The following is a 72,089-nucleotide window of genomic DNA, read 5'->3' as shown; positions in this document are numbered from 1 at the left end:
AGGTAATTAAAGAAGAAGGAAGAGGTTAAGCGGTAGCGGTAATTGGTTCAACAAATCTGGTTCTGTATGCGCATGCGCCTATTTCCTTATAAGGAAGCAGTGAGGAGTCCGCGAAGTAAGCAGTTCTAGTATTGTCTACAATAGAATCATCCGCAGTAACAGAATCCGTAGTTCTAGGATCTTCCCCCGCTGTATAAGAATTAACGGATACTGACGCTGATGCCACTGACGCTAAAACCACTGAGTCTTCTTGGGCCGAGTAAAGTAAAACGCGTCACCAGTCCTTGAATATTTCTTGCTTGTGAAGATAATTAGTATTAAGAATTGATTGAGTGCCACCTGTTCTAGATTGAAGTCACTTTAGACCTATTACTGATGCGGCTAATGCTAACTCTTCTGCTCTATCCGTGGACTCAACAAATACAGAATTGACAGTTGATCGAGCGCCTGTAAGAGATTCTTCCCCAATAACAACAACTTGAAGAATGAGATGAAACTTTAGCCACCGAACCTTCTTCTAAAAATAAGGCTTCTGCGCATTATGTGTTGGGGGCAGTAATAGCTTCGGATCCTGATCTCGTAGACAAAACCAAAAAAGAAAGAGATTTGTGTACTGATGCTATATATAGGAATGTACCTTAACCGAGTTGTAGAGTAGGTTGGGAGGAATGTACCTTAACCGAGTTGTAGAGTAGGTTGGGGCAATCAGATCTCACTTGACAGGCTTTGAAGCGGGAAGCTATTCTTCACAGGAGATGAGGCGGGGAGTTAATGAGTTTCCCAGGCAATTCCATCAGTGTCGAGTTTAGGGTTCGAGTGCTTGTGTTCAGCAAGTAGTCAATAGAGAATAGAGGACCTGTCCTGTCCTGTCCGAGGTAAGAAATAGACATATGATTCTCTTAAAGCAAGGGCAAGGGGCAGATGCAGATATATAAGTGGTCCAACCCAAAGCATTAAAGGTGGGTAAGAAAGGTAGAGTTAAGAGTGACTTCTAAAGCAAGGGCCAGGGAAGAAGCTTCAGACGGAGCACTAACAAAATAGGTATTTGGTGTTCGCCTGTGCGGGTAGCCAGAGGAGAGCACACCAGGAAGTTCATTAAGAATTGACTGAATGCCGGGGAACGCCTTTGGTAGCTTGCTTCTTTTGTAACACCAGATTCACTTACGGACACAAGAACTACACTTTCAGACCTACTAGTAGACTTTGTTGAACCGATAGTAGACTTTTGCTACAGGGGTGATTCATCGCCCAGCCAGAGCTGCCCTACCGCCATTAAATAAGGGCCGAACAAAGGACTTGTTTAGTAGTAGAGTAGCTTGTCTCTGTTATCCTTATTCTTGAAGGTAGATTCCGTTAGCAGAGATGAGCGCTAGGTAAAAGGTAGAGGTGTATAGGGAAGTCCAAGAATCAGAATTGAACCAGTAAAGCAATATCTGAATTCAACCAGTCAGTATAAGACTAAGATTAGAGTGGAGAGCCGAATGAAGCAAGTCAGAATGCATTTATGAATGAGTGTTCCTGCCAGCAAGAGGTATCGGCCAGGAAGCTAAGCTAGAAGTACTTAAGTAAAGAATTGCTATGAGCCAAGGAACGGCCAACCAACAGTAAGAACGAAACCACTAATAATAAGAATGAAACAAGTTAGTCTCTTCTACTATAAGCGGGGAATCGCAGGACTATACTACTACTAGGTCGGTCAAGTATCAAGAGTAAGGGTTCATACTGATACGGAGAATTCCTATACCGACTTAATATAAGGGCAACTACTACAGCAAATACAGATGACACAGGACAGGAATCCTTCTTTTCTTAAATAAGATAACATAGGCCGGCCAAGAAGCAGTACTAGAGCAAAAGGGTATTTCTTCTCCGAGAACTACAAATACATCCTCTCCTCTTGCAACAGCCAAGCCGACAAGCAAACCTTTGCAACGTAGCCGATAGGACAAGCTGTCATAATAGAACTCAGTTTCAACAAGGGTCGATTACATTGAGCTCGAACATAAGAGTGAAACCAAGGAGTTATCGAATGGAAGGGGCGAGTAGAAGACTACAACCTATAAGCAAGAATGGAAGAGAGGCAAGTCAAAGCCTAAAACAATAGGGCAATAGGGATTCCGGAGTGGCAGTTTGAAGCTACAAAAGCGGAATTCCAGGCATATAGGTGAGTTTGTAAATGACAAATGGAGAACTAGGTTTGGCCAAGAGAAGATATAGTGAGTTTTGAAGCAAGGTGCTGAGAGCCTAAGAGACAGTAGAGCAAGGTTCCAATCGAGGAAGGCTACAGCCAGTGAGTTAACTTAATGTATTTTCAGTCTCCATTATGTGTTTTATTTTCCTCGGTATGGGTTCCGCTTCTTATTGGCATCAGTCCCATTCTTATTGGTATTGATTGATTTCTTTACCCAAGCTGGAGACATCATTGGGTTAACTGTAACTAAAGCAAGGTTGGTTCCCAGCAGCTACAGAATGACAGTACTGAAGAGCAGGCTAGCGATCAATCCTAGTAGTTTTAGTTAGAAAAGTCAGAGATATAGACTTCAAGTCAAAGTAGTAGGGCAGCTAGGCTCTTATAGAGAGTAGTTGAAGAACGAAAGGAAAGGCATTAGCCCAATTCTGATATTGTGAAGAGAGGACGACTTACTTCTTAGCTCGTATCTGGTGTAAGGGCCCTACTTCTTAGTTTGACTCAGCTGTTGAAATTCCATTATTAGTACCGTGGGACTTATATGCTGCTTCATTCTAATCTCGTATGGGGGTTCCCCGTTTCTAGTTGACTTCTTAGATTCCTAGTTGTTAGTTCCATCCTTATCAATCCTTATCAATGGTAGTGAGATTCTTTCAAGTAGTGAGAGCAACACTGCCGACAAGGTTGCAACCCGGGCTACCAATACTAGTTATAATTACTTCTATCCAAATCCCCAATGCTACTCATCCTTACACTAGGAACCAAGAAGCCGACTACTACTTCTAATAAGATATTACGAGAACTCAGGCTTACCATCTGAACTAGAAAACTCACTCCCCTCGACCTCAAACCTTGCTTGTCAGTTGCTCGGGTATAAACTCCTTCCTGGAATCCTTTCTTATCGGGGGTTATTGCGTGACTCACACACATATCCTATATTGACTATGGAGTAGCTGTATGCACTTAAGGGAATGGAACTTATCACCGGAGAGAACCAACCCCGAAATAGAGAGTACAAACACTACTTACAGGGCTAACTATCCATACCTTTATTCGCCAAGTAACGTATAGACAAGCAACGTATAAGCCCAGATTCGAATGAGAACATAGGGCAACTACTCTAACAGTCCATACTTTTCTTCTTTATTTAGTGAACCCTAGGCAATAGCACAGAATGAGTTGTTCCACTTGAGGACCAAGAGAACCCACCTTGCACACCATACAAGGTGTTACTAAAAGAATGAGTTGCTGATCGCCCATAGAATTCTTTATGCTACCAAAAAGGAATGAGTTAACCTACTCGACAATATAGAAAGAATCACTTATATCCTCGACAATATAGAAAGAATTATTTAGATCACTTTCAGAATGTGCTTAACTACCTTAAGACCAAGTCAAGTTGTCCTACAATGATGCTTTTATTGGTATTGTTGTTCGTGCACCCACGATGACTCTGACCCTAGTAGATGGATAAGTTAATTAATTCACGTATTAGAATATAGTGTATCGTCCGAGGCTAGCGCATCTAGTAATAGGAAAAGAGTCAACCAATGCTTCTAAGGCAACAACAGAGGAATAGGGCTCAGCTAACTACTAATAAGTATTCATATGGGAACTCATTCTTTAGCTACCAACTTCTATTCTCTAGCCCTGACGCCGGATCCTTACTTCTTTGTTTAAAATGACTAGTTTACCTTGTTAGCGGAGCTCTTCCTTGACTCATAAATAGAGTAGTGTCAAATGAGCTAGAGTTTTATTTGATAGCAAATCCATCATTAAATACAACTAATATAGCTTATAATGCAATTGAAGCCAATAAGTAAATAAACAAGTAAAGATCAAAAACGGGAGAGGTGGACTTGGAAGCTGGAAAGCTATACTGAGAAACAAATACTTATATAGCCTTCTACTTACTGGCGAACACAGGAGTTGGAAAGTAGGAATGAACCTCAGTAATATAAGAATTCACAACCAGATAAGAGTGTCTTGGCCCAGTATAGTTTGAGGACTTGGCTCGCATCTAGTATAAGACTAAGTATTCTTCCCTATGACCAGAAACCTGATATTCAGAATCCAACCAGTAAATCAAATACTATAGCTACTGAGAGAAGAATTCAACTCGCTAGTAGTAAGATCAGAATGAAACTAATTACCTGTAACTAAGGGACCGGTCTTAAACTCACACTCGACTTCCACTTATGCTCTTTTGACTCTGTTAGTGCTTCCTTGCCAGTAGTTGGTTGATCTTGATACCAGTATTAGCTTGGCCCAGCTTCGTCCCTTTCTTTTGAAGAAGACTTACTTGAGACTGCCTCCACTCCCTCTGCTTTAGTTTCATTCTTATTAGTATTGGCTTGTCTACTTGTCCCCTACTAAATGATATATTCTCTTTATATATGATAACTGATGAAACTCTGATTGCCAGGAAAGCTGGGTATCATGCAAGGGTATCATGCTTATTCTTACAACGCATTGGCTTACTTTAGCTCTGGGCACCCCTGGGAATGAGTTACTCGAACAGGGTGAGCTGGTCGAATGAGTCAATTCAATACAGGCTGGCAGGTTGGTTGGCGGGTACTACTTCGCTGGATATAGCGAGGGGATAGGATAGTGGGTTCTCCGAATCCGAATCCTCGCCCTTAAGTTTATTGGTATGAGTTTAATCCTGGGCAACTGAGCTGGCTTACCTAAGTAGATTTTCGGACAATTAGTAGATTTTCTTAGCTCTCTCAAAACTCCACTTCCTTTCCTTTAACCAAGACAGAACAAAAAGAACCATTAAAATAAGTAAGAAGACCTAACCAAGGAAACGACTCCCTTGACCCGAACAGAATCCAAATAACCCCATTAATAAGACCTACAAGGCAATCCAATAGTCCTTAAGAGGTTAGATGCTTAAAGTGGACTCAACCCATAGCTTAGATTAGATGCTTAAAGTAGACTCAACCCATAGCTTAGTTGCCGAGCACATCGTATTCTATCCCATGTCCTCTCATGTGTGAATGAGATCTAGTAAGGGCGGACTAAAACAGGAGATAGGCATTGAGGTCAATAGCTTGTATACAAATACAGATATTAGATCGGGGAGTCGCGGGCTAACACAAGAGAATAGGGATTAGTGCAGTGAGACTAAGAGCAAGTACAGATCGGTTCTAGTAATGAAGGAGTTAGTTTAGAGCATAAGTATTGTTAGCTTTAGTTCAATCTCGCTAGTAGTTGTAGTTAGCTATTTCATTTAATATACTATATTGTTTGTTTTAATATAAGTTAATAGAATACAAAGTGGAATAAGTCAATAAACAAGTCAGAATCAAAGGTATAGTGCTAAGCCTGATATAGAGGAGTGCCATTACGATCCAGCATCTATCTCTCCTTCTCCTTTGCCTTCATTCAGCCAATGGTTTCTCCTGGCAATCCATTAAATTCAATAGAGCAGCTTTCAGGTCTCGTTTCTCCGAGTTCAATCAAGCATCCCTTCTTCTCCTTTCTTATTGGTGTACTAAATTGGTGTACTACAAAAGTGTTTCTATATATGTATATCACACATCTGATTCTGGTTCATCTAGTTCGAATTTCGTTCTAACTGAGCTAGCTCGCGGCTTGGTCTTCAGTGACATGATCTTCCCTTGAGTGTTTGTTCACTGCCTATTTACTTACTCCACTGCATTGAAGTTGATTAGCTTTATGCTTAGTTAGCTACATTTTCTCTTCTCGATAGCCGGTGAAGAAAGAAGGGCGCGGTCTCCTCCTCATAAGTAAGTTCCGAGAGCTTACAATAAGCTTTCCCTTGCTAATGGCTTTGATGGCTTTTGTCTCAGGGTAGAAAGGCTATGTTTGAAGGGTCCTCTCTTTCATAGGGGCTTGCTTACTTTGCCAGGACAGGAGCGTCGTCTTTCTTATCTTTGCTTGAATGGGATTCGTTTTCGTTTAGTAGACATCCAGCTGATAGAGAACCTTTGGAAAGTCGAGTAGTGAAAAAGAACGTTGGCAATATGAATTGATGGTTTAGATAGACTTGAGGAGAAGAGAAGCCTCTTACCCCGCCCGCACTGCACCGTGGGATTAGTAAACTGTTCCGATCAGACCTAAACACGAAATAGAGAATAAAAAGAGAAGGGTCCCTGGGAGACAATCCATATGAATAATACGCTTTAACCCCAGAAAAAGACATTAATTAGAATATAACTAAAGAGAAGGGTTTTCTAATGAGAAAGTAGCAGAGTCAAAGGCATAGTTCATCCTCTCATCTTGTGGGAGATCCCTACTGGCATGGCTGTGGTGTCAGTATCACTTTCGAGTTAAAGCCTTATTGGCACCAGTGTCAGTTTTCAGTAATTGTGGAGGCATACAAAAGCTATCAATAAGGAATGATCAACAACATAGCCAGATTCAAAGTAAGGGTAGTTAAGGCTCCGCCGCAGGGGTTAAGGAGCTAAAGTCAAGGTAGTAATAAGTAGATACAGGAGCTATGGGCTTGGAAGCTAGCGAGTTAGGCTTAGAGGCATTAGTGGCAGTCGCTGACTTCTACTTTGTCCAGTATTGGATTTCCTAGTTCCGAGCTCCAGTCTTGTTCTTGTTGTCAGGAATCCATATTTGATGGTTGCGTTCCCGTTTCGAGGTTAGTTCTTCTACTTATGCCTTTGATTCTGATTGCAGTGCTGAGTTCTGCAGTTCATAGTGTCATAATATAAGTGATGTTAACATACTATCTTGCTTGAACAAGCCAATAAGTCTAATAAGTCATTTAATAAGGTCTTATCAGACAGCTAGTAATTCTCATCCAGTAAGTAGCTTGATCTAATAGGGAGTGTTTGCTTCTTGTTAGCAGCAGTGTCAGCCCTGCCAGTACTAGATGATGATTATGATTACCTGGGGCAATGAGAATGATAATGCAAAGGAGCGAGCGAGGCCTAGAGAGCGTAGTGGCAGACCTAGAGTTTACCTAAGAGAGTGAAAGGCAAGGCAATAAGGCTGGTCGGGCTAATAAGTAAGTCTTTGGTAGCTGACATTTCACTATGGTTGTTAGCGGTTACATTCTATAGCGAGTCGTGGAATCCCCGGTGTCGGGTCCTGTGTTAACCTGTATTTTCTTCTTTCTTTCGGGGGCAACGACAGGAACTGGCTACTTTACTTCAGCAGTCGATCAAAGCCTGTATTTATTGTTATTACCAAGTCAAGTGTTTAGGGCGGTAGGCAATTATACCCTATTCATTCTTAGTAATACAATTAGACCCTATTCTCTTCTTTCTTTGTAGAGGTAGTAGTCGCGGTAAAGCAAAGACATGACTTACAATTCCCATTCTGAAGTAGTAGCTTGTCGGCTTGTTCGGCTAACTCACTAGCATACCCAGAAACTAACAAAACTCTAAAGCTCACCACATATGACATGTTCTATGGCTCTGCTCTACCTGCTCACTGTTCCCAATCATCATTGCTTCTTGAATAGAGAATTAAGAACTATCACATTCTATTAAGAAATAATAACATAACACTGGTCACTCTCGGCTCTTAGCTCCTTATGCGCAAGTCCACCAAGCTACGTATACTTTCACTTTTACACAATAACCCTCTCTCTACTCATTCACTCAGCGCGCGTAGTCCTAGTAGTCAATTCCATTCTTAATAAAGGGTACTCGATAGCACATATTGAAATAGAATAGAGTCTAATAGTCGACGGAATACTTATATATCTGCTGAGCTATATGGATATAGTAGTTATCGTAAGGGGCCAAGCAACAGAGTTAGATTAGCCTAATGAAGTTAATAGGAGCAATAGGAGAGTGAAAAGAGAAGGTGCTGAAAGCCTTATATACAAGTGAACAGGCTGTTACTGACTTGCTTGTGCCGGGTAAGGGTAGTTGACAGTGAGTGCAGAATTCCACCAGTAAGTATAAGGCTTTGCAGCTAGGTCATAGTATCTCCTAGGCCGAAAAGGTTCTTCCCCGGCGGAATTAGTTCCAGAAGAAGCTTTTAACGGATATGAGATTCTTTCTTGACTTCCCGTATAATAAAGAGAGGAGACAAGCAATCCAGTGCGGGTCTGATCTAGTCCGAGATACTTTCCAGTGCGGGTCTGATCTAGTGCATTTACTGTAAACTAAGAGCCAAACCTCTATCTAGCAAACCTAGTCTAGTCTACAACAATTCCATTCCAAAATCAATTCCATGTTAGAAGGTCTTATCTAGTGCATAAGGTCTTATCTAGTGCATTTGATTACTCTATTCTAGGAGAAGGTCTTGGCGCGGGAAGGTAAGTGGAAAGGATAGTTCGGAATGTGCTTACGGGAACAAGAGTCGAGGTCAATAATTCTTTACTCCGTTGCAATACAATAATAGATTACTTTAAAGCATCCGAATGAGCTCTTAGTAGTTGCTTTTTAGATGAAAAGGCAGTAAAGTAAGTAGCAATTGATTCTTTCCAGTGAAAAGTAGAGATTTGAAACACACGTTGAGTTCGTATAAACTACTATGATGCTACTAAGCAAAGGAGTTGTGTTGAAGAAACCATATCAGTTGCTGTAGCTATATATCCTATCCTGAGTAGGAACACAATAAAAAGCTGTTGTCGGTTCTTAAGCAGTACCCAGAGTAGGAGATAAGAAGCTTGATCTTTACTGGGATCTCTAGTGCAAGAAACCCAGAACTATAAATTGACATTTAAAACATAACATACGAGAGAGATTCTTTGCTTTGAGAAGAACTCCTCCGCGGACTTGTTCCGTAGCTTGTTAGTGTGCGAAAGCCATTGCTTATTGGAAATAGTGGAAGAGGCTTGAGAAATAGTATAAGGGTATTGCATAGAAAGGGTCATCTTACATATATCTGATTTTCTTAACTTCAAGTATGGTTTTCTCCGTTATCGAGGTTGAAGCAGAAGACAGAGAATCATAAGGTGAAAGAGATCAGGGACAAGCAAATCGGGAACAGGATCCGTTTTCGAGTAAGGAGCAGTATTGTTACTTTCTTCTATTATAGGAGAGGTCACTCCCATTCAACTTCAAGGAGAGGTCGGTCAGAGAAGCAGTTAGGTCTGATTCCTAAGATAGGGAAGCAGTGTTGTTACATGATGCTCTCATTGGTGCTCGATAAGAAATGACTGGTGTTCGATAGACTCAATTCACATCATTTCCAGTATCAGGATCATCAGCAGTGAGAAAGGCTTTCAGCACCTTATTGCAGTTTCATCTGCTTATGTCTCTAAGGCAGTAGCTCCAAGTCGAGTTCGGGCAAGACGAACACCGGGAGTTAGGGCGGACAGGCAACTACTAAGTCCTTAGTTGGAGGCTTGGAAGCGCGGTGTCCTGAAACACCGGATGGGGTATACTATATAACTCCTAACATCAGTCTATAAGTATTTGAATAGTCATAGTATAAGTACTTACTAATACATCGATAGGAAATGAATTATGAGTTTAAGCGATCAAGACTAAGTGCGCGTATAAAGGAATTGTTGACCACTAGAATCAATGATCAGGGAAAGTTCTGGAATGATTTGTGGACTGCTTAATTCCTATTTGGATATGAGTATGCAGGCACTCTGTATTTCGGGTTAGTTCGAAGCAGGAGTGGAATAAAGAGCATGGAACAGGCTACTACTAAACAAGCAGACTTCGGCAGCTTCCTTTGTTGTCGTAGAGTACGGGTGCGATAAAGCCAGCCGTTGAAGATAGAGGTTTCGCTTGACCCCGGTTGTCGTATCGTATAAGGAAGAAGAGAAGAATGCTTAGCCGACGTAACTACACTCCTAACTCTGTAAGCGCAGACGACGAAGATTTGCTTGGCCCACGTAACTACACTCCTAACTCTGTAAGCGCAGATGACGAAGATTTGCTTGGCCAATTTCCATATTAATCTCATGTATCTCATATATATCTTAGTGAAATTGTAAACTCGGTTAATGCGCTTGTGCGCCGGGCAAGGCAATAAGTGAGGTTGGTGGTCGGGGTGCTCCTTTGCAGGTTCTTTTCCGGTTGACAGTTTGAACTTCTATTACGGTTGGCGACGAACAAGCAACGTCTTCAAGTCTGTCCTGTTTTCGTCTTTGATTTGTCAGATGATATTCCATTATGACTTTCTTGCACATAGTATATAAGCTTCTAACCTAACTGCTTCCTTCTAAACTCACTGTTTACTTGTTGAACTCAGCTAGTAACCCCGCAACTCCAATAGTGGTATAGTAACGACTAGTAAAGCAAGCTCATATGTCATCTAGAAGACAGAAGACTAAATGCCTGTTTGCTCGAACCCTACTAGCAAGGACACGTCGAGAAGAGGTTGGCGCTGAGAGAAGAGGTGTGGACTTTTGGTCAGGTGCTAAGGTAAGATCAAGTGCTGTTAATGATGTTTCTTGCTCAACCTTTCCTTTAATCCGCTCTTTGTAGTAACGTTCGAGCTCTGGTATCTTTGTTTGGAATCAAGATCTTCCGCTAGGGATCAAATCCGTTTGTAAACGCTTCTCACAAGTTGAGTATAAGTTTACGTTGAGGTAGGTGATTGGCCTTCTAGTCCTGCTGTAGCTCAAAATCCAAGTAGTTTCGTTCCGTTGCTAGTTTCGGAGTGAGATGACTCTTTTGCCTTTTCTATCCGTTTTGCACTCCATTCTCTTATGTATGCCGATATGATATGATAACACTTCAAGCTTAAAGCAAGCCGTCAGTTTACTACTTTCTCTATATTAGGATAGGAGAGAGATTCCATGATTTCTCTATATTAGGAAAGAGATTCCATGAGTGCAATAAGCGTGAGCGCAAGACTCTTTTGTTGCTATGATATAAGTAATTGAAGTACAGAGTTAGCTGTAAGCTGTGAGGTGATCTGTCACTTTATTCTATCTATTTTGCATCAAATTCATAAGAAAAAAGCTAGGGCCGATACTATAAGCTAGCTTTCATACATACCTGGCTCAAGGCCTTGTGCGTTAGTGAGTAGTCCCAATATTCTTTCTTTCTTATACCTTTAGAAAGATAGATTCCATTCAGTCATACTTTACTGAACACTTGAACAGCCACATTAGATTACAGGCACACTTTACTGCACTAAGCGAGCAATCCACAAGTCCGCTGTTTGTTTACGCTTTTCTATTATATGCGTGCGAGATATCCTCTGGAATTCAACAAACAAGAGTAAGCTGTTTGCTGTAGGGTTACTTCCGGAAGTGTAAGAGCAGTGTTTTGACTTCTATATGGTGTGGTGTGGAAAGCTATATTCTCCTCAACAAGCTAAGCAAGGGCGGGCGCAAGAGCTTATAAGAGTTATGTTGAGCCAGCAGTAAGCCTTTTTCACAAGCAAAGCAAGGGCGTAAGAGCTTATTATCAGTTTGTAAGGAAAGAAAGCAAGACGTTGGGCTGTAGTGAGTTTACCAGTGCAAGAAACAAGTGTGAAAGCAAGGTTCGAGTCAGAATAGAAGAATATAGTACAGGGCAAGGTTCGAGGCAGAATATCATAATATAGTACAGGCGTAGCAGCTACGGGAATCAAATCATATCTTATTGTTGTTGAAGCTGAAGAAAGATCCGGAGAAGTTCAATCTCATTCTACGCTAACTACATTTGCCGGTGTGGTGCAAGCGAGTTCTTTGCCTGATTGATCTGTTTCTGTTCTAGTTTCATCCTAATGGAGAGGTTCCGCGGTGTTAGAATAATAATAAGAGGATTAGTCGTCAGCAGAAGAAGTCCGGGTATAAAGTCAAGTCCACATTATTGATTTCTCTTTTCGAGTTGATTTCGGGTAGTGTTTTGCTCTTTGGTTACTTCCTTCTATATGTATGTGTAATGCTAGAGTTGTCTATTTCACCTTGCTTGTTAAGCCAGCAGTAAGCAGAGCAGGTAGAGCAGCAGAAACTCACCTAACGCCATGAACACCACTCATACTTACGGGCCACTTTCTATTTTCCGTTGCTTGTTCAGTAGATTCAAAGTAAAGAGAGGAAGCAAGCAGTTAGAGCCAGAGCCTGGGTTAATAAATGACATTATAGGAAAGAGAACAGCGAATTACTAGAAGGCAGGGTTAAGGAGTGAGATCTTCTATTCAAGTAAAGGAGTGAGTCAAGTAAGCAGTCAGGACGGACGGACAGGAGGCGTCAAAGGTATTCTTATAAGTTGGGCAGCTTCACTTCAAGTCAAGGTTTCGGCGTTATTCGTTCGGGCGTAAAAAGCAAGGAAAGGCTAGTTTACGGATGATGAGCTCTGTTGAAATGGCTTATTAGAGGTTAAGGTGCTTGTATTGTCATATCAAGAGGCAAGTAACTACAGCGCTCGAAAGATCATTCCAAGTTTACTCGGAACAAGATTCCTGGAAAGATCATTCCAAGTTTACTCGGAACAAGATTCCTGTCCTGTTTTGGGGGTCGGCTAAAAGAGTTGTGGAATTCCTTGTTGACTCCACAAGTCACTACTAATGTGTAGCGTTAGTATTAGGAGGGGTCCGGAAATGATGTATCTGTTTGAAATTCCAGTATAGGTCGGAAATGACAAATCAAAGGTATGCTATATAGACTTCGGTCATTATTGATAAGCAGAGGCTTAACTCGCTAACGGAGTTAGAGCAAGGGCGGGCGCAGCTAGATGAGATTCCATATTTTCTTCATAGAATCTAGCATTCTTTTCTTCATTAGGCAAAAGCTTCCGTCTTGTGTTGTTGTTGGTTCGCATCGGGTAAATGAGATCCAGGTAAATGGCTTACTGTTCGGTCAACATTTCATGACGGGGGACTGAACGAATTTACGAGAGAAGGTTCAATGGACCTAGGGTAGTGCTTCGTATGGTATGTATGAGATGGGGGATCTTCAACAAGCGCCCTATGAAAACCAACCCTTCTTTCTTCTTTATTGCTGCCACCACTCGATACGGGTCGGCCCTTACTTGCGCTTGCGTAGAGAGCTATCAAAATATGGAATTGAGTACCAACCCGCCCTTCTATAAACTCACTTAAGGTCAACTTCTTTATCGGTTATTAGCGGTAGAGAACCAGAAACAAGTGAACCATAACCATAATACGGATCGGAATAATTCTCTTAAGAAGTAGAATGACCAAACAAACTAGTTGCGCGAACTGGAGTGGAGCTGAAACAACAAATCATTCATTTCACTTACGCAGAGGAGGAGCGGGAAAAGATGATAGTCTAGAAGATGGCTTTGTCTATCAGATTGCATAGTGTTTTTCTTTAAGAGATCGAATAGATGATGAATCTTATTTAAGAGATAGAATAGATGATTAATAGTACCCGTTTATATACTCATATACTCAATATTACCCGTTTATATACTCATATACTCAATATTACCCGTTTATATACTCATATACTCAACGAGGCAATACTAAACGCTTCAGAATGCCATTTCGAATTAAGGCAGCGAGCCAAACGGATCTAGTTTAAGTCTGATAAGCACTTTTGGAACTAGCTTGCTGGAGAACAAACCAAGATAGATTTCTAATCTAGCCGCACTTGGAAAGCGACCTTTGAACTCAATCTGGATTCTGCTTGTCGGACTTGTTCTGTGTCTTTACATCATTTTCTACTCAACGAGCATTAACCATAAGTGGCAAACGAGAATGGACTGATTGAGTAGTGGTCGACCTCTGGAACAACATTATCACACGTCACTGATTGTTCCGCTCTAGCACCAAGCAACGGAGCAAGAAATAAGAGGTAAATAAGCCAGGGTAAAAAGTCAAAGTGGCCTTAGCCAGCTCCAGACTCGTTTGTGAGTTCCAGACAAGCCGTTACGCATTCATTAGTTTACCTTACAGGATTTTAGCGTTGAGTAAGCTTTGTTTACTTACTTATTGAATTCAAGTCAGAGGAAACTCCAAAGCTATAGAATTCAAGTCAGAGGCTCTTAGCACCTTCGCTACCCGGAGACAAAGTGAGTGAGCGACCTGTTCCTGTTCGAGCAGTAGGATAAGAAGAGGCAAAAGCATAAACAAGATCAGCATTAGAACAAGGACCAGAATACGAAGCAAAAGATGGATCCAAAGACGTAGTGGAATCTCCTCTCGAATCTCCCTCTTGTCTTTTTGTTCGAAAGAGGAAGGAAGGATAATGGCCTGTTGCTGTTCTGTTTGAGTCTTATCCAAAAGTGCCAGTTCTTGTTGCTCTTATATTAAGTAGACGGTGTCAGTTCCATTTCAATTTGATTCTACATGTAAGGGAAGGCTGGGAGTGTCTTCATCAGCGTAAGGAGTTATCAGATCTTCTGCTTCTGTTTCTTCACTAAGATCTTATGTTTCCGCTTACGCGAGAGATTCTATTAATGCTTAATTAAGTCGAGTTTGGAAATGAAAGTCTCGTTTTTGTTTAAAGATCTAGATCTGAAGCCATGGGACGGATCTGAGGTGGAAGTTCTATTCCATTCTATTGGGTAGCTGTGTCTTTACTTAATTCCACACCAACCATGTGCTCAATATAAATAATATCAATCAGAAATGAAACAAGGCGCCAAGCCGACAAGAACAAGTAGTGGTCGAGGAAAGAAAGTAACAAAACTCCACCCTGAAACAAAAAAGATCAGAATGAAACGGTGTAAGCGCTAATCAAAACTCGCGTTAGGAGAGTTAGAGTCGTTCGTTACACCTATTTGTTACTCCGCTAATGTAAACATCCATACAGGTTTTCTAGTAGCCGTGTCGGGGGGAAAGATTCTCACTGCTTACTCTCATATCATTGAAACTAAGCCCATGTACTTATAGTGCTTAGTCCGCCTATGCCCTTAGAGTTAAGGGAAAAAGTGAAGTAGTTCAGTTGCGCTTACTTAGTTATTAGGCTTCAAAAGGTCCAGCTGTGTCTTTACCAAACACTTCTTTACCATATGCTTGCTCGATAGATTCCAGTTTACAGAGCACTGGCCAAACTCTCTTGACAGCGCGGGTAATGCGATACGCCGCTCGAGTGATTCAATGAATTCTTTTGACTTGCACACGCTAGGAGGAGTTGAAGCGGCCGATACGAAAACAAACAGGATTTGCTCTGGACCGTTGAACTCGCTAACAGCAGATATGAGAACTTAAAACAAGCCTTTAGTTTACTCTTTTCTATTGGTTACTAAAATATCCATATTGTTTGTACGACTTCAATTCTTAAAGCAAATAAGGGGTGCCCATATTCCAAAAGCAAGGGCTTTCGTACAATAAGTATCTTCAAAAGCTAGGAAGGACTTCTTTCAGTATAAGTATCTTCAAAAGGCAGGGGCGATAGAATCACGCAATAAGAAACGCAGAGTTAGTTGAGAAGCAATAATAAGGTTAGCCGGGTTTTGACTTTTCTTATATATTGTGATATGCAATCTTCAATTCTTATAGCAAAGGGCTCTTACTTATAGTCTCTCTTTTAGTACTGTTCCCAGATACCGCACTACTTATTCAGTTTCCAACTTATTCTTCTTGAATGGAAACTACAGGAATGGAACTTGCACTCGTCGAACAGAAGGAGACTCGTCGGGTTTACTTGAAGCTTTAATCACTTATATAAGCACAATGAGAATAAGTAGATAGGCAAACGAGAAAATAGCAATTCCAGAAGCAACGAAAGAAGCAAGTGCAAAAGTCCTTTGGGGTCTTCACTTAAGGATAGTCGGTCTTTACTTAATCCAATTCTATACTAGGTGCTAAATATACTCAATTGAATTCTGAAATTTCCCCACTCTACTTTCTGGACGAGACCGTGTTGCAGCAGACTTTTGAACGGCTTCATAGCGGAAAGACACTTTACGGACTTTTGAATCTCAAACACCCAGCTACGTAAGCAACAAATAAGGAATTCCACTCGAACTGCATTAGATGAAGAAAAACACCTCTATCATAGACCTTAGTAAACAAAAGAAGATACTCGACTTGGACCACTACTTTAACAATGATAACTTAGGTGGGTAAGGCGAGAAAGCAGATAATCAATGAATTACTCTCTTTCTCATTTGGCCTGGCAGATCTAATAAATATATCTGATTTCGAAATTATATCTTATATAGGAAGGTCGGACTAACGCCATGAATACAGAACTCGCAATGGGCACCAGACTAACGCACAACTACATTGGTGAACCCCACTAGTTACACTTTCAAGAACCGCTGGGAGCACAAGGAAAGAAGTGTTCTAGTTTATTTCATTTCATTCCTTTTAGTCCCTAGCCCGACCCTACATCTTGAGTTTGATTGATTGAAGACCCGGTCACAGCTAAGGTTTTTTGATAGCTAATTCGGTATTCCACCAATTACTTAAGGGCTAGAGCACTTACACTAAACTTTCAACAAATCATGAAACTACTTTCCCTGAGGCTTACACAGACCCAATTACTTAAGGGCACTGGACTTGGTTATCCATCTCATCATACTCTGCAAACTGACCTTACCAAACTTACCTCAATGCCCTATGTTGCCTCTGGAAATGCCCCTATAGTGCTTACGGATTCTATGACATCCCTTCTGCTAATGAGTAAGTTTCTTTGTTTTCAGTTGAAGTAATAAGGGGTAATAAAACAGTCAATATTCTTGTTTGCAATTCAATCAGAAGAGGGTTTCCGATGAAGACACGGGTCAGATCGTTGCGGTAAGGCATACCCAGTAGTTGAAGGTACCGGCCAGTAGAGTAGTCCAGGAGTGGAAATAGAAATATCAGAATGATGAGTTTACTCGGTGTCAGCATCAGTTCAATCAGTTCAATCTCATTCAGCGCGTTGATCTTTTCCTGTATTACTTCACTTTCCTGCTTGCATTTACTTTCCCGTTCCAGAACAAGCTACTATACCGGCACTCGACTCAGTGTCAGCATCAGTTATCAGAATTCTCCTGCTTCCTAAGCTCCATTCCTAAGATCTATTTTCTAAAGAGATAGATTCAGCTTATCAAGAGATAGATTCCACAGCAATTAAAGAGAGAGATGAAATGACAGTTTGACTCGGTCCAACAAAAGCAAGTGCCCCGACAGCCTTAAATGCTAGTGTTGTTGATGAGAATGAATCAGCCACACCAGCAGCAAGTCGAATCGAAGTTCTAGTTTGACCTTATAAGGAAGCAGTGTGAGTCAAGTCTGGGTTCGGTGCTTGTTCAGTGCAATTCCATACAGGTTTACTCGGTGCTCGATAAGAAATGACTGGTTTACTCGGTCCAACAAGTCGTGCTAATGCGTCAGTGAATTCTTTGACTTCGGCTTACGGAGTGGAATTAGAAGTGTTTGCGAGTTGAACAACTGTCTTGACTGCCCTCTATAGCTAGTTTCATTAGAGGTGAGAGAGAGACTCAGCAATCAGATGTGCCCTTAAGTCATTGGCGCCCTCTGGTTATTTGAACTCTCCTACTTGTTATTACCAAGTTCCGTTTTCGTTCCTTTGTTCATCCGCCAAGTCCTGTACCCGGCCGGAGTTATGAGGAAGTCCCTTGTTCTACTCATTGATAATATCTCTTACACATATCTCTGGCATAATATAGACTTACTGAGCGGTAAACTAAGAGAGCATAGCTTCTAACCAAACCTATGGCTTTGAAAACCATTGCTTATTAACTAAACTCCAAAGCTCACTCCAAAGCAAACGGGCTAACTTCCGTAAGCTGCTGTGTCTTCCTGAGCCTATCTTCTGTGACTGCCTTTGAAGAGGCCAGCTTGGTTTACAACTGCCTTCAGTTAGCTACGTATCCAGTTCCGTTAGTGTGAATTAAGAAAGCTGCCTAGAGTGAGCTTACCTATAACCTAGAGTGAGCTTACCCATAATATAATCAAGTTCTATTCTGACTTTTTCCTTCATCTAAGAGAAATCAAAAACCTAAGATAAGAGCGGGCCAAAGTCCATATTTATGTAAAGAATGTATCTAATGCGCCCCTTTTCCAGTGTGATTACTCATTGAAAGTGATCAAATGCTCACTGTCGTGCCTGCCTTCTCATCGAAATGCTTAAGTAGGCCTACGATAAGTATTCTGAACCAGCATCTGAGCTTCCGGAACCTGTCCTAAAATTCATTAACTCTAGTATTCTCACGACAATGGCGACTTCCCAGAGGGTTAAACATCCCGACTATCCCTATCGTCTTGGCAGAAAGCCCATTCTATTCCTGACTATACTACCTCTTCCATCTTCCATTCCTGACTTGACTACCTTTTTCCATCTGCCTTTCCTGACTTTACGACCTCTTCCATCACTAAACTACCTCCTCCATCTTCCATTACCGAGCTCTTCACTCATCCTTAAGTCTTATCTCTTTCCTAAGCGCCTATCATTACTACCTATCTTTTGCTTTTTACTATGTTACCTTGTTAGCTTTCCGCGTCTGTATTGGTCGGGCAAAGCGTAATCATGGAATGGGATAAATTAGAACCTTTCTCCGATGAGCGGATGAGATGAAGAAGACCTATCGTGGTGCTTCTTCCATTTTAGTCATTCATAGCAGATAGGGCAGATAGTAAATGTATTCATAGCTGTAGACAGTACCAAGTCTGGGATATAAGAAGATGGATCGTTAACCTCAGAAATGGAGCCCATATAACCTTGGAAGGTAGCTTCCTGACTTCATGATGATAGCGCCTCGTAAGGTAGCTTCCTGACTTCATGATGATAGCGCCTCGTAAGGTAGCTTCCTGACTTCATGATGATAGCGAGGAATTCATATATCGATATTCTATGAGAGATTGGCACTAAGTAGGTAGGTAGGAAATCGGTTTGGTAGGATGTGATCTCGTAGTGTAGAGTGGGAATCTTTCTCTTGTGATCGGCCATCTCTTTATTGACATGACGAAGGATAGCCCAAAGTAAGGATGTCTTAGAGGTTTCTTTTGAATACCAGATTATGTTCTTTCTTGTCCGTGCGTGCCCTATATATAGACTCTCTCTCCCGTAGTGTAGAATGGGCCAAGCAACAGAACAAGTAATGAACTTGACTTTCTTGCCCGACCTCTCTACCACTACTAAGAAGAAAAAGGGATCTACTAACTCTATCTGACTTGCCGACACCTGAACTACACTTTCCTTGCACCTACCGAAGAAATGAATTGCCCATTAGCTAACTAGTTGACTTCTTTTCTTTCTATTTCCACTCCTGGACTACTATACTACTTGTTGGGGCAAGAACTCCAATTGAATAGCTTCCCTTGCCTGCCGCTAGTGTTCTTCCTGGCAACAATTCTCAATTTCCATTCCTTACCTTCTCTTTATGAGCAAGTCTAGAGCCCCCCTGTCTTTCCTTACACAAGCTCATGTCTATTATTTGAAACGAAAACTCATGTCCATCGGCCTTGCCCTACTGCTTCCACCCTTGCTTATATTCTGACTACTCCCCCCCATCAGGTCTGTCCCAACTTGTTTGCATTCTCTATGGTGTTCCTCGTATCTTAGCTTGTTCATTAAAGAATATCTGCCTAAACTCTCTATTAATAAAGAAAGAATATCTGCCTAAACTCTCTATTAATAAAGATGGAAATTACCGATAACAAGATTTGAACACTCGCCCCTAATGACTGAAATCGTTGCTATCGGGGATGAAACAATATCCCGACTAACTGGAATGAAGCCGATACTAATCAGAATGGAGCTACTGCTGATGAGAATGAAAACACTGCTAATAGGGCCGAACGAGCAACGAGAGGAAGCAAACACATAACTTAGACTTTAACTATAAGCTACAAAAATGGAACTACTCCCGAAAAGACTTTCTACTTGGAACTACAACTTCCCCTACAGACTACGCGCCTATGTCTCCTTTCTTTTATTCTAGGACTACGGGGATCCGGATCTTTATTTATTGGTTTTGAAACTTATACTAATTACAGTTAGCCTGCCTTTCTTGACTCTCTTTCTCGAGCTACTGGGAACAAGGCTCTCGCCCCTGCATCTTATTGTGACTATGCCTTCTCCTTGGCCTGCCCTCATTCCCGTACTGCTTACTTGAGAACTCGCTTGTTTGTTTTTGAGTCTGATAGTTGTCCCTGTCATTCCCTATCCCCTTGTTTTCACTCTTAGGCTCTAGCTCCCCATCCTAACTTGTTAGTTTGATTGTTATGCTAGTTGTTTTCATATAGTCATCCCTACCGCTAGAACAGAAGAAAACCAATACCAACGGACCTTACCGACCTAGACCTTGAATTCTGTGTTTCACCCTTGAGTTTGCCTCTCCTACCCCCGTGCTCCAAGTAGAGCCTGCCGATCCTATAGCTCCAATTCTGACTTATATGGAAAAAAGTGTTCATTGCTATTTCAAACACCTGTCTGCCTTGTCTGGGGCGAGTAAGCCGTATGGGAACTCAATCTATTAGTAAACGAATGGCACTGACGCTTCTCATAGTAGAGTAGAGCTACCGGGCAACCAAGCTATAAATACTGCTTCTAGGACTCGCTGCCCAACCGTGGACTCTTTAGCTACAGCATCGGATCTTTCTCCTATTGCCCTCGAACCTTGCTCTACAAACTATGGGACTTGGCACTGCTTACCCTAAAACTCAATCCCCTTGTTTGCAAACTGTAGTTCCCCTCTTTTATTCCCTAACTACTGAGCCTTATCTTACTTGCAATAAGCCTTTCTTTGCTGACTTTTCTCTTGCAATAAGCCTTTCTTTGCTGACTTTTCTTCTTAGTCAATGGTCGGACTATCGAGATATGGTGCATATAAGAATGGAGTAGCAGAATTAGCCGCTCACTTGGTACATTTGCCGCTCACTCCTAAACTACTTACGCGTGACTACCAGCTATAAGAACGAAACTAGAAAGGGGGATTCCAACTAACAACTGGAATGGGGCGACTATCTCTAATACTTGAACCTGAAATCGGGAATTCAGCTACTTATAATATGAATAAGAGCTACCGATAACAAGAATAGATCTACCGAGAGTCAGAATTTAGGGACGCCCCCCAATTCCATAAAACTCATTACTTAGAACCTAGCTTTCCTGTCTCTAACCCTGACTTTTGACTGTCTCTTATTCTGTAGCCAAGCCTTATTCACCGGCGTAGCAATCCTTATTGCCTTCCTCCAGTGCCAAGCCTTATTTGTATTATACATGTCCAAGCCTACCCGCAATGCCCCTATGCCCGAGGAGCAAGAGTTTGACTTTCCTTTCTTTGTGTTAGAAACAAGTCCTGTGTTCGGTTCTCTGATACTGATTCCATACCTGTTGATTCAATGGTAGGTTTTTGATTGATGGATATAGTCTCTGGGGATTCCATAGTCAGCGGAAGGCAACCGACGCCTTTATTTCACTCCTAACTAATAGTTTCTTTACGCCTTTACTTCACTCCTTGCTAATAGTTTCTTTACGCCTTTACTTCACTCCTTGCTAATAGTTTCTTTACTTTGATTCCACCTTGTGTTATATGTTAGAAAGGGTATGTTCCAAAACCAGAATAGTACAACTAGTCAAGTAGGAATACGGTAAGCTTGCCTTTTCCGATTTGTTCTGTCCATTTCAAAAGTAGATGAATGAGGGTAAGTAGATGAATGCCCCTTTGATACTTTGTCGTTCCTGAGAAGTCACGCTTTAGCTCTATTGACCGAGAACTCAAGATTGGCATTTCGGGCTGGATCTTCAAGTCTGAACGTGAGTCTGCCAGCTCGTCAACTCGCTCCTCTTTACTCCTACTCACTATAGGAGACTGAGACCAAGGGGTCCAACTCTCCGATAGATAGTAAATAAGTAGGAAGCAAGGGATATTCTTTCACATCAACCTAAGGCAGCACCCGACCGAGGCAGAATAAGTGATACCATCTACATCAGGCATTTACGATACATCAAAAGATGAAGCGATAGCGGGCTGAGGCACTAACACTTGGAAGATCTAGTCTCAGCAACCAAAATCAATGAAGCAGTAGCGCTCGATTCTACTTTGTTTTCCGTCATCCTAGGACTCGGCTAAATAAATAAGTTCTCTATTGATTCAAAGTTACATCGTTTATGAAATATGAAATAGTATAGTCTGTTTGTCTAATTCTAAAGAGTCTGTTTGTCTAATTCTAAATAGGATGGCTGTTCATTGTCAAATTCTTAGGAAATGGAATGCTTTTTCCATCTGCTTTCTATCCTCGTTGTCACCAACGGGGACGTAAATGAGGCAGGCAGCCCGCCCGTTCAAAGTATAACCCAGTATAAATGTTCCTGAGAGATAACCCTCCTTATTACCAGTTTTCCTCCTTATTACCAGTTTTCTAACCTTATCCTTATTATCTGTTTTCTAACCTTATTAATATTACCTGTTTTCTTTCGAACCTTATTAATAGAGTATCTAGGTGAAGAGAGCAAACCCGATTCATTCCACTCTTTATGCTAGACCGGAGTCGGATAAAGGACCATAAATTTACCAGGCTACTCCCTGCCTAAAAACAGAACCCGCCCTTTCTTTCTTGGCTATTGCCCAGATGGGAATGCATTTGCTTTGGGACCCAGCTCTTCCGTTTACCATCTTCCTTCCAGATATCCTTTGTACATAAATGAAACCAGCTAAATCAAATCCACTTCAACCTGAACTATCTAAATCCAAAGGGATGCCATTACAACGATCCCAATGGAGTGCATCCACTCATTCTAACCGATAAGCCTCGGATTACGATCTACTCGTGTAGTCCTAGTTCTTTGGCTTAGCACTTGTTGTGCATGTCTGGTTCTCTCTCCTTCCTTATGCAGAGGGGCTTGCTCCCTTATATCAAACTCTATAGAGGGTCATGCCCGAGTCCGTATTTACTTTATGCATTCTGGTTCCTCGTTTTCTCTGTCTCGTTTTTGTCTTCCTTCTGGGCCAAAGGACTGTTCTTTCGAAATCCCTGGATGGAGTTTGTTAACGTTGTGAGGCAGCAATGCGAGATCGCCTTAAGATCTTTCTCGTAGCCTCTGTACTTATTTATGCTTAACTCAAACAAAGAGTTTCTACTATCCGCTTCGGGTCTTCTTCCATTCTTCGTGTTAGCCAGGAAGTTCGAATTGCTTAGTGGCTTTCAGCACCTTTATTTCAGAATCGAAATGGAATAGGCTCAAAACGGAAACAGCCTTTAGTTTGTCGAGCCAGGAATTGTCTCTAGAAGCCTTAGGCCGATTAGTGAGACTGAATAAGCCTTAGGCCGATTAGTGAGACTGATCTTTTTATAGTATGAAGGACGATATAGAAGGCCAGTGCTGCCCTAGTTTAAGTAACACAACTAGGGATGAGATTTGCTTCTTTCTCTTTTCACTTAAGAAATCAATTGAGAAAAGCAATGAGTCTATCTACTTAAGCTATATCCTTAACACATGCACAAGTCTTACGTTGTTTTCGGGGGGAACCCTTCCATTCTGTTATTAGTTCCAAAGATGACATAGATTACCGAGGGCCCTTCTAGATGGAGCCAGGTTAGGTCATTTCGATCGCTTAACCCGGAAGGTTCCATACTTCTATGCGGTTCTTCTTTGTTCCCTATGAGATTGATTGAACAGAACTTCTTGTCTTAAAAAACCTAGCCCGTTACTTATTAATTCCGAGTGGAATTCCATCAAACCTTTATTCTGACATCTCTTTATCGAATAGAAAGATACCAATAGTAAAGGTAGAAAACTGCGAGGAATAGCATAGTCAAGTGCTGTATTCATGGCGGTAGGGCTGCTCTTAAACTACGCTAATAGCAAAACACCTATTCATACCCTTGAAATCTGTTATAGTGCATTTGAGCCTAACATCTTACTTTCGAACTCCCTCACCCGCAACAACAACTGGTGTTAGTACAACTGTTTTCCTTTTGCTTCCTTAGTCCTATCCTAACTTATCGCCCCCCAAGAACTGATCTTGGAGACAACGCGCTTGCAGCTTACAATGGAACTGCTTAACCTTTATACCGCTCCTCTGCTTCTGTAACAGCACGCTTTTGGAGAGAGCCCAACCAAAACCCTCCATGCTGTAATAAGAATCCTGGAAAGATGATGCATGGCACAATGCTGTTGGAGCTAGTGAGTCAAGTAAGTAAGTATATTCTATACCTCTATAGCATTAGGTGCTTCTATGGCTCTATTGCATTAGGTACTTCCACCTCTATTCATGAGTTTTGGATTGGATCATATTCATTGTTCACTTCAATCATATGCTACTCTTTTTTCAATTCCATTCGCGTACAACTGTTGTTGCAAGAGAAGTGAAAAGTCCTGTTGTAACTCCTTAAGTATAAAGTTCCTTCACTTCCACCGCTGGTAAGGGGAAGCAAGCAAAGGAAGGGTAGACCTCAAGTGCTTGCGCGTAGAATGAAAGAAACACACACCCCCTTACATTCATGAATCTCTCTTACACAACTGATATGGGAAAGTAGCAACACACTCTTAAGTGCTCATCTTATAGATCTTCAAAAAGAGAAGAAAATCCAGTAACTAAACACCCTTATGAGCGCGGTTGTACTGGTACTTGTACTGATACAGAAGGAGAGAACTTTTCTTCAGCTTACAGTGGTCCGTCCAAGTCGTCTAATGAATCAGAGGCCAAAGCAGAAGATCAATCATAAGAAAGATCTTAAGCTGGTAAGGTGGAGTCGACAAGAGAGAGAGAATCCCCAGCTCCCCGAGTTGGACTTGCTCTTAAAGCTACTATTATAGAGTTTCAAGCGGAAGCGTTCAGTATTGCCCGCGAGGACCAACAATACTCCGTGTGCTAACTTTAGTTGTTTCAATGGAATTCTTTGTTGGGAGTTAGGAAAAGGAGGGAGTTTTCTCAGAGAGAAAAGATTATCTGCGTGTTATAAGCTCTATAATAAGGGTGTTTTGTATAGATATGGGTAAGATTAATAAGATCTTATATGTGATGCTCGAGAGTTCAATTCCAATTAATGAGTAGCACTACGCATAAGGGAATAAAGTGGTCTTGTCTTTGGCGCAAGACTCCGTGTTTTGGCTAAGGCGAGTTCTGTTCTTGGCTACTTTCATCCTATATCTATCTATGGAGGTTGGTGCATCGATAAGATAGGTTATTGGCGGAGGGGAGGTTCTTGTCGAGAGAGATGATTGATTGGCTTGACTTTCATCGTATAAAGAAGAAGAGACTGAGATGTTAGAATCAGAGGTGAAGTCGTCAGCAGAAGAAACAAGTGTACGAGAACCATAAGAAGGAACCAACGAACAGGATACAGATCCTACAGCTACTACAGAAGATTCCGTTCAAGTGTTTGGCTACGATAGAGGAGTGAGAAGCAAGATACGGGGAGGTGATTCTTTCTTTTAAGTGGATTGAGGTCGGTCGGGTCTTAAAGTATAGAGTCTTGATCCGGATCAGTGTATTTACTGTCTCTATACCATGTGCAATAAATACAACATTTCATTTCATTATTTGAGATAAGAACAGAATGGAATTGCTGCTGTTGTCCTGGATAATAATCTAATCAATTCTATCTATGAGTGGTGGGCACTCTCCCATTTTCCTTTGCACTCAAACACTCCTTACTCAACAGCGAAAGAACAAGCTGCGGGATAGATCCAAGTTGTGCTAATGCTGACTCTTGGGGGTGCGGGATGCTGATTCAAAGTGATGTTACTGTGCTTCTATCTTTGGTAACGCTGAATTCTCTTCTTTATAGAGTCAGGAGGCCACTTCCCACATTTATGGCAATGAGCAAGCAAGTGTAATCCAAGAAGGTCTTCATTCCTTTCCTTGGAAGTCGACAAGAGAGCAAGCTAGATCAGGGGAGGAAAGGGGAAAGGAGTTCCGTACTGGCACAAGAACTCATTCACTTAAAGAACCACTTGCTTGCAGCTCCCGTTAGCACAGAGGAAAACACGGAAGTTATGTCATATCCGGATCTTGATACGTAATTGCTTGTCCCGTTGCTTGGCCCTTCTCAAGCAGCTCCAAAAGCAAGCCCTTCTTTTTAGTTATTTTCAAGTTCTTCCCTTATTTCCTGACTTCTTCGTTCTTTCTAATTCATTCACTTCAAGGCTGGTTCTGAACGCCGCGTACATCATTTTTCACCAACCTCCCCCTGGCTAAGTACTTTCCGGTGCCGCCACTAAAGAATTGCTTATTTACTAAACCGATGCTTATATAGGCTTACAAAAAGATTGACTTAATTAGGCCAGCGTGAAACAAACTCTGAAAGATGGATGCGCCTAAGGAGGCATGCAAGCTAACTGTGCACGCTAAGAGAAGAGGAGAGATGTTCGACTACCACAATCGCTCCCTATCTCGAAAGGAGCCCGTCACTTCTCATTTGTAAGATGGGGCCTTCTTGCATGACTTTGCATTTCTGGAAAAAGCTTCCAACGGAATTGACTTGTTGGACGCCCCTCTGCTAGCTGAAGCTAAGCGCTTGAAAAGCGCGCTAAGAAAGGTGCTTCTTTCGGCCTTTCTGTGCTACAGTCCACCAGTGGCGGAAGATAGGGTTACCATACATACTCCAGTAATCATTTAATATATCTCTGCTATCTCTTGTACGCGCAAGAAAATACACTGCATCATACCGTTTTTCGACCTATCCTTTCTTTCTGGAATTCTTTCCCGCTGACCTTTCTACTCTTCCTTGATACAACACCTCTTCATATCTTGATACAACACCTCTTCATATCTATAATTACCGTACCGATCCCTTCTTTACGATAATATATTCCCTTCTTGTCAAGTCAAACAGTCAAATCAATAAGTACGGACTGGTTTCGAAACTCTAAAGTCATCATGGAATTGGAATCTCTACTGCTGACATTTCCACTGCTGATGTATTCTCATCACCAACACAGAAAACCTATACTCGCACACAAACTGACTCTCACTCTCCTAAAGATGGAACCGCCACACAATCACCAAGAACGGAGCTCTACGGGGAAAGGCAATCCTCGAACATAAAGATACTCTAAGCGAGCTACAGCAAGACAAGAAGTTTCCCTTTCGCCAAGCACTATTCAGTAAAGCAGAGAACTATACTTGAACACCCCAACACAGCACTCGCACTCGGATACTGATGGACTTTGGTATCGAGGTAAAGCTACCATTCCACTCACTTTCTACTTCCCCGCTTCTGAAGGCTTGGCTTCTTTCCAAGTCAGGCTTGTAGTGTGTGTTGGCGGGTTAGCTCTCCCTCAATCTTGTAAGAAACTTGTATAGGGGCTGGGCAGCCCGAGAAAGCATTCTGATGATGCCCTTTCACACCGACTCGACAAGTGACCTATCCAGTTGGGAGCTACCTTCTCCATGGCGGGGATGCTCCACCGTGTCTTTACACTCTCAATTGACAAGTACAAGCATATGAAAGCCTGGGGGCCCCTTCGTGGAGGCGCATGGAACCCAATAATCAAGGAGCTATCCTTTAGGAGTCATCTTTTCGCTTCTTTAAAGACCTTTTTTGTATCTTAGCCCAAAAGCCAAAAGTCAATTCCAACTTCAACAAAGGATTCCAAATAGAAACATGAAAATCCACAAAGTGAGGGGTGGGCTCCAATCTTAGGAGATACATATTGGTCACACTAAGTAGGGCAGATATGAGCGAAGACAGATTTCAAGTTGCTAAGCAGATTCTTGTTGCGACGATAAGCAAGTCCTAATTTCATTGCCGGTGCCTTGAGCTAGTTCTCATTTCATTGTCATCGAGGCCAGGCACCTACGGTAGTTCAGTATAGGAAAGTTATGTAAAGCATCTAATTACTATGTTGTGTTTGCTTTTTCTTGAAGAATAGAGTCGATATGCAGGAATATAGGAAGATTCTGAGTTCTTTTCCCTCTTTGTTAGAATACTCGATTATTGACTGACTTTTCTTACCAATAGGTACCGTGATCTACTTGATTATTTCCCTGTACATGCTATCCATTCAAAGAAAATAAGATGAGGCCCCCTGGTGAGAAAGGAGAGAGGGAATGAGGGCTACTTTCGCATTTTCGGAGGTTTACATCTAGTGAATGAGATTGCATTGGATCAACTGCCCTCTTTTGACTAATTGCTTATAGGACTTATAGTGAGAATTGCTTATAGGACTTATAGTGAGCTGGGCTTTGTTCTTAACATGGATTCATTCCTTGGTGGAGAAAGTACGTAGGCTACTGAGAACGAACTGCACGTGAGTGATTTCGCCGTCATGTGATACAACATTTGCTTCGCTTTTTCTGGTGTGAAGGAATGTCATCACTATGCCCTGGTGCCCGAAAAGTGCCTTTCTTATTCTTTATCTACGCCGCCACGTGGACGGATTCGGGTACTACCCTTCATGTGACCAATTGGATACAGGGTTTTCTTACAAGCAGACCTCTAGTAAGGAGAGTTAACAAAGCATCATCACGGGAAAGGGCATGAGATTCTTCTTTGAATAGATAATTTCACTTGCCGATACTAGTTACAGGGCGAGAAGGTAAGCTACTTGCTAGGATGCTTAAGGCTTTCAGCACCTTTTCTTTTCATCTTTTCTATTTATTGCATTCGGGACATATTCACCTTTATATACTATGGCATAGGGATGGCTCTTTGAAAGTCAATTGCCCATATGCTAATCTTTAATGGTCAAGAAGTAACTAGGGCAACTTGTCCTACCTATTCTTTCCACTCTTTCTCCTTGCTCGAAGCCAATAGAAGTAATCGTCTTCAATGGGATGCCGGGACATCTGACTCAATTATCCCGAACATCCTTATGATTCACTTGCTAAGAGCGCGCAAAGACCCTATTATTCCACTGCTGGGTTAGTATTCGTCTGATCCTATTCGTTCTCATCGCCAAGATGGCAAGATTCTCTTCATGCTAAAGACAGGGAAGGACGCATCTAACTGCAACTCACGAGATGCTAAAGAAATGCATTGGTTTACTGGAGACATTGAATAGTGTCCGTTATTAGCTCCTTCTCAAGCAGCAAGAGAGAGAGAGGGCATTCTAATAAAAAGCAAAGAGAAGGAAGGGCGCATTCGAGAACATCGGGGATATCGTCACTATTGGATTTACAGCAGAGAGAGGACCGTGGCACTATTGGTATAGACTCCTTGAAATAAGTGAAGCTGCTAGTGATAGAGAGAGAATATATACTTCAAAAGGAAGCGCTCTTAGAGCAAAGCAAAAGAAGGTAATATAATATGCATTTAGATCTAAGAGTTCGGGAATAAAGGCAAAGGAAGGATCAATAGTCGGAAGATATCCCACGCACAGTGAATCCGATCAAGGGAGAAGGGAATGAGCTGGTGGAGAGAATGCCCTCTTAGCAATTGAATCAGTGACCACTCTTGCTAGATCATCTGTTACCGCTCTTGCAGTAAAAAGCAGTCGTACAGAATGCGCTCCTCTTTGTTCGAGAATAAAATGTCATGAAGAATCCGTTCTTACGCTAGAATAAGGCTCTGGGAAATAGGGCAGATTCCGGTAGAATGGAATAAAGAGTCAACTACAACTCCACTAGCAATTGAATCACCAAAGCGCTCTTTGATCGAGGATTGCGAGTATTTCTTTTGAATGAATAGACATCTGTCTGCTTTCAAAAGTCAGTTAGGCACGAATCACAATGGCTTAATACAACCTCTATTTCCACTATTCCAAATTAGCTTAATCCTGAAACTCAACCTATCCCCTTTCCTTATCATCTGAAACTAGCCCAATGCTCTTTCCTTATCATCTGTAACTAGCTATCTTATCTCTGACTGAAAGCAAAGCCTCGTAAACAGGATAAATGGACTCTAACAGAGGTTAGGAGGTATAAGCCTATCGATTTCATTTGAATCTTTCTTACCTCCCAAAATGGGACGATCTAAGGCTTTCAGCACCTTAGTTTCAGGAAGTAGAGCGGACTATTGCCTTCCCGCCACGCCAGACCAGATAGATGCCTTCACCTCAGTAAATAACCTTTATCTAAATATCAGCGGTAAGTGATTCAGTGTCCAAGTTTCAATTGTGTGCGAGTATTGTCTTAGAGTCTCTTTCAGTGCGAGTTAAGGCTATAGGAAAGGAGGAGTCTAAAGCGAAAGAAGCTCATAGAGTATAATATAGATCTTGGTAATATTATAGCCGTGGAGTTCCCGAAAACAGGAGTTGTGGAAGTCGACTCCCGAAGAAGCTGTTTCCAGATTAGATGCTTTATCAAGGGAGTAAGCTGTTCGTCTCGAAGAATAAGAAGATAGTCGAGTTGGGGTCAGGGAATCATATCTTACGAGCGAGGTGTGGTCCAAGCATGAAAGTTCCGTTCGCTTTATCAGTGAGTGAGGGTTCTGCTGTAGCTCCTTTCCTTGTCTATGGGAGAGGACAGAATGATGTAAGGTGCGAGTGTTGTATCTTGAAGAAAGGGAGAGATTCCACTTATCAAGAGAGAGATTCCACTTCACTTCAATTAAAGATAACTCCAAGTCACGTTTTTGTTTCTTCACTTGCAACGGAACCTGAAAAAGAATCAGTAGACGTAGGAGCAGTGCGATTAGAGTCGAGGTCGGCAAAAGAGCAAGTTTTGTATTGGTGTATTGAATAGAAAAAGGTACTCATTAAATCAGAGGGTTGATCGGAGCCTCTCTCTCTCCTCTCCTTGCAAAGATGGTTAATACCCCGAGCCTACATCTACTTATTGATTTCCCGCTTACCTCTGACTTTAGCCCTTTTATTGCAGCAGGCTTTGGCACTGAGGATTCTATCTCTACGACCACTACTCGAACAGTCCATTCATAAGCTGATTCTCTTGTCGATGAAACTCAAACTCTACTTTGCGCTTCTGCTGACTTGCATTCGGCTTATCTCGGAGATGACACTTTTCGCTTCCCTAGCCGTTACGATACCACTTATTGTAGTTTCGGGGTCGAGTGACTTCACGCAGGCCCAGCCCAGACTTCTTAATGGTTGCACAAGAGAAGGAGAAAGTCAATCCAACCAACCTTTAGTGCTTTGTAATGCGCTCCCCTACTATATTGCCAAAAGTCTCGTATGTATAGGGTGCTAACGTGAGCTCTCTTACTTGCGCTGTAGCTTGTTGAGTTGGGACAGAAAGATAGACCATAAGAGTGATATAAGATTCTTTGTAGTCTTTTTCTTAACTGTATAGGCTTGCTTGTTCCGTTGTGCTAACGCTTCCTTTCTGCTTTACGGGGTGCATCAATGAGAACTTCCAGTTTAGAGGTTATGAGTTAAGTTAGGTTTCAACAAGCGCAGTGAGAGTGTTAGCTTCCCTGACTTATTGTGCTTGGAACAAACAAGTGGAACATACAACGGGCCAAGCTACTAGTTGTGCTCACCGAGTAGAGTAGTTTCACTAATTAATACATGGAGTTCCGCACATGATGAAGTTTCTAGTGTTGTCCTTTCTTGGAGTTCCAGTCTTCATCTAACGAAAGAGTGATGTCAGTTCCAGTTTGATTGCCGTTAGAGAATCCCTTTCATTGAATCTATCGAACATATACTATAATGTTGTAACAACACTTTCCACTTACTGTTTACTTGAATATAGAATTGAGGCATCTGAACGCTAGACTCAAGTACTCTCCGCCCTGGCTAGTTCTCTGTCTTGTTCCGTTGCTTTAAGAAGCCCTTGCGCCTTTGCTTGCTTGTGATATGAGAAATTAGACCATTTGTGGAAGTGACCTTTAGGTAAGTAAGTAGCTGCGTACCTAAGGGTCCGTAAGTCAGTAGCAGCCGTGTTGCTTGTTTAGTTCTGCGGTGCACAAATAGTATGTGTTAACTATAGAGAGATGGCATAAGATGAGTGGAACATAGATTCAATAACGAGAAAGAAGCCTTCTAAAGCTATAAAAGTATTGAAGTAGAGAATTAGGATATTGGATAGTATCACACATATAGAGATAGAGCAATGTAAACAACACTGTAACACATATAGAGATAGAGCGTAAACAACACTGTCACGGGAGAAAATCCATATGTACTCTTGTTCCAGGGTGAACTCCATTCGTTATTCAAGTAGTCAGGCAGCTCGAGTGGAATTCCTTATTTCTAGTTTTAGGAGTGCTGGTGCTTACGCTTATTGGAGTTTGCAAGAGAAGGAATGGACCCCCGGCGGGAGAGTTATTAAAAGAAGCAAGGCAGCTATTGTTAGTTCTTTACCTCACTGACCCTACCTAACAGTAAACAAACACCCTTAGTCTTGTTGCGCCAAGGGAAACTGTAATGCAATCTTGAGATGAGAGTGCGCTGTATAGAAAGAATTGAGTAAAGTATAACTGGTCGAACATAAATGGAATCAGGACTTAGCGCTTGTAAGATAGTCTGCCTAGACCTCGTCTCTCCTATTAACTGTATTCTGGATTTATTACGACATAATATATACCCCGGCCCTTGTATACTCTTCTTCCATAGTGTAAAGTAAAGCACCCGACTCGGGAAAGCTGTAAAGGTCGATTCGGGAAAGCAGTCAAATAGGCCCTAAGAGTGTTTTAAGCCATGGTCCAATCCGCTAATGGCAAATGCAACCTATTCCTATTAAGCCAACGATAGGCTGTAGAAATGCATTTTTTGTCTAAAAACCTAAATACTGGAACTCGGTTACAAACTGCAACTCGCAGGGCTACATTTCATCTTTCTTTCTGTCCCCTGACGCGCACCTAGTCTTGCTTAGCGCTGTTGCTTGTCGAATGGTTATAACTCATACTAATTCCTTTATTGCTGCTAACGACATAAAGACCAAATGGACTGTTCCACATCAATTTATTGAATAATTGCATCAAAGAGTGGACTCAAAGCAAGACTCAGCGGGAGTTGTTTCAATTGAATTCTGTGCATCAGTAGAAAGAGAAATAATACAAGCAAGCACCGTTAACACTACTTATACTATTGGATCCTACCCCTAGTAGATGAACTGTGCGAAAAAGGCATTCTGGCAAAACCGATTCTTTGCATTTCGGGATAAAACCATGGGCAAAGCCTATATAACGGTAAAGCTATATAAGTCAAATATTGTACTTTCACTGCGCTAATGATAGGAAAGAAAGTTTCCCATTCCTGTTCATGCCCGTAGGTCTAATAGATGTCTCAAAGATCTAATAGATGTCTCAAAGAGTGGACTAAAAGAGCAGATATTACCAAAATCCCCCATCAAAAAGACTAGCTGCGTATTCGTAGCAAACTGTCTTTGTCCAATTCGTCCATAAATCCCATTCCCCCAACAGCTCATTCTATCAAAGAGCCAAACATCACAAGCTATTCTGGCACCATTTTGTCTGTCTATCAATCCTCCTCGTCCAGTAACTATACACTATTACTGTTGCCTTTACTAGCTTTCTTCTTACTATAGATTCATGTGCTTTAGATCGTCTGAAGGGAACCCCAATAGAGAGAAGGCGATGTGTCCTACTCAATACAAAACACTCGTTTGATTACAGACAGGGAAGAAAAAGGAAAGCTCTGTTGGTAGACAAGTTTGGATTGTGGGCATCAAGGTATTGGTTTGCTTTTCTTCAACCTACAGGTCTACGAATTCCACCAATGCCTACTACTCATTTGGTTATGGCTGACCCCTTTACCGACGGGAAAAACGGAGTGACTCTTTTTGATTCAATGGCATCTCCCCTGGCGTGGAATAAAAGCGGGAATTCTCGATTATAGATAAGACTTCTGCATCTTTTCGTAGTAAGACCAACACCTTCATATAGGTGCGCTGCAAGGCAATGAATCTGTTCAAGAGTGAATGAAAGTTCCTTGGAGCAACGAAGACAAACAACTACCCGACAAGTAACTAAGTAAGAAACAAAGGAAAATGCAAGAATAGATCGACTGGGGTAGCTCCCTACCGAAAAGAGTGTAGCGGAGTGTTGTTCCTAGGTAAGTAATACTTAAAGCGGCAAGGCAGACTTCAAGCGTGGAGGGGCGCACCCAAACTATAACATAGATCCACCAAGACACTACTACAAGCTTAACTGGCCAAGCAACTGACCGGTCTACATTATTTCTTTGTTTGTTGGTTATTACTTAGATTTGGAATTGGTTTTCTCATATCAATACATATATATCAATACAAGTAAACTGGATAGGTAGCAAGCCTAAGAGAAAGAAGCGGGACGGGAGGCTCAATCTCAACGAGTAAGGCCTGAGAGCAAGTGAACTAAAGAGTAGGTTTTTTGTACAACTATGTGGGTGTTGCTGGACTATGCGACTATCGGATCGAGTTCCTTATTTATACTTGTCTGTTTGGCTAGTGCTTGGCGAGTGCAATTCTTCCTCATGTGATTAACCAACCAACCGGGGATCCTGACTTGCTTACCAACAAACACGCGATTCATCGACTCTATCCTTGTTTTGGGATTTTGCATTCTTATTTGGCATCCCCAACCTCTACTTTGTCATGGAAAAACTCTCGGACTTGCGATACACCTACCCACCCGAGGCACAAACGCATCTAATCCTAGTGGAGGAGCGGGCGAGACACAAACACACATCTAGTAGAGTGGGCCGGGGAAGTACGAGCATCAACAGGTCTAGGAGGAATTCCGTTTACATATAAGAATGAGGTTTACCTGAGACACCGGCGCAAACAAACTAGTCTTTTCAGTTGGGGGCCCTACTTAGATTTAGAATGTGGTTTATCATATTATTATTATATTCCATTTGCGCTAGAGTAATTAGAGCAAAAAGCAGTCTCAAAACCCTAGTTCTTTTCTTTTTTTCACAGTGATTTTCTATATTTGTAGCTGTTTGTGCCGGTGCAATTATTCTACCGATGAGTTCGTCCCTGTCCTCTCAGCGCCCGCTCTTATACTAATGGGGTTAATTCCCAATGCAGGTAACTACACTCAATTCTGAAAGGGGAGTACACAGCATGGTGGATCAAGAGAACACCTTGTAGAGTTCCATTAGGATACGGCGCCCAACAAACACTACTTGATTGCATTCTTAGCCTCCGTATACGATATATCCTATGGTCTTATAGTTCCAGACAGACCGGTATCTTTATCCTTCATTATGTGTTTCATTTATTAGTATTGGTAGGGTTCTTCTGCTCCATTTTAGGTACTATTATTGACATTGTTTTGACTCTTTATCTCGAGCTCGATTGTTTTTATTGGCACTTCCATTCCTGTTAGCGCTGGTATAAGTTTCAAGCGGAGGATCCCCGACGTAGTGTTTAAAGAACGAAAGCGAGGGGGGTTGGTTTACCGAGGAGAAAGGCAGGGCTAATAAGTGCAATCTATAGTCACGAGAACAGGTGTTGTTGATAGTAGTTCCAATCTTGATTATACAAGTGAAAGATGGAGTTTAGAACATAAGTCGCGTTAGTACTTGTTGAAGCCTCGGGAGCAGCAGTATCCGTTTTCGAGAAGAGACCGCACTTAGGTATTGAAGTTACAACTCAAGAATGAAAGGCATGGGCGAGAGAATGCAGCTAAGCTAAGGAGCTGTAGACTAAGCAAAGGTAAGGACAAGCTACCAAACAACAGAAGTACTGCTCTAGTTCGTTTTTCACTAATCTATTTTATAGGTAAAGCCATAATCAAATAGGTGTGTAAATGAACCCAATAAGTCACAGAATTGACCTTAGCACTGCGTAGGGGGCATAGGAATAGGCATAAGGAACTTCAAGAATTTCACACGACAGGAGTAGAATGAGTGCGGTAAACAAATAGTGCTTCTTATTGTCTTAACTCATATTCCCTAGGAACCGTACAAGCCTGAGACCTCCAACTGGAAAGAATGGAATTTGCAGGGTTGAGATAAGATCTGATGCTGCCGAGTGGGGGTTATCCACTCCTAATAGCTAGACAAACTCTCTTTTCAGAAGCACCAAAAGAAACTCCCCTTTATGAATCGACTGACGACTTAATATAAGGGCAGCTCTCCCCCCAAAGGCTAGGCACGCTTACCAGGCACCAGTTGATCTTACGAAAGATCCAATTAGGTTTTGACTCATTGCTTCACACAAGCACTTAAGCCTACCCAGCTGTCAACTAATAACTTCATGAGGCTCATCTACTTTTCCTCTTTCTTAACTCCGATACTAATATAATCCAAATATCTATCCTCTGGCGCATCTCAACAAGCAGCTGGCTACTCTCTTTCTCTTCTGCCCCAAAACGAAACTGGAACTGATCGACTCTTAGCACCAACCTCTTCTTCTTAGTATGATGAAACTCTCCTTTCATTTGCACCCAAATAGACTCTACTTCATCAAGGCAAGGACAGATGCGGGTTCCCTTGCTTTAAGATCTGGGTATGTATTATAAGAATTGCCTAATGGAGTGTGCACCTCTTATGTAAACTAAGTAAACTCACTGGGAGCAAGTCATTCTTCCTGGGGAGAAGGCTTTCAGCACCTTTCTTTTTCTGCAATCTTATAGTAAGTGCTTCAGCGCTAAGTACTGCCAGACAGTCCAGTCCCAACAAGAAACAAGTCACTGGTAACGCAGATTAAGTGCGTGCTAATTTGTTTGTCGGGGAAGCAGTCGGGAAAGCAAGTTATGCTCTGTGGAGAATTTACTGAGTGTCCTTCTATTCTTGTTAAGTCTACAAGATCATCAGCAGAAGATTTCTCAGGATCAGGAAATGAGGGTTCTGCTCCGGTTGCTAACTTATATTATGGTTGGTGCAAGTACAGTTTTGGGGAGAAAGATCTTAAGAACCAGTTTCAAGATCAGTGTTGCCGGATCTGATTCAAAAGACAGAGATGGTTTTGTCTTGTATAGAATGGAATAGATAACCACATAGATAGGTAGCCTTAAGTTCTGAGTTTCCCTTATCCCAAGTTCAGTTATCAACGAGAGAATCAGAAGTTAGAGAAGCTAGATCTGAGGCAGTGCTAGGAAATGATGTATCTGTATCTGTTCTCAATTCAAGTTACGAGTAAGTAAGTATTAGAAGCTGGATAAGAATCAAGAGAATCCGCGGGTGAAGAAAAGAAGCAGTTGAAACATAATCAGCTGGGCGAATAAAGTGTAGTTCAGGGGCAACATAATCCAGTATAGTTTTGGGCGATGACTTGCTTGTTCTAAGAGTTTGTACGCTAGATGTATCACCCTACTATTAGATAGAAAGAAAGAAAGAACGTTTATCGCAGGGGAACCGTCAAGCGCACGACTAAACAGCTCCACTTATTATTATAGCTAGATACAACATCTCCTGCACCCGAACGAGACTTTCAGGAGAACTTGCTAAAACTAAAACCTACCTCGGCTTACTCACCGGACACTTATTCTTATCTCGCAGACAAAGCTCAAACATCACTGGAATATTCCACTTTACTTGAAACAACATCTTATCTCATTGACTTAACCTTAACTGCCAACCTTACTACTTTTCTGAATCGGCAAGACGAGCACTACTCGGTGTTTGAACCTATCTACACGACAACACTTGAAACAATATAGACTCCAAAAGCTACAGCAGCATCCGACCTTATATCTACTGTTTTCTTGACTTCCCGCTCCTAAGGCTATCTTAACTCCCTCCCTTCTTGCCCCAAACTCGAATTGAAGGTGAAAGACTTCCCGTTCCCGCTGAGCTTGCATGATATCCTTACTTTAGCCAAGCACCTGTATTTGAAACTATTCCTTGAACTTCAGTAGACAGATATTCAGTACTTTCCACTATTCCTTGAACTTCAGTAGACAGGTATTCAGTACTTATGGCATCAACTTCACTTTCATAACCTATTAATCAGGAACGGACTTGATTCTTTCACTGTTGCTGGAACTCTCTCACTGGTTCTTGCGTCGGCAAACTACACTCTTTGCCTTGTAACCGTTCATTGAAACAAAGAAACAGCCCAACGAATGCATTTGATGCCTAAGATACCAGATATCACTTGCTAACTCCCAATCACCGAAAACAGGAGTTTACTTGCTATACGCGAGCGGAACACCCTTCTAAAGCAAGCTTTTGATCTTATTAAAAACTTCTATATAAGACAAGACTCTCTTTTTTCCGACCACGGAGCTAAATCCTCTGTAGAATTACCCACTAAACAGGACTTGAAACTCACTCTTATCTTCATAGTCTTCTTTTCTTTCAACTGAGTAAGATCGAACTCCTTCTCCAGCTGATGCTGATTCTTGAGTCGCTGCTTAAACAATAATAGAATCTCTAGAGCACGAATCTCTAGAGCACCTGGGTTATAGTAATGTCAAGTGTCGAACAGTCTATTCAGCTTCTGATCTATCTTCTCTTGAAACTACAAAATATCTTGATTATGCTTTAGAACTGGAATGAATGCCTCTGAATCCGTCATCTTCTCTGGAAACGGAGTCTCTTATCTTGATACCGCTTCTTCTTCTGGAACTTAAACTCGAGCAGGACTACCTGGACAACTACTTTACTTGTAAACTTAAGACTAAACAAGGGATTACACTCGGGATTCTGAATCTACTTAACTGTAAACTATCCCCCTCGGTCTGATACTGGGTTTGTTAAGAGCAACCAAGCATACAAGTAACTACGTCCTGGACAAGCAATGGCTCCGGGCCAAGCAACTACAAATGGGCGCATACGGAACTACTTTGAACAGAAGTGGGACTCTCAGGAATTCTATAATACAAACTGAATCCACTCACTCACTCACTTACACTTAGGGCATCAAAGCAAGCACAACTGAGTCAAGCACTTAAGCCTATCCTCTTTCCCGCTACTCCTCTAAGTCACTAACTAGTTTAGTGCTTTCTTTCCAACCTAGTAGTGTTTGTTCCTTCTTGCCCAACCCTAGTTCTCTCCTAGTGCAACTCAAAAGTCAAAAGAAAACATATACTAATCATAATTCAAAGAGGAGGAAGACTTCAACTCAATTACTTACCGCAACTAAGTACTTAATGAACTAGAAAATTGACATTACCTTCATTGCTTAACACAAGTAACACTATACTAGACTTAATCCACAAGAGAATCCGTAGTCGAAAGGAAGTCTGCTGCAATGAAAGCTGGGTTAAGGTCCTGATCAGTATATGAATAAGAATATTTCTCTGAATAAGGAGAAAGATAAGAAGCCTTCAAAGAAGCAAGTAAAGACACTGCAACAACTAAGTAAATGAAACAACCTCAAGAACTCACTAAGGCGCCTGCTTACTTTATATTATTCCTTGAAACCGCTTATGCTTATGCTTACGCTTAAGTAAACCTAGCCTCTTATTCTCTTCTTCGGGGTGCATTAGCTTACTCTTGGGCTCGAGGCTGTAAACAAACCCTTCTTTTGAGTCTTTTAAGGCAGGGCACTCGAACAGGACTACCGGGATCAAGACTCACTTTCCCGGTAAGGCTCCTCCGCGCAACCAATTACTTAAGGGCAAAGGAACGAAAACAGGTAGACGAACACAGTTTAAGCTCCGATCACAGAAACCTCGTCCCTACCTTGTTGTTTTTGTTTGATGTAAAGAGGCCCAGGTTTTGATTTCCAATGAGCGGAGGCTAGTATGAGGGTAGTCCCTACTCTTGTCATTCCGTAGATTCATGAGAATACCTGAACTCGGGGATCGGAAACAGAAATCAAGTGACTTGTTGTAGTTGCACGCTCGTCTCCTTAAGAAATGCCCGCCTAAACGGAACGACTTCTTTACTTTAGAATAATATACTACTGAACACCAATCCACGATTGCTAAAGATCATTTCTGTTTCACCAATGGGAGGAGGTTCCAATCAGCTCCACATTTAGAAAGGATGCTTTACTCCTCTATATCGCCTGTCTTCTCATCATAGGCTTTCAGCACCTTGCTTCTTTTCATTTCCATTGGAATGTTCTGCTTTTCTACAGTACAAAAGCCTTATGAATTAGTATTGGAAAGCTCTTTCCTTTCCTTGCATTCGGCATGGTAGTTCTTTGGGACTTAGGCGGAGCCGTACCTTTACCTTCTTGGGGTTTAGGCCGATACTCATGTCTATCAATAACAGCAACTGGGGCAAGTGCACTTTTGCTATGAATGGAATCATGGTGCAAATGAACTTATTAACTCAACTCCGAAATACATAGACAGCTTATGTCCTATGCCTTCTTTAACAGGTAGGGGACTATAATCAATTCGTAAAAAGTCGTTAAGTCACCTTCTTGCTGAGTTTTTCCACCAAGCAGACCTGAGATAGAAGTCCCACCTTAAACCTAATTTCACTTCAAGTACTAAAAACAAGTAAGTGGGATCCCGCCTAGGCAATTCAATAGAAATACATTAGGTGTTTTCCCTCATTGACTATTTTCTTAAAAGGAAAGACAAAAGGGGGTGACAAGACCAGCGCAGCACGCCCGACTGGAATATTGACTATCCCGTAGAACAGAACAGACCTAGTCACTCGTTAAGGAGCTGGTAATCATGGAATATAGTATATGTAGGTTTAGGTCTTCCTAGAGCGAAGCCACATGTGTTTTATACGTTCTGATCCGACATTAAGAATGATTTACTTAACTTCATCCGCGAGTGAGGATAGCCCATTACGAGGTTCCGTTTCAAGGGAACAGTCTCAAGCGCGAGTCAATCAGTATCTGGGTGCGAGTGCGGTGAAAAGCGGTTCAATTATCTTTTCCGTTCTGGTTTTGTATCCGATATAAGCCGAATGCAAGTAAGGGTAAGGCGAGAAATCAATAAGGGAGTTTCACCTGGAAAGATAGAGCAGGGTATAAAGCTTTCACCGCTAAGTCTCAAGAGGATTGAGCTCGAGAATCAGAATCAGCTGTTACCCTGTTGAGTGAGACTTTTATACAGTAATTTCATTATGACTTTTTGCCGAGAATAATCCGTAGAAAGATGAAGTTTCGAGTGGTGGCGAAAAGAAGCTAGTTGAGTATAGTATGGGAGAAGAATCCTGAGAAGAATGCAAGATAAGTAGAACAAGCAACGGCTACTAGAAACTCATATTCTCACATTAAACAAGTAACGAACGACTAAACTGTACCTGAAAGAAGCAACAGTGCACTCTCCTTAAAATCAGCTAGCAAAGGAGCCGGAATAAACAAACTCATTTATGGTTTCGGGGCGCAAGTCAGCTACAAGCGGTTCTAAATTAGTTGTCGACTCTCAATCGGGAATAAGATAATAGTACTCGGGCTTGCTTTGAAGGGCAGAAGAAAGTATAGGCTTAGTTTCGAGGTGTGAGTGAGCGAGATACTTTTCGTTCCTATGGTCTACTGCTTTAAGGGGCGAGGGAAATCGTGAGATAACAGTCTTCCTTCATCTGCTGCAATGATTCTTTCCTATGGATAGATACCATCGGTGAACAAATGAAATGATGGATTTAGCTTATTGATTGAGAATTACCTCTTACAGATGCACATATAAAGGAAGATAGATCGCTTATGTCTAGGTCGCCCCGCTCTCGCTTTGCTCTCCCCTTGACTTCTGTCGTTGGACTACGCGCACAGGATCGGTTTCAATAATGGCTGGATCATTCTGCCGCTGAAAGAGAACTTAATCACACACAAGCAAGATGAAGTGCTATTCCACCGGTGAGAAGAGAAGAACTGGTACTTTATGCTAATATTGAAGAAGCGAGAACACACTCGTGATAAGGGCGGAATAAGGGCTCTCTTCTTCTAACAGAGTGCTTGAATCGGAAGAGTTTGTTTCTTTAGGTTTGTGTTTCTCCTTCCAGTGTCGAGTGTCATTGTAGCAAGTGTCATCATATATATAAGTCTCATCTCTTTTCTCATGCCCACCGCTATCTTCTATTCCAGAGGCAAGGGATAAATAATAAGAGGAATAATAAGGCGCAGGAGAAGTATCTTCGGTAGTGAGAAAGTCTGTTCCTCATTTAGGTGCCCTTAAGTAATTGGCTTAAGTATAAATAATAGAATAGTGGCCCTTTCGAAAAGCCCATACACGTTATTGATTTCTGATAGAATCAAAAAAGCAATATTTCTATCTGAGTTCAAAGCTAAAAGCAGGTAGAGCAGAGAACAAAGGTCTTTCGAAAGCAAAGGAAAGGGGCAAAGTTGCGATTAAAGCGAAAAGTCAGCTGGTATATAATTATTCTTAACTTCACAATTATTTCATGATTCAGGGTTAACTCCACTTTCTTCACCGAAATAGTAAGTAGTACTTTCGAACTAAACTAGCATACCCGCCTTTACTTGGGGTTGGACCACTTAGTATCGCGCGACCAGTTCCTGTTTCATCGTCTTCAAGTATTGTTCGGGGAAGGAAAGAGCTTTCTTGTTACTCACATCTATTATAGGAGAGCACTTACATTCCATTCAAAAGTAAAGGTTTCTGGGCAAAGAGGTCATTCTACATTTGATTAGTGGAACAGGGGTTCAACAACGCTAAAAGAAAAAGGGCTATGTCTCGTCTCTGGGGTCCAAGCATTAATTCCGTGGCGCTGGATTGGATGGAGCTCCGCGTTCCTGTTCTTGTTTAATACCGAAAGGAAGTAGGTAATCGGTGTTGGCTTAAGGGTAGTGATCCTGTTGCATCTGTATTTGTTGAACAGAGGATAAGAATTCCACTCATAAGTAACAGCCTGTGAACTTGTATATAAGGAAGGGGAGTCGTCCTGCTTCATCTGTATTTGTTGCCAGCTGCTTGTTTCATTACTTGTTTACTTACTTGGGTAGTCAAAAGAGAGTACTCACTTGTTAGGGGCCAAGCAACTTCTAACGACCAAGCCACTACTAACCAAACAACGGCGCAAGACGTTGAGCGGTAGCAAAAGTAATAGGCCAAGCAACTACTAACGACCGCCAAGACACGGATAGACAAGCAACGGCGTAAGCCGTTGTGCGGCAGCAGCAGTAGTGGGTTATAACGCAGTTATAACAATTCCTTTGTTCGACCAAGCAACTACTAATGTTGCGCGGTAGGAGCCTGAGTTAAGCGGCAGTGTTGTTTGAGATCTAGGCGGCCAAGTAACTACTAACGTTACGCGGCAGCCAGTAATAGCCATAACAAAGTTATTACAATAGATGCTTTCGGGAGCCTGAGTTAAACGGCAGGGCCGCTCCACTCTTTCTATTACAGTAGATGCTTTCGGGAGTGGAGTGAAAACGGTAGGAGTTGAGTGAAAACGGTAGCGAGCTAGTCAATAACGCTCCTTTTATGCCCCTATTTTGCTGGTAGAACAAAGGACAGGCTCTCATCTCATCTAACTCGGGTATCATCTAACTCGGGATTCCACTATAAATCCGGTCTTCAACTAGCCAATAACCTAGGAGCAGTTAACAGATCTGAAACAGCAAGAAATCAATCAAGAAATCCAGTGCTCTTCTCCCCTTTGCCAACCTCTGCCCTTACTTTAAGCTTTCTGGTTCAGATCCTTTTCCAACCTCTGATCGAGTGGACTAATAGAAGATAGAAATGAGATCTATTGAGCAGGTATTCCTACTTGTCAGTTGCATTCCCAGTTTCATCCGTATTTGTTTACAGAGGAGAGGTTTAGTATAGTAGTAAAGGAGGAAGTCCACCGATTCCCCGCATATAGTAATAGAACTAGTAGTAGAGTAGTTAAGAGCCTGAGTCGAGGTCAAGGAGAAAGCTAAGGTTAAGGCTTTTAGGCGAGGTCAGCGTCAGCTGCTGGCTGCGATGCCTTTGATGCGAGGTATCTGACAGCAAGAACAGTGCTACCGGGATCAAGACTCACTTCCCCGGCTGATGATCTTGTTCCTACTCCCCTGAGTCGAGTCTCTTTCTTCTGAGAGTGGAATACCGATCCCCAGTTGCATCTGCTATTAAATCAGTGTCAGCTACTGGCCTGGCCTCTCTTGTAACACCATATTTCTAGTTTCAGGCTTTCACACCAGATAGAGAGTGACTTGGCCCATAGTGGAGTCTTCTCTTCTGTTTACAAGTAAAGGGATCTACTAACTGGTTCGAGGGATGGTTGCCAGCTACCCTATTTGTAGTAGTTCCTTGGCCCGTGCCTTGGTTATCCGTTCCTTGGTGAACCAAACCCAGGAGTGCAAGCCTTAACAAGCAATCAGGAGTTACAGAACCAAACCACTTCCCGGGGGCTGCTGCTAGGTATTATCAGACTGATGCGGTGCCCACTCGGACTGGATGCTAGGGTATACTCAGACTATAACGGTGTCTACCAAGCCTGATACTAGTGCTTCCAAGCCTGACACCGGTGGGTAACAGCCTGAAAGCGAGGTATGCATCCTGGTAATAGAGTAGAGTAGTTAAAGAATCCAAGTATGAAGCAGCAGGCTAATAGGTGTAGTAATATAGTTCCAATGATTCTAGTTTTCATAAATAGTAGTAGGATCCCTAGTGGAGAGTCAAAGTCTGATAGATAAGCGAGCCACCCCAGAGTTGCGGTTAGGGTAGTAAGCCCAATAGTCAGTGCCAAACTTAGGGACAAGCTTAGTAGTCAGTTGCGCGGCAGCTTATGAACAAGTCCTAATTCCGCCAAGTCCTGTTTTTGGGTGTTCTCGTAGACAAATATTCTCTATTTCTTCTAAGCTTAACACAAGCACCCGACCTATACATTACTTCTAAGCCTTAACCTTACTTTCTCACTGGCACTGGACCTGGACTTATAGTCTAAGCTTGGCCCCTATTCTTAGAATTCCGACAGAGAAAAAAGAAAGACGGATACGCTTATGAAAACCCGGGTTTTGGTGAATGAAGATCCTTTCTCTCTCCTATAGCTCTGGCAACTGGCAACTTGACTTCCCACTTCTTAAGCACTAACTGACTTATATAAGAGAACAGAGCCGGACTAACGCGCAACTCACGTAGTTTCTTGTTGGATGAAACAAGTTAACCTAGCTCTATTCTTTTGCTTGCCTCGTCAACTCCCCTTTCTGAATCGATAGCAGAGGTGCTGAAAGCCTTGGTGGTAAATTCTGTTTCTGGTAAAGAAGATACTTGCTTGGAAGCGGTAAGGAGGCGAGGTAAAGTACTTGCTCTGGCTCCTACTAAAGTCAAGAGCATTCCCACTTCAATTCTCTCTTATAATATCATAAGAAAAGAAAGTTTTTGATATGGTTTTTCTACTGATAACTTATATATAAGGGGAGTGGAAAGGAAAGTTCAAGTCACTAATTCCCGGTATTTTTGATAGCAGGTGACTGGGTGGGTGTCTAAGAGACTGGTGAAGCAGACCTCGCATCAAAGGCATCTAGATAGCAGCCCTCTTCTTAACCCGAACTTGACTTTAGAACTCACTCCTACTGTTGCTACTATCTGAACTAACTCCTACTGTGAAAATAGAGTCTCTTTGGGTGCAAATGAAAGGAGAGTCTCTTAGTTTTTGACACTGGAGCAAGGGTTCATATAGCAGACATGGTACCGAGTCGAGTCAACAAACACTATTGGATAAAAGCAAGGAGCGGAAGTCTTGGATCCGTAGAGCAAGATGATCTCTGCAGCTTTGTCTCTTTCTCGGATATTTGGATTTCTTAGGAGAATCAGAGGCCATATCAGCAGTAAGCAATGCCACTTTCGAGTCGTAAACACCTATGTGCGCGCGATACGATTAAGAAAGGGCCACATCCACTTTTCCTGAGGCCAAACACTGGACTTGCGCCTTAACCTTACTTTCGAACGGAAACATCTCTTTAATCTTATCTGACTACTGGAACTGTGCTTGTTCTTATGTTTGATTAATAGTTTTGTTAGGAAGTAAACTGCAAGCAAGCAACCACTCTATATTTGTAGCGAGTAGCGAGAGGGGCGAGTGAAGTGAGGCTTCATAGGTAATTTCCCATCCCATCTTACTAAAGAACCAAGACACTACTCTGTTTGTCTCTATCTGTGATTATTGATTATTATAAGATTTCATTTACAAGTGAAAAGAGACTAGGTTCAAAGATACTAGCATAAGTGAAATAAATAAAGTAGAGGAAGCTAGTTGAAGCAGAATCACCGAGCTAGCGCATTCCAAGTATGAGTATTTTCACACCTGATCTGATTTATAGTTGCGCGCGGGAAGAACTAATTAATTAAGGGCAATTGTCTAGGTTCGTTGCTAAAGTAATCCTTAGTTTCATCCTTGTTTGCTACTCCTTCTTGAGTTTTATGGGAAATGACCTATGTTTTGAAACCTTAAGTTTATGCAAGAGAAGTTATTGTGTCCGTAACTCGCTAAAGCCTACCTTTTTAGATCTTATTATTATATCTGACTTTGTTGAGAGTTCAATTATACTTACTTTGTGGAGAGTGAAATTCACACTTTCCTACTTGTACTGTACTGGTTTGGCAATGGGGGAAGAATACGGAAGGGTTTTTCAAAAGAAGGGTTTTCTAGTCAAACTTCTGCTCAACGGCTAAAAAGAATAGTTTACAGCCTGAATAAGTACTTAATAGGATAACAAGCTAAGGGTATTTTCCCTATACTTTCTGGGGAAGCTGACTCAATCTATTCTTTGACTCCCACCCGGCAGTCCAAGCCTCATTGATCGTATAGAGGAAAAAGCCCTACTTATTAGAATGGAATCCTACACCTATACTACCAATAATAAGGATTGGGCTAGTGCCGGCCAACAACAATACCTCAACTCAGAACTCCGGCTTACCCTCCGTATTACTTTCCTCGATTTCAAACTATCACTTCTGTTTCTATTTCTTCAATTCATAAGAGAGAAACCAAGGATTGGACCAGCGCCAACAATACTTATGTTCTAAACCCGGACTTGTTCCGTTGACTTTTTCGTAATTCCACACAGTATTTTACGTTACTATCCTAACGCCTGAAATAACTGCTAATGAGAACCACTGATCAAAGGTCAGAGAAAAGAATCGAACCTAAGCATTAATCTAGTAACTCAGGCTGTCTTTCCTGTCTAACCTAACCAACTCAAACCTCGCAAACTTATATTAGTATCGGAAAGAGTTGATCTATTGCTAATAAGAATCAGGTCGGAATTGAAATAAGTAACCCAAGTCTGACTCTTTAAGATAACATACCCTTTGCCGGTAGCAAAGGCTTTCAGCACCTCACTTTATTTCCTTAATGAGATCCGTGCTTGCCATTACTACCAGTAATTGTTTTAGTCCACCTCTACCCGTTATTAGACTTGTTCCCGGCATTCTTGCTTGTGAATCCGCGCTTAGCTTCGAACTTCAACTAATGCCTTTCACTCCGACACTGCTCCCAGCTCTTCTTACTGAACTATGCCCTTAATTCTGCTTTCTTGCTTTGCTTGTTTGTTAATTCTCCATAATACAATAATGAATTAACTGATATCAGATTAGTTGTTTATTAGCGGGTTCAAAAGGTCTCTGCTTTCGCTCTCTCGCTTACCTAGCTAAGTCGACTCTGCCAATAAAAGAAATACTACTGATGGAACTGCACCTAAACCTAAGGGATTGGACTACACACCGATACTATACAAGAACTCACCTAGGAACGGGGAATACAGCTGCCGACCTCGGATCTGACTTGACCTTCTCTTATTCTGAAATTGATTACTTGCACTCTGTAGCTCAACACTATAAGTTTCACTATCCGCGCTTTGATCTAGTAGAATTGCGCGCGAGTTAGAGTTTTCCTCTCCCGACTTTGATTAGTTTGAATATCCCATCTATCATTCGGGAACTCCGCCCTAAATTCCTATGCTCTAGCTGAGCTTACTAGCGCAGTAGTAAAAACTGCCTCTCTTTGCTTTGAAACTGACTGACACTACTACCTGAGATGAGAGGCTTGCTTCCCTGGCTATCAAATACTAATATTAGACCCTATAGAATCAAGTTACTACTGATCTGATGAGAGAACAGCTACCAACTAGGAATTACAATAATAAAGAGAAATCCAACCGCTAATAACTAGAATCGAACAGTAATGAAGATGCTAAGAATGCGGCGGGTAGAATGGAGAATGGAGCTACAAAAAGTCAGTATGAGTACCCTTTCCTTTCGAACATAGGAATAAGAATCTAGGAGTTAGGTTTAGGATCTAGTCGAGTAGAGCTAGTATTTGATTTGAGAATTCTTATGCCCTTACTGAACTTCACCAAGTATTCAAGGCAATGACACAGGAGGATAGAAATCCACTCTTGAGTCGAGAGATCTGTCTAGGCGGGTAAGGCTACTAATACAAATATCAGAATAAGAGAACAACTCTAAACAGGTAGCATAGGGATAAAGAGTTTACCCAGTGCTTAAGGGAATGAAACCATTGAGAAGAAGAATACACTAGTGCACTAAAGGCTGGGCTAATCAATAGAAAACTATAGCTTGAAACTAAGACTTGAAATGGTGCTTCCAATACTCTGGCTGCTGTTGACTACCCGGTAGTGCACTAAATAAAAGAGTGAAGTCAACAACCCTCAACTAGGAATGCAAATGAGACCCCCCCCACCACGAAATGGGAATGAAACTCTAGCCTATTAGCCTACTCTTCCTTACTTGCCCCGGCCGCTCTTCAACCACTAAACTCAAAGCTGCCTTTTGCTCTTCAACTACGACACCTAGATCTGACTTTTCTGTCTTTTATTCTCCTTATCCTGCCTCTCACTCCTACGCTCTTGTTTCCTATGCTATTGTTTGAGTCTGATTGGTTGCCAACAGAGACAAGCCTTACTATACAGATAGAGCTTCTGAAATCCTACCTAAGCTCAAGCGCTACGCCCATGCATGCTTTTGCCTGAGTCCTTCTAAAACACATACTCACCAGATGTGGCTCGGTGAAAAAGAAAACGGAGTCTTTCTTTGAATTGGAGCTCTTCCTTCTCTTTCTTATTCTTACTTGAGTAACTGTCTGGAGGGCCGTAAAAGTGACATCGGTTACGTCTCGTCTCGTCTCAGGGTCGTACGCCTGGAACAAAAGAGGGTTCGTCTACGAATTTCGGCGATGAAAAAGAGCCAAGCAACGACGCCCTCCACTAACCAATTACGTTACGACCACATAACTAACTTGGTTGACGAACATGGTTTATGCGCTGCTAATGTAGCGGCTTGTCGAGCATTTGACAAACTCACACCATCCATTTCAAATGGGATTTGTCCCGTAGACACACGAGCAATCCAACCCGTAGGATTACCTTTTCCTCTTCCCATTCGAACTTCTATAGGTTTCCCCGTAATAGGAAGATCTGCGAGAACTCTGACCCATATCTTAGCATTTCTTCGGAATTGTCCGCTCATAGCACGATGGAATTGTCCGATTGTAGCCCGACGCGCTGCTTCAATGGCTCGATATGAAAGACGACCTGCTTCACTACTTTTGGTGCCATATCTTCCAAAACGAAGTTGTGTACCGTCTGGTTCGCAACCCCTACTACATCTGCTTTTACTAGATTTATTATATTTTGTACGTTTCGGATGTAGCACGTCCCTTCTTTTTCATACTATATGAGATCCGCACTTTGACACCTGAAATTCCGTAACGAGTAGAGACTTCAGCGGGAGCATAATCGATTTTCTGGTTAAATACATTAGGAGATGTTTTTCCAAACTTTCCGCATTCAGTTCTAGCTATTTCCGCACCTCCTAATCGACCTGAACAACTAATACGTATCCCCTCCACCCCTTTAGGCATTATTAAGGGAATCTCCTTGACTATATTACTAAAAATGGAACGAAATGAGATTGGATTGTTCCTCGGTTGAAAAGAGATGTCTTGAGCAATCAGAGAAGCACTTTGACAAACGGATTTGATCTTGACCGACTCAATTAAGGTATTAGTCTGAGTTCTCTGAAACAGATTATATCGCATTTTGTGCACTTCGTTCAAATAAGAGTTGTACCCGTAAGGAATTCTCCTCTTTCTCAGTATGATCTCTATCAGAATATCTATTCCTTTTATTAATTCTCTAATATCACCGAGGTCCATTAATTTATCCATTAATGAAATTATAGCATTGGGAGCCTTACCCATGAGGTTCCAACATTTGATCCTTAATTGACCTAGGAGTTGTTCCCGGGCATTGTCCAAAAAGAGGTTCTTATACACCCCGACTCCATCCCTTGGAAAGAAAAAGGTAGCACCGAAGAAAGGAAAGAGTGATATGGTTGTTTTTGTTGTTCCCGCGAAGCGAAGATCATTCGCCAAGCTAATTAAGTGGAGAAACCTCCTTTTGACTTGGCCAAGACACTTTCTATCGCTGGTAAAGCTTTCTACTAAAAAAGCGATGCGAGAGCGTATTCTCCTTTCGAAGTTGCTTCCTGCCTTACTTCCCCTCAAAGTAGATGGTTCAGCCAAACCCGGTGCCACGAAATGATTGAGAACGGAGACGGGGTCGAAATGCATTTTGTTCTTTGTATTCAATAAGTATTGCATAACCAAATAATGAAAGGATGGACGCACTGCTGCTGCTGGGAGGGTCCGCGTCGGGCCGCGGTACTTCTTTGGTAAAAAGAACTTGAATAACTGAGTTCTTCTGGAGGAGTGGTAATTCTCCATCTTCAAGGCTATGTTATTTACAACCCCTAAGTATTTAGGATGCGCCCCGCTGACCCGAAGTAATTTAGAAATAGGAGTATTTATCGATGGTGATCGGTCATGGTATCCATAGCTTAGCTTCTTTTTCGGCCAAATAAGGATTGAGTTTTGCTTATCCCGGTCTAAGAGCCTTATCAACTCCACTCTTTTCCTTGCCCCCTGGCCTCTGACTTCGTTTCGTTGTTCCTCTTTACCCTCGCTTGAATAAAGACACCTGATCGGCCCGACTTTCTCAAATGCCCACCACCGGCCCAAAACCTTTCCGGGTCTTGATTTGTCGGGTTGTTTCAGTCGTAGTGGTCGACGGGGAAGAAAGAAATGAATAAATGTCCTTTTTGGAAAATGTAGAATAATACACCTACCAAGACGAAAGCCAAAGGTCAATATTGTAGGTGGACGTATCGAACCGAAATAAGATCTAAGATTGACATCTTGATAGACTGATTTACCATAATAATAAATAGAGTCAATAGTGACGGAGCCGTGGGAAGAGAATGAAATCCTGCTTATTAGACCTAGGGGCTTCTATTCACCAGCGCAGACTAAAGAAAATTGCTCTCTGAACCGTGCTGGATAGTTACCCATCACACGGCTCGAAAACCAAACCTGTAGTGGATCCCGGGGGACAATGTTCAAGCGATTGATCCTTTGCCCCATACTTGGAGAGAATCCTCCCCGCTGCTGTGACGCTGCTCGTGATAGAAGCCGCTAACGTTCGGTTGGGATAAGTAAAGTGCCTTCGGTCGATTCGCTCAGGTGGTCTTCCCTTATCTTCCCTAAAGTTAAGAGTTGTTATGGTTTGAGAAAAGAAAGAGCACCGCCAAGTCCACTAGGGGCGCTAAGGAACGGTAGCTGCTTAGTCTAATCCGAGAGTCCAATCTCTGAGAACAGTGCTTTTGTGTCTGTCTTTGAATAAAAAAGAATGGGAGTGGTTGGTTTATTTAGGCTCCTTCTCATCCACTGCATAGCTGCGAAATATGGTACTATGAGCCCTCTGTCCCACGCATCTAACCTGCTCGCGTGGTTCACCGGTTCTACCGAAAACTATCATTTGTTGAAGCGGAGCATAGTGCTAAGCCGAGCGTAGTTACTTGCCTGCTTGGCGATCTCCTCTTTCGGTTTATTCACTGCTGCTAAGAAATGAAACTGAGTGAACTATTTGGGGTGATTTATTCCTAGGACAGGGCTGATATACGACTCGAGAACTTCTAAGATCTGTTACGGACTCTCCAGTTAAGCGAGCTGGGTGCCGGGGCCCTGGATGCGCTAGGGATCAGCACATTAGGGAGTGCTTGCTTGCTTTGGTTTATCGGCCTGGTATCCTTCACCTCGCGTTCATAATATCTACATTCAACTGTGCTCCGGAGACACGGTGGAAACACGCCCGCTTTTCATAGTATGGGGTGCCTCTTTCACGACATGCTATAGTCCAGGGTTGATTTCTTCCTGTGGTCTTCTAGCGGTAGAAGAAGTCGTGTCCGTCCCGGACATCTGCTACGTCCTTCCATGCCTTTCATTTCTGTTCTATGGGAGAAAGATCAGGAAAAGACGGACCGGACCCATTCGGTTACTTTCGCGGTCGCCCTCACTGAACCGACTTGGATCTGAACTACGATTCAGATCAAGTCTTACCGAAATCGGATTTCCTTTTCGTGCCATATGGCGCTTAGACTGGATTTATCCCCTTTCTTCCCTTTACTCTATTTGTTTTCGAGGACCGTGTAAAAGCAAACTCTCCAAATTTATGCCCAACCTTTCCATCAGTGATCTTACAACGAACAGGAGTTTTTCCATTGTAAATGAGTACGGAGCAATCAACGAATTCTGGCGAAATAGAAGATCTACGTGACCAAATTTTCCTGCTATCAATCTGTTCTCTGTTCTTCTTCATTCTAAACAGGAAAGCATCAAGAAAACTCCCCTTCCATAGAGATCGTCGTGGCATGATTAACTACATTCTGACTTGACCAACCCCCAATACTGCCCGAAATCCTGCTTTGGTTGGCTTCCCCCAAGGTGACACCGAAGGTCTACCTCCTTTCGTGCGCCCCTCACCTCCTCCATGAGGATGATCCACTGGATTCATTGCAACACCACGAACAATGGGGCGTCTGCCTAACCACCGGCTTTGTCCAGCTTTTCGAAGCTTACGTGCACCATGGTTGGGATTAGAAACTATACCAATTGTAGCTCGGCATCGGGAATCTATTTGTTTGGAAACACCCGAAGGTAGCTGCACAAGACAGAGTGAGGCAGGCTCCTTGATTATTTTCGCATATGTTCCTGCGGCTCGAACTAGCTTTGCGCCTTGACCTGGATTACATTCAATATCATGTACCCATGTTCCCATACGTAGATTTGCTAATGGTATGCAATTTCCTACTTGAGAATTGAGATCTCCTTTCCTGTATCTAGAAACTGGGGGGCGTGGCAAAGAAGCAGCCAGCTCATTGCTCCCTTCAACCCGATCTGAATTCGCAGTGGGAACAAGGTCTTGGAACCGACGAAGGTATGTATGGACATTCTGGGCAGGTCGCAAGAAGCTTTTAGAAGGTTTGGACCAATCGCAATTCATCACCGTTTTACCCGCTTCCAATTGATGACTTGCTAATATATAAGTGTTGACCTAAGCCCCTGTGTCCTGTGGCTCGGCTACCGAACCGTATGTGAGCTGCCTCGTACGGCTCTTCCTAGAAAGCCCCTCTCTCTCTCCTTTGAAAATCAAGCCAAAGCTCGGTTATTAGAGAAGCTGCTTCCTTCCTTGACTTCTTAGCTTGAAATTTATAGATTCCATTTGTTAGGGTTTTGTTTCTTATACCAGCTTTATTAGTTACGAGCTCACTTTCGCTTACTTCTTCCTTAAGGTTCATACTGACAAGGCTGACTTATTCCCTTAAGGTTCATACTGACAAGACTCTGTTACGACGCCTAGTCTATATCCACAGCGTTACTCCTCCCTTTCTTTGTAGACTGATAAGTTACTTTTTCACAAAAGCTTTGATCCTTTGTAGAACAGAACAGCTAAGCCAGTTATTTTGTTTGACTACCTAAAACTCACTCTGTAATTCCATAACCTTAGCCTCGGCTCGGCAAAGTCACTTCTATCTTTTTGCCATCAGGTCTAACCCGCCTTAAAAAAGAGGCTTGGCTTCGCTATCGCTCATTACTTGGTATAGAAAGAAATATTAGTAGTGGTCGACCACCTCAATGCTTCCTTCCTGACTTTTATAAGAAGCCCGCCAAGCAAATGAAGGTAGGCGGGTATACTACAAGAAACAAAGCTTTGTAAACTCGACAAGTAGCTTATTGATACTACTGAATTTCATGAAGTGGAATAAGGGGAGAAGCAAAGTGGAGCGAGCCGACCACTACATAAGCCGCTGGCAGAGAAAGCTCTTATAGCTTCCCATCATTCGTTGCTAAGCCAAGGTCTCAGGTCTCCGAGTCAGCCCTTGCTTTTTCGAAGAATCCTGCACCCATGCGCATACGGCCTGGCAGACCTTCCCTTTCTGCCGGAGCTTCATGGGCGTTGCCCCGTTCCCCAATCAGATGTTTGGATGTGAGCTATACTCCGCGAGGATCCACACGGGCTTATTGCCTTTGAGCCTTGCAATGAAACCTCTCTTCCCGTGTGAGACGGAATGCTCAGTGACAACCTATCAATTGTAACCGCCTGGCCTCTCTTGCTACCACGGTAGCTCCTAGTGTGGTCAGCACCAATCGTGTTCGGACTACGAAGCTTAACACTCATTCACATTGGTTCATCCTGCTATGCCCCAGGCCTTTTGCTCTTCTAACAACAATGGTGTCCGGCCATTCGTCAAGGCCATGGAATCCGCTGGACATCTCAGCGGCGGGATTGGATACCCGCATCTGATTGAAGTTCAATTGTAGTTACTCTCTAAAAGGAGAGAGATTTCTAGGTGGGTCGCTTCGCAAAAGACATTGCTTAGGACCAACGGGTCACACGACAGGTGCACGATCGACTTTGCACGCTCTATCCTTCATACCTTCGCCTATAGGCTTGGCTTGCAAGCTACCTTGATCCGTCTTCGGCTTCGATTCATTATGCTCAGCTGCTTCAAAAAGCCCTAATCTTTCTTGCTGCCTCAAACTCTGCCAAGAAAGCGCTCCTTTACGTTTGATCCTATGTGCCCAGATAACGCAATCCGTTCTCCACTTTCGGATCTCGCAAAGAGAAAACGGATTGATTCCAAGAACTTGATCTCTCATTCGCGGAGCAAAGAAAGTGCGCTTTGCCCCAGCTACTGCTATCCTTGGGATACTTAAAGAGCTATCGAAGCAAAGGGATGTAGTATCTCCCTTGGCAAAGGGGGAGGACAGGGAAGAGAAGAAAACGTCCTTCGCGCTAGTTTGTTTGCTTCCTGCGCTGGCTTGGCTCTTCGACCAAGGAGGCATGAAGGTTGGAAGGCCGACCACTACATTAAGCGTAAGCAAGCACTTGGCTTGGGAGCCCCTTCTTTGAGAAACTTGACCGGGCAGGGAAGAGAACGAATAAAGGCAAAAGATAGTGGCAATGGTGGATTCTAGGATCTTACGCGGCGGAGCGAACTCTTCTATCGTGTTGCATTTCCTCTGGCGGCGTAGCTTAACCCCCCATCGTACTAGAGCGATCCGAGAAGAACGATTAGGGTCATATTCGATCCTTTCAACAATGCCAATAGACTCAGTGCTGCGTTTCAGGTCGATTTTTCGCTGCAATCGCTTTGAGCCACCCCCTCGGTGAAAAGAAGTAATACGACCGGAAGAATTCCTACCTGCAGACTTACGCAGACTCAAAGTGAAATGTCTAAGTGCTCCACCTTTGAGGCTTTGTCTCATTCTCTCTCTCGTCATCTTGATATTATGCTGCCTATACTGTCATGAAAGCTCCTACTACTCCTACTCCTTATCCTCATAGATCGTCGTTGGTCCTTTATCATCTCTTTCTTGGGTAATGGTTGAGTTGAGAACTGCGGGGCCCCCCGAAATCTTATCTTGTAATCCGGGCGGGCTGCTTCCGGTCCTGCTACTCAACTGGAACTTCCGTTTAGAAAAGAAAGAAGTAGCGCCTAATATTAGAAAAGAAAAGAAGTAGCGCCTAATATTAGAAAAGAAAAGTCAGATGTTTTGTTAACTATGAGGAGGTCTATATTATAGAACTATGAGGAGGTCTATATTATAGATTATTTGATTGGACTTATATGCGCTAATCTTAAAGAAAAGAATATAGAAAGAGAAAAGAAAGAACTACTATGAACTGGTCTTTTATTACTCATTTAGAGAATCCAGAAAAGAATATAGAAAGAGAAAAGAAAGAACTACTATGAACTGGTCTTTTATTACTCATTTAGAGAAGATTATAGCTATTGATTTATAAGATTCAAAAGAGAAGATAGATTGAAGCCAGTCAGATGAAAAAGAGAGATTGAAGCGGGCCACACAATTAGAAATAGATTTTAGCGGGTAATTAGAGATGGATTCTTAACGATAGATTCTTTGAGTTCATCGTTGTGCCTTAGGAGTTTCACAGTGTTAGAGTTTTGTGAGTCAGCAGAGCAAGTTTAGGGTATAGATCGAAAGCCCTCGTGCGCCGGGAAATAAGTGGTAGAGTTCCAGAAGCCAACCAGAGTAAGAGTCAATCATACTATACTGTATGCTTTAAGCTGACTTTCATTCTGGAGCGGGTGCATTAGCAAGTGGAGGTTTGCTAGTGTTGTTGTTACTCTATTACAGAAGTTGTGCATTCAACAAGCAACTGCACTTGTTTATTGTTCCGAATCAACTAATTGAGATGAGAGTGCCGAGTCAATACTGGATTTTATTGCACATGGTCCTGGTTTGGGGGAACATAAGCTCTGGAAGGAGAAGGGAACAAGGAAGAAACAAGCAATACAAATGCATTTTGGGAATGGTTACGAGGTTCAATAATGGATGAGCTATAAGAAGAGTTGACCATGCCTTAAACGACCGGACTCATTCACAACTTAAACGAGGAGATATTGAGTTCCTTCACTTTAAGGCAAAGAGCAAGAAAATACCATAGTAATTGAACCGACACCAATAGATAGAGCAGGAATCCAGCAGGCAAAAACACAGAAAGCAGAAGACTGGGGAAGAGACCTCCGGGAAGGAGATACTTCCCTCAGACAGGAGTACCAATACTATATTCTCTGACTTAAGCTTTCTTGCCCTAATACCTCAGACAGGAGTACCAATACTATATTCTCTGACTTAAGCTTTCTTGCCCAAATATATAATATATAAAGAATCAGACTTGCCCAAATATATAATATATAAAGAATCAGCTACTTTATTGAGATAGATTCCACAAAGAATCAGCTACTTTATTGAGATAGATTCCACATTCCAAAAGTGGAAAAGAGGTGAAACAACACAAAAGGGATATTCTCGTCTATGGGGGAGTGGGCCAAGCATGAATTCAGTGACGCAGTAGCTCAAACAAAGGAGTGGATTTGAAGCTACCTAGCACAATACTGAATACTGTAAACAACAAAGCATTGCTTTAGAGATTGAAGGTAGTGTAGCGCGAAAGGAACACACTTCGGGCAGTAGGAAAACTAATGAGAATGGAATTGAGCTCTATATACACTTAATATTGAAATACGAGTGGAAAGAGAACCTATAACGCTGATGAAGAAAGGACGGAAAGTGACCATCAGAATAAGAAGCAACCAAAAAGTCAGAGAATCCAAGGGCTCACTAGACGGTGTTGTAGGCTGGAGCTAAAAGTAGTAGATTGGAGTTTTAGTGCAGAAGAACTCCGAATTCGCTTTTATGATGGACAACTATCTGATAGACAACTAACATCAGAAAGAATATAATATAGATAAGAAAGAGCAACGTATAGAAAGAAGCAAGTGAGTAACAGGATACTAGGAAAGTCAGCGCTAAAGGAAGTTATTCAATGAATTCTAAAGATAAGGGAGTTTAGTATAGAGAGAGGGGAGTAAGAGATCGATTGAACAAGTCGAGTGAGGGTCGGAACTTAGCATCTTAACTTCCAGTCTTGTTTGGGGAAGAATCAATTCCCATTTGAAATTGTTTAATAAATTGAAGAGAAAGTCAAATCAAATAGAATGCCCCTACCCTATTTACCAGTATAAGATTCATGAAAAGAGTCAGACAACCCCTTGTTAGGAGCTAGCTATTATTTGATAGTATATGAGTAGAAGTATATGAGTAGAACAGAAATTAGATAAGCGCGACTAGCTCAGAAACCACACAAAGACAAACACATGGAGGCCCAACTCATAAATCATAGACTAACCAAAGAAAGCACATGGGGATATTGGACGCGTGTCTAGTTCTCATTGGAAAGGAATCGGCTACATATTCTTTCTGTCTCCCGCCTGACACAGTTTTACAGGCGGTGATACCTGATTGGCTCCAAATCCATAGTTGTCGAAATAATCTAAAGAGAACAAGCCTTTGAAACCGGGGTGACACATGGTTGTACTGGTAAGCTTTGGGCTGGAGATTGACGATTGACTGAGCGTGCTTTGGCAACTCGTGGTGGAGTACTCTCAGACAGATTAGCTCGCCAGCTCCCCTTGCTTAGAAAATCCATGTTTGGCAGAACCCCTATCTCTTGATTGATCTGATCAGACGCTTTTTCCCAGTCGGTACCCTTTACTGCTCTGTAAGTACTGAACTAGCACTAGCAATAGCTTTTTCCAGTACATGTAGAACCTAGTATGAAAACCTGTTGTATATAAGTCCTAGAAACTCCCGAATACAGGCACCTGAGTTAGCTAGATACTAGACCTCCACTCTTTCAACTAATACTTCTTGAAACAAGCTGCTTTCTAATCTACCTATGGCTACACTACTATACGGGGCAAGAACTATACTTTATGAACGGACCTTGAACTGAACCCTCTCTTTACAGCACCCACCTGACCTCATAAGAGAATAAGAGTAAGCTAGTTGTTTCATTAAAGTGAGTTGTTTCATTCCCGAAGTCAACACCTCTTCTTCTCTGTGGGCATCAACACCTCTTCCTCTCTGTGGGCCAAAAACAGGAAGAGCCAGATCCTGCTGTAAGGAAAGTTAGCAGTAATAGGTATATCAGCAGAGTTAGCATCAGTGTGTCATCATTGGAATTGTTGTTCGTAGTAGGAATCTCTTAAGGGCCGCTTGTTCACTGGTCGGTCTGGTCTGCCCTGTTTTATAGGCTTCAAATGCAATTGAAAGCGAATGCGGCAGGGAGCTAGCCACTACTAATCTATTGTATGTCCATATCTTATATGAAAGTGAGAATTTCCCTCATAAGTCAGAATAGACCTCCCTCTCGCCAACTAAAGGATCTTCTCTTGCTCATCCACTGCTCATGGCGGTAGGAGCTCAACTGTTATGAAATAGTGCATTTCTTCCTAACATCTTGCTGGCCTAAACTATCATATCTTCTGGTACACGACTTGACTTATTCTTTACCCGCTTACTTACTTGCTTACTGGATTGTGTACTCAAACATAGCCTCTTAAGTTAGAAATTCTACTAATTCTTCCAAAACCCTAGTCCTAGTGTACTATTATAATTGAGCCGATAGGAGCAAACATCGAACAGTTACTAAATAACTTAACTAGAAACTCTAACTCCACTAGTGCTTTTAAGGATGAACTACTACCTGGCGAATCAAACACTGTCCTCGAACCTTGCTCTACTCTATACTGTCTAAGGATCCTTGCTTTACTGTCTCTAGGCTTACTGCCCCCCGATCTATAACATATGGATTTGCCCTAGCATACTTACTTGTTAGTTAAAGAACCGCGAACTCCCCATAAAAGGAATGTTACTACTAACGGAAAGAATGGAATCATAGGATAACCCTTATAGCTATTTAGTCTGACTTGAACCCCTAAGCTTCTTTCTTTCACTGGCCTTGGTTCTAACCCATGCGCTTCAGTTGCCAGCTTCACATCGGTGTAAAAGTTTCATGGAGGTTCCGTAGTTATCATCCATAGCCTTATGCTAATATACTGGTTGTAGAGGGATTGATTTGGAAGCACTAACGGGAGCAGAAGAAGGAATGGAATCCATCTATTGTTTCTTTTTCCCACGGTATAGAACTGAGTAAATACCCTTGAAAACAGTCATTTCACTTGCGAGCGCAGAGCTATCAACACCTATAAGTTAGTATTATTACCCTGTGTTCTATACAACACAACACTTAAACAATTGGGGAACTTAACTCCACTCCTTAAGGAGCCTCTGGGGGACTTATTTCATTGGCACTTGTTCTTGCGCCAAAGACATCTTTTCTTTGATTTCTTATTTCTTTTCTACTCGGTTAAAGGCTTTAACAACTTATTTAGAGGCGGGCTCAACACAATCGCATTAGTAAGGGGCTCTCTAAAATGACTATTTTTGTAGCATGTAGTGAGCTCGTTGCCTTGAACCATCTTTATTAGGGGCGTCAATTCATTCGTTCGTTGGACAGTTTCCGAGTTAAGGTACCTGAGATTAGATACCCTTCCTTCTGATTCCAAATGAGATTTTTCAATTCCCCAAGTTTTTGTCTTTGATTTTTCAGTGCAATTAATTTATGGATTCTTTGATTTGCTTGTTGAGTAAAGAGTGTGCGCCGGTCAGTCAGCTGTTTAAGAGCTTAGAGTAAAGTAAGGAGTCAGCAGTTAGGACAGGAGTATGTTTGCAAGCAGTAGGAACTCGCTAACGGAGCTACTTAAAGTCAGCGGTGTTTGGTTTGGATTCAAGATATTACGGAAATAGAAGTGCTTTGCCTTAGCACGTGCTAGATGGGGCACCAATCAATAGCTGCACACCTAGGCGAGGAAGAAAGCATTTAAAGCTATACCACGAAAGGTTGGGTAGGTCGGAATAGGAAGCATCTTCTATCAGCTTGGACTGGACAAGGCAATTGCCCCATAGGGTCAGAAGTGAGATGCGGGTTCCCATAGTCAAGTAAGGGCTTGGTTGACTCTTTTCTCCAATTACCAATTATCAGGATATAAGATACATCATATCATTCTTGTTCTCACACGATACGTCGCAGAGGGTGGTAATAATAATAGGCTTGTTGTTGAGCAAGTGAAGTCATACTAATAGGGCGGGAAGGGAATACCTAAGCAATAAATATAGAATGCAAGTAAGGAAGGGGGCCAAGCTACTGCTACAAAGGCAATGAAAACTGGACTCGTTATTTGGATTACTCCTGTCCCTTATCTGTATTTATTAACCCTATCCCTTATCTTAAAGCTTCCAATTATATTCCTACTTCTTCTGTTGATACAGTAACTGATCTTTATTCTGAAAACGATTCCACTTGCCTAGTTTCTTGGCGGGTTGGTTGGTTGGTTACCTTCTTAGACTTCTAGAATACCTGAGTCCGGAGTGAAATCAAATACCTGAGTTAGGAGTTATGAGTGAAAGAGTTATATACAAATCCGGCACCTGAGTTATGAGCGAGTCCTGCTGTATTCCCCGGGGTGCTGCTGTTCCTAGGCATGATAGATATTGGTAGCAAACCGAGTGGTGCTTTCAACTCCACACTAAAGTCAGAATGAAAGTTCACCTGAGGGGTCTCGATTTGTTGACTACGGGAGAGGAGCCTCATTCAGTTTGCAGAGATTCCATAGTCTCTAGAGATTCAATCGGGCAAGCTAATACTAATTGTTGGGGATTCTACTATCACAGGGGAGCTCCTGCCGCCTTCCCGCTCGCTACCGTTTAGCTCAACTCCTACCGCTGGAACTCACTGCCGCTTAGCTCAGGCTCCTACCGCTGAAAACATAGATTGTAATAGAAAGAGTGGAGCGGCCCTGCCGCGCAACGTTAGTAGTTGCTTGGCCGTAATAACTGTTACTTGCTGCCGCTTTAGCTCAGGCTCCTCCGCGCCACGTTAGTAGCTCAATAACTCCTGCCGCGGAACGTTAGCAGTTCCTTGGCGGTCATTAGTAGTGTCTTGGCCGTCTTTCGCCGCCTATAAACTCACTGCCGTTTAGCTCAGGCTCCTCCGCGCCACGTTAGTAGCTCAATAACTCCTGCCGCGGAACGTTAGCAGTTCCTTGGCGGTCATTAGTAGTGTCTTGGCGGTCATTAGTAGTTGTTTGTCTAGTAGTGACTTGCCCTATCCAAAATCTGTTATTATTAAAGAAACTAGATTGAACTCGGGAAAGAAACCCGAATCCACAGGGGTCTAAACTAGGCCAAGGAAACCCTAATTATTGGAGTTAGAAGCCCCTTTTTGCCCAGCAGGGTTCAATGAATTGGGACCGATCGCCCGAAAGTGAATTGGTCCTTTTTTGCCATACATTGCTTGGCCCAGGAATTCCACTATCTATTACTTATCAGACGGAAACAAAGAATAAAGAAGTAGCTCGATTAGCGGGCTCAACACCCAGATTGAGAGTACTTATTGGTGAAGCTGTCAACCCAACTAGTAACGAAGAATAAGCCGTGTTAGGAAGTCAACAACACTCGCTCGCCCTCGAACACAGGACTTGGGGAAGAAACAGATACTAGATCGGAAGAAACAGCTGAATTAGCAAGGTATGATGGATATCGGTAACTAACCAACCCTAGAAACGAACCTAGACAATTCTAACTTTAACTACAGAGTTGCCCTAGGCTAAAGCCCACCGATTGACCGCATCTTGTAGTAGCTTGTCAACTCTAACTCACATTAACAATTATTATTCTGACCTTTCCTACCGCTGAGTGGAATTCTGAGTTTCATCCCTTGTTTAGGCTTGGCGGACTCGGTCACAACTTATTAGAAAGCTTATTTATTACTGACTTTGCCTTTGTATACTACTGTAGTTGTTTGGCTCTTAGTTGAGTTGAGAGCCTACTCCTGTTCCTGTACTTGTCTAGTAGTTCCCTGCCCCTGGTAGTCCTGTTCTTGTGAGACTGGAATCCCTAGTTTTATCCGTTCACCTATAATAAGATAATCTAGAATTTCATAGGGGACATGCCTACTAAGGTGATCCATTTACTACTTGCTTAACACAAGCACTTCATCCCATTCCTCGTTCTGTTCTTCCTTTCATTGGGCTGGTGGAATTCAGTTACTAGGTGGGTAGTTGTTTCATTCTATTACAAGGCTTTTACTACTACTATCAGATTCAACTGAGTAGTCAGAGGTGTACCTCGGGTTTCTGGGCTTACTGGGATAGTACTAAATGCGGGCTTCCTACTAACTACTAACTAGCTTCTGGCAATCGGTAGGCTTACTGACTCCTACTAACTGACTAGGGGCTTCCTAGCCTACTAACTGCCTCCTACTAACTGACTTCTGGTTACTGACTCCTAGCCTACTAACTAATACTACAAATACAGATTCCAATAGCTACTCCCCACTACTGGGCAAAGAAATCAACTAGCAAAGCAGCTGGCTCCTTCTTCCTATTAACTGAATGTAACCACTACTGATGCAAAAGGAAACTTACTATGAGGGCCCTGACCACTAGACTACTATACTACTAGTTTGGGATTGCACTGGACTACTACTATTGCTCTGGACCACTACCTGGACTTTAGCCAACTCCTTTCATAGCTTCTCCTTGAATAGCTTCCCGAGCCTACCTCCACTCTGGCAAATATACCTCTGGCATCAAACACAGATTCAAAAAGGGATTCAACAAGAACAGGGCAAGCTACTTACCGGCTAGAATCCCTGAGTTCCCGACCTCGACCTGGAACAGGCAATTCTCCAGGCCAAGCTACGTATAGACAAGAAAGCCAGTACTCTCTTGATCTTCTGCCTCATTGGCAGCCGTTGCTACTGATTCCACTGGACGACTCTACTGGTTGGGGGACTAGACTACTACGTGTTTGGTATTCAACTCTAAACAACAGGCTCGGCAACTTAATATAAGGGCTGCTTCCTTTCCTTACTTATGAACAGGAACAGGCAATTCTCTTTGAACTCACAACTAGGAATAGGCAAAGTAGGAATGAAACCACTAAAAAGAAGATTGAAACTAGCTACTCTCAACCTACTTACTGGTGAAACAGGACTAGACTACTACTAATAGCCAAGCAACGAGACCCCTCCGGTTCACTTTCATTCTGATTAGACTTTAGGAGTACTAGACACTGACTACTATACCTTCATTCTTATCCGATAACTCCGGCTCTGTCAACTAACTACTACTTATGAAACAGGACGACTACTATACTTGTCAACTTAAGACTTAACTAGGTCCGATAGTCAATTGAAGGAAGTCAACTACCCTATCGCCAACTACTGGCTCCCCACTTTCTTTCTTTCTTTCCCTAGCTACGAACCTAGACAATTGAACGTAACTTTCATAACTGACCTACGCGGCACAACTCAGTACTTACAGCAATTTACTTAAGGGCAAGAACAGGACCTTATAGTAATTCGGCAGCACCAACACGCCTCTCCTCTTCTCTTGCTCATCCACCTCCTTGCAACTTCGCGTCAGGGCAGCTAGTGTTCGCTCTGGCAACCTGTGCTTTTGTAGTAGTGGGTTGGCCCTGAGATTTTATACCCTTCCCTCGCAGGAAGCAATTCTTTAATTCATTCTGTCGAACAAAGTACAAGACAGGGTAGTACTCACGTGGTATGGCCGGGTAGTACTTATGGGGTAGGGCCAGGAATAGATTAGAGTGCAAAGAGTGGAATAATCCGTTCTCCAAAAGAGTGGAATTATCCTATGGAATCCGTTCTCCTAAAGAAAGAGTGGAATTATCCTATATGAGGAGAGTCAAGTTCTCCCATGTTTTCATCTACTGTGCGTGTACTGTTTCTCTATAGTGGAACTCGCTCTTGCTTTTTCATGAGACTTTCGCTATTTTGTCAAGTGTTAAGTAACTCACCATGTTCATACTATTTCTTTCCTGTTCCTTTATTTCTTCCCAGTCAACCCCTTTGGCATCTTGCTCAGTTAGTTTAAGCCACGCTTTAGGATCTTCCGTTGGTTTCTCCGGCATCACCCCAATTCGGTTTGTCTGAGCTCCTCTTCCTTTCTGCTTTCCCTACCTCGTTGTCCTTCGATTTCTTATTCATTTGGTCCCGTTATGAGCTGCTGTTACTTGTTTACTCCAGTTTACTCCAGCTGTGTGTTCGGCTTCTTGGCTGCAGTTTCGTTTTCTAGTGTCTTTTCCGCTCTGTTCGTTTGTGTCGGATGGCTCTGAATTTGAGTCTATGGCGCGTTTCTTCTTTTCTGTGGCTTTGTTCCTTAGTGAGATGATTATAAGTTTATGGTGTTCCTTAGTTAGATGAGCTCTTATAAGTTTCTGGTATAAAAGCATTAGTTTACAATCAATATGGAAAATGAATATTCAATGAGTTATTCTCTGTGCTTTCACTAAGTATTAGGGAGGATGTAGCTCAGTTCTATGAAGGAGAGTTCTTTATACGAGAGCAAAGTGGTTGTCTGCCTTCCGCCCCCTCTTACCTACATGATGATGTCTGCCTTCCGCACCTTCGTACCGACGAGTGGATGGCTGCCTTCAGTACGCTAGGACCAACTAGTAATGATTGGAACCCGCTACCAACTAGTAATGATTGGAACCCGCTATAGACCACATTTGAACGTAGTTAATCCGTCGTCCTTTAGCCGGTTTTACGTCATCTCATCTCTTTTCGCTCTTTGGTAAGAAACCGGGGATTGAGCTAGGTAGTAGAAAACAGGACTTGGTTCAATGAATTAAGGGCAAAAACTGACTAGAAGTGCCCGACACCAACTAAAGAATCAACCCGACTACTGACAGAATCAACCCAGCTTCAAAGCCTCGCATAGATGACTTGGACCACTACTTGTCAACTTCTGACTTATATACTACCCCGCTTGCTGCTACTACTGATGCCACTTTACCACTTAGGGCTTTCAAAACCAAGTAAAGTCCTGTGCACTTAAATCATTGGTGACGCGGCAGGAGCCCTGGACCAGTTAGTATATCCCTTATTCTTAGTATCTTCCAGTCCCTTATTATTTCCCTTATTCTTAGTATCTTCCTTCCAGTCCCTTATTCTTATTAGTTTCATCCATTAAGTCTACCTCCGCTACTGATCATTAAGTCTACCGGAGCTACTGATGCAACTGTACCAGATCACTACTGTATTCAACTAGAGCACCGAACTCGACTCTGGCAACTGACAACAAATAATTCTGAAACGTCAACTTAGCCTCCAACTCTGCCCCGACCCCTAGTCACTTCTTGAAACTAGCCCAGCATGAGACCCCTTTAAGTAAACTCACTACTGTGGAAAGAAACTACTAGCTTGCCTACTAGCGGACCCGACCTCTCCTCTGGACTAGCTTCCTTGCCTGTAAACTTGCTTGCTTCCTTGCCTGATAGCTTTCATAGCTTCCCTTGAGACCTAGACTCTGGACTAGAGCATCTCATATACCGGAATTCGTACTTACTACTTGCCCTCTACTATACCTATCTTCTGGCTCTGAAAACAATAACTCTTCTCTTTCTTCCCCGACCCTACCTCGACTCTGTCCTGTGTGCGCCTTATGGTACTCGTTCCATTCTTCTTTTCGGTATTCCTCGTTCCATTCTTCTACTTAACTAGCCCCACTCTTAGTGTTAGTGCTTGGCCTTGGACTCCTGAGTAGAATTCTGTACTACCCTATAGAGTGTGAAGACTGGAGAAGAAAGGACTTGTACCGGGGCTAAAGTATCTAAGAACAGTAGCTGAAGAATCAGCAGAAGTAGATGAAAAGTACTGATCAGAGGCAGTTGACAGTTAGCATAAAACTAACCTTGTTTACGAAGAAAGGAAGCAGAAAAAGTAGAGTCCAGTGAAAGTTCCGAAGTAACAAGACTGCTTTCATTACCTATGTACTGTATGAGTTATACAAAGTGCTGCGCCCTTAATTATAATGGTTGTGCGTCGGGTTATTCTCGGGGCAGCCTACGTAAGTGTAAGTGAGTTTCCGGGGTGTGTTAATAAGTTACTATCATTAGGAGTTCTGCGTTGCCTGTCGTTGAAGACTAAAGGATCTCGCCCAAAGTGTCTGAACCTAATTAATAAAAGAAGCATTAAGTCATTATAGGCATATAAAAGAAGCATTAAGTCATTATAGGCATAGGCTGATCTACCACTGGTTCCAATATAGAAGTAAAAGTAATTCAACCCACTGTTTCAAAACACACTTATCAATACCCGGCCCGGGCATATATATCTTCCATCCTCTGGGGACGCCAGTGAAAGAATGAAACAAGCTCCTATCCCGTATTAATAGTATAAGTCAGTATATGAATAAGCCAAGTCAGAATGAAGGCGACGAACACAGTTTCATTAATCCTTCCTCGAATCCTTCCTCGGGGCATTGCCAGGCTTTAACCTGAGGCATAGGCTTCAACTCCAAGGTAGCAACCATCTACTATTATACTATTAGAATCAAACACTACACTGGGAATTACACAGCGACCAACAGTACTCATAGAAATAGGAATAAGGCTTCCAAAGAAGAGAATCAAACCTAAGAGAATGAAGCTGCTACCTGAACTCGAAAACAAAAAACTATGGCTTTGACTCCTGCTTTTAATGGTTGAACTCGGATAGCGTACTACACCGATAGGAGCTAGTAGAAACCAATGGAGCTAGTATAAACACTAGGGAACTAAGAAATCCATAGAGCTAGTAGAAGACCGAGAAGCGATGCCGGGAATCCAAACACTGCTTTTGAACTTGAAACATAGGGGGATCTAACTGGACTGTATCTACTACTTCCAAGACTGTTGCTACTTACTTCAATACTCTATCTTCAAGTGGAGTTTGGGCAAGGCAAGTTCAATATCAAGTTTTCATAGGGTAGCCTACAACTTCTAGTTTACAGTTTCGTCTTGTTTTCCTGTGACAGATTCTCAAATAAGGAACCACTCTGAACTCAATGACCACCAAGCCCTATATCAAGTATTTCTCTAATGCCTATTAGTCTGTTACTGCTGCTTCTTGTAATGAAATAGGAAACGCGTAATCCCTTTATCATACTGATACAATAACACAGCAGGGAATCCCCAACTACCGATAAAAAGAATGTGGTTGCTGCCTATAAGGCTGGAATCACTGCAGGAAAGAATCAATCGCGCAATAGGGAATCGAAGACAGAGGAGCAGTGCCCGGACCGACTGTAACCAATACTTATATAAGACTCATCAGAATGCCCACTCGGGGATCAAACTCAAGATTGAAATCACTTGCCAACGAGACTTACCCCACTAACGGGGAACTCGGCTACTGCCTAATAGCACTGAAACAAGTGACTCAACTACTCTTATCTAAGTAAGCCTTAGAGTCTGGCTTGTCTGCTTCAAAATGGTACTACTGCGTCTAGGAATGCGTCTAGGAATAAGGAAGAAAGGTATGACTTCTGAGAATGGGAGCACTGTTGATAAGAACCAACCTTATGGGTAAGGTACATCGGAGTAGGAAGTAAGAAGAAAACCACGCCGATAAGGCTTTCACTCAAAACTTATAATCAACATGCCTTTCCGACAACAAGGACTGAACCAAGGAAATAAGGCTTAAGGAGTGAATCGTAGAACATAGGATCGAGCAAGAGAGAACTCGAATTGATTTGAGTAGAAGCTTGCCCGACCTTCTATAGAAGCTTTGCCTAATACCTCCTCACCTTCTTTAAAGAGCACTACACAGCCTGAGGGTAACATCCGTAAGTCTGCGTCTGATGTGGTTCTATTGGTGATGTCCCCTGCATTGGTCGGACCAACATTCATTCCTAAAGTAACAGCAACAAGTATGTCGAGCAGCATCCCCGATTAGAGCCGCACAGGCAAGAGTTCTGTGTCCGGTCCGGAGAAGAGGTGACTCCTCATTTCTTGTCGTAACAGCATTCAGTCTTAGGTAAGCATCGCACAGTCTATGAGCTACATTAATATACTCATTGATTTTTATACGAAACCATATTCCCTTGCACACCTATCCTCCAAACTGAGTCTTGCCTTACTGACTTATTAGTCTACATTGTCACTCGAACGACTATATAGATAGGATGCAACTAAGGGGTAGAGGCGCGGAAGTGAATTAGTAAGGCTTTTGTTCTTTGTACGAGGTGTCAGGGCTTGGTCTGCCAGGGCGTAGAATTAGGCTTTGACTGTCGGGTTCAATTCCGTATTTGTATTTAAGGAAATAGGCATATAGGTAGATTTCCTACTTTATGGAAATAGGCTAATGTGGTAAAGAAATAGCACTAGGTCGGTTGGTAATAAGGAGAACTAGGGTTTCGGGCAAGAAGGAGTGGAAGAGCAGACTTGTTAGTGAAGGGGGGAAGGAACGAAAACAGTTTAAGTCCTCCGCGACACAAGAACAGAAAGATCTTCATTCACCAAAACCTAGAGTGTCAAGAGAACTGTAGTGCTAGTCTAGTCAAGCTCACCGAAACACGGGAAATAATCAATGTTCTCAGGTCTATGTTTCTGTACTCTACTCAAAAGGTGCGCTACTTTACTGACTTTCTTTTCTTTACCTTTATACCGACCCGACCCCGAGTAGATACGATGAACTAGCCAACTTTCAACCATATTCCAACCAGCACAGGAGCATGAAACAATAGCGAACAGGCAATAATCCTTCTTTACTTGAGTCCAGGAGCATGAAACAGGAACGAACAGGCAATAATCATTCTTAACTCTTGTGCCAGGGTTCTACTCTTTCTTATTAGTGAAGGAATCAGACAAAACTTAAAGGAAAGGCAGGCCGCTAGCTATCAATACAGAATGCGATTAAGTAAGGACAAGCTCAGAGGCAGTAGAGCAAGAGTTGGTTCCCCACGTTAAAGAATCCGAGTCAGAAGCGAGAGAACCAAAGCGAGTAAGCAATACCTTATAGGCAGGAGAGGCATCCTTCTCCTTATCAGCATTGTACCCCTTAGTAGTTCGATGTGAGATATCCGTTTTGTTGTCACTAGTTCGATGTGAGATATCCGTTTTGTTGTCACTAGTTGGATGTGAGATATCAGTCTAGGTAGCCCCAGTTATAGCCTTGGTTGTATAGTATAAACTTCCAGAATATTAATGATAGCATAGAGGATCAATTCTTTGGACTTACTCGATATATTCTTAGACTCATCAGTTGCATTCTATCCAACACTGGTGAAATCCTATTTCTGAGTTTTATTCCTCTCCAGAAACTCTATATTTACAACCGAGACTCAAACCTTATACCTGAACTCCCGAGCTACTGCCCCTGTCCCTAAGCCAGTCTCTCCCGTCTTAAAGTATTGCTTAGCTCCTTCACTCTTGGCACTCGAGTTGGGCTCTTCTCCTTATGAGTAAATAAAGTATAGAACTGGAATTCTACAAGTACTGCTAGGGATGGAACGAAGAAGCCGGAACTTCAAACTCCACCCGGTAATTCCACTCTACTAGTACTACTGGAAAGAGTTCAACTAATATACCAATCCCTAGCTCGGAACTCAGAAGCAAACTACTCTATCAGAGCGAAACCAGTGCTAATCCGAATTTCAATCGACATCCAGATCTCCTATGTGTCTCTTGCGAGTCTGCCTTTCACTCATCAACTAACTAACTATTATACTTAAGCATCAACAGAGGAATTGAACTTGAAACCAGGAATCCGACACTACCTAGCAAGACTATAGCTCGGAACTGGGGCTTTAGCCACTACAATTGATACTCCTATAAGGATTTCACTACTGCCTCTAAGAATGGAACTTGGAACTAAGAAGCAAGGAAACCCTTAGAAGAAACAAACTCGAAACGGGGCCAAGCTACTGCTAACAGCTTACTTTCGCCCGAGACACCCGCTTGATGCCTCAGATACTTATCCAGCTTCGGCTTCGGCTTCATATCCTGATATCCTTATCCTTCTACTGTGGGAACTCCACTTGAAGAATCGTTTGATGCTGACCTCTGACTTGGGACTTACCCGCTGAAGTTAACCTCTGATTCTAGAATTACCTGCGCTGTAGGGCAGTAAACAAAGAATTCATTTACATCTTGCTTTCGAGCTCATATAAATAAGATTAGTCTATTATATCACTCTTGATCGGAAAAGATGCCTTGAAAATAGAATTGCCCGAACTCGACTTTGAGCTTGCAGCTGACTCTTCAGGAACATACCCGCTTGCATCTGCCTCTTCAGGAACATACCCGCTTGCATCTGCTTGGCCTTGGACTCCTTAGGTCCATTCTTTGCCAGTAGTGGGTGTAGTCCTGTTGTTAGTAGTTAGATACCTTAGCTTAGCTACATAATAGATACCTTAGCTACCCTTACCACTAGCATCAGGCTGAGTATACCTAGCTACATTCTGAGTAGGAGTAGTTCTATTCTTTGACTCCTTAGCTCAATTCTATCCCTGACCAGCTTCAGTCTAAGTAACACTGGTTTAAGACCTTAGCTCCCTGGCATCAGTCCCATACTACTACTACACCGCATCAGCCTGAGCGGACAGCAGTAAAGCCCGTAACTCCCTGGGTTCAGTCTATCACTCCCCTTGCTTCCTCTACCTCTACTTAAGTGGTTATTGAACTAGCTTTCTCCCTTGCGTACCTCTCCTATGGCTACAAATCATTCTTTAACCTCAACTTCAACTGCGTCACTTGTTTCTAGCGCATAAGATCTTATTTCCCCAACTCGTAAACTGGGGATTCACTTACCGTTTCAAAGCCTCGCACCAAACAAACCTATCTATACACTAGCACCAAAGCTCTCTATACTGGGCCAAGCCGACAAGCAACAGACCAATTCTAGTTCCCCACTCGCTGCAACAGAGCCATTCTAGTTCCCCACTCACGAGGTATTATAGAATCAGGTGAGTCACCAACCTAGTACTCCTGCTCTGGTGAAGGCATCTTTGGACGAGATCCACTTTTTCTCACTCTAAACTCCACTTTATACAACACTGCTCCAGTTGTACGTTAGCGAGTTTAATGTTGAGTTTCAGACTAAACAGTCTTGACTGCGCAGGTCATTAGAGATTCAATATCTTTTGCGGGTAATCAGAAACACTTTTAGGTGTCGCAGTTCTCAAAAGGGAAGCAGTTATCAGGTAAGAATCACGTACTGGCAAAGAAGCTCGGTATTAGATATAGATACTGGTAAGATTACTCATATATATATACTAGCTAGGGCAAGAAAGAAAGTACTTTTGTTATGTGAAACTTTAGTGACTTTAGAGGTCGGGGAAGCTGGAACTGGCCTGGTCGCTACTACCCACCCAGTATCAAGTTTTGTTGAAAGTATTGTTGAGGGTGCCATGAAAGCTACTACTTCAGAATGGAATTGGAAGACCTAGCTCCTAGACTAAACTCTCACTGAGTCTGATCTAGATACGGCTTAATTTCTTACTTTCTCTACGCCAACAAAGAAACAAGTCATTGAAGAATGGATCTATAATTACCAATTCATTTCTATTCAATAGAAACCCTTATTTCTCTTTTTTCCTCTTTATACTGTGGAGCTGACTTACTTTCCACTTATTATTCTATCGGCGCGGATTCTTCTCTGGTTTACTTTAATTGAATTGCTGCTGCGCCAACTGCTTTATACTAGACCTATACACAACACAGGCTAAGAGCAAACACCCGAACCCACCTCTCCTCTGGCAACTCGGGAATAAAATGAAGGCGCTATATGCGCTTCAACTCAGGCAATGGAATAAAGATCTGACTTAGTTGAATGAGCCAGAGAAGGATCTATTCATTCTTAGTCACTAATACGCTAGATCTATCCCTTAACTCCATTTCTTTTATACCTGGTTGGGGCAAGAACAAGAGAAGGATCTGGATATGAGGCTGGATCAACTGCTGAAGTTCGGTTAAAAGCAGCAATCGGGTCTTAAAGCTTAGGCACAAATATAGCATTTAGTAATTCATTTCTTGAAA

At 42.4% G+C, this 72,089-nt stretch overlaps 3 protein-coding genes across 3 annotated transcripts; all 3 read right to left on the bottom strand.

The window, feature by feature from the left end:
* Positions 1-48,537: 48,537 nt before the first annotated feature.
* LOC135659106 (small ribosomal subunit protein uS3m-like) lies at positions 48,538-52,062 on the bottom strand. The gene is made up of 2 exons (XM_065176262.1): positions 51,843-52,062; positions 48,538-50,717 (listed from the first exon to the last, which is right to left on the bottom strand). The coding sequence occupies exons 1-2, from the start codon at positions 51,915-51,917 to the stop codon at positions 49,119-49,121; spliced, it is 1,674 nt and encodes a 557-aa protein (XP_065032334.1). The 5' UTR covers positions 51,918-52,062; the 3' UTR covers positions 48,538-49,118.
* Positions 52,063-52,071: 9 nt separating this feature from the next.
* LOC135659105 (large ribosomal subunit protein uL2m) lies at positions 52,072-52,835 on the bottom strand. Its single transcript, XM_065176261.1, has one exon. The coding sequence runs from the start codon at positions 52,831-52,833 to the stop codon at positions 52,210-52,212; it is 624 nt and encodes a 207-aa protein (XP_065032333.1). The 5' UTR covers positions 52,834-52,835; the 3' UTR covers positions 52,072-52,209.
* Positions 52,836-52,877: 42 nt separating this feature from the next.
* LOC103973621 (large ribosomal subunit protein uL2mz, N-terminal part) lies at positions 52,878-56,461 on the bottom strand. Its single transcript, XM_065176263.1, is given in 3 exon segments — positions 52,878-53,811; positions 53,813-53,877; positions 54,231-56,461. Coding segments are annotated over 3 exon segments (1,107 nt in total). The 5' UTR covers positions 55,116-56,461; the 3' UTR covers positions 52,878-53,654.
* Positions 56,462-72,089: the final 15,628 nt, after the last annotated feature.

This window comes from Musa acuminata, unplaced genomic scaffold, assembly GCF_036884655.1.
Source record: "Musa acuminata AAA Group cultivar baxijiao unplaced genomic scaffold, Cavendish_Baxijiao_AAA HiC_scaffold_429, whole genome shotgun sequence".
In the NCBI taxonomy this organism is placed as follows: Eukaryota; Viridiplantae; Streptophyta; class Magnoliopsida; order Zingiberales; family Musaceae; genus Musa; species Musa acuminata.
Note: the sequence above shows the minus strand (reverse complement) of the source record. Positions and strands in the feature narration are given on the sequence as shown.

Excerpts from the sequence above, each read along its gene's own strand:
- LOC135659106 (XM_065176262.1), bottom strand. The coding sequence starts at position 51,917 with ATGGCACGAAAAGGAAATCCGATTTCGGTAAGACTTGATCTGAATCGT. Across the intron at positions 50,718-51,842 it reads ATCCAAGTCGGTTCAGTGAG|TATTATTATGGTAAATCAGT; the intron begins GGCGACCGCGAA and ends ATTGACTCTATT.
- LOC135659105 (XM_065176261.1), bottom strand. The coding sequence starts at position 52,833 with ATGAATTGCGATTGGTCCAAACCTTCTAAAAGCTTCTTGCGACCTGCC.